Below are 65,499 nucleotides of genomic sequence, written 5' to 3' on the forward strand. Positions count from 1 at the left end.
AACTCCTGGTAGCAGTTAACAAGCTAAAGAGTGTGAAGTGACTGTCGCCCTCTCTGTGCACGCACCCCTCAAACACACTTCCACCCCTGGACACCGTGGTCGCCCCGGGGCGGTACACATCATTGAAACCGGGAAGTAAGTGCCGCACTAACTGGATAGACTCACTTTAAAACATGTGCTGTGGAGTGCTGCGGCAGGTCTCATAGCGAATGCTGCTAGCACCGTCGGCTGGTCTCATAGCGAATGCTCCTAGCACCGTCGGCTGGTCTCATAGCGAATGCTCCTAGCACCGTCGGCTGGTCTCATAGCGAATGTTCCTAGCACCGTCGGCTGGTCTCATAGCGAATGCTCCTAGCACCGTCGGCTGGTCTCATAGCGAATGCTCCTAGCACCGTCGGCTGGCGGAAACAGATGATATCAAATATTTCATTTTGGTGTAAAAAAAGAAGAAAAAAGGTCAACACATAGCCTACAGTACAGTTACAGTTTTGTCATCATTTCGTTATTAATGATTGCATATAACAGTGAACTTGAGCCACTCTTCAAATACCATCAGGAATAAACTTAAGGAGTGAGGACAGGACAGTATATGGACAGTTTTGACAAATATTTAATGTAATGCATTAGGGTGTCTTTCATTTCTCTGAAGCCAATGACTCTGAGTCCTGATTCACAGAAAGACAGGATGTGAAGTAGTAAAACACGTGTTCACCATTACCACCCTGGTCTCACGAATCAAAGGTGAACATCAGACACCGCCTCATAGAAACATTAACACAGGTGACCAGAAAGACTTCACTGGAACAGCTCTACCAACACTCCCCTCTGCCGTTGTTTCCGACATATTGATGCAAAACAGGGGCGAAAACTAAAGCCCCTTTTAATCTGTCCCATGTGTCTACAAACAGTCCAGTCTCAGGTGTCACAAAAGTCCACCTCCCATGTCACTTTACTGGAGTTAATTTCTTACTGATGATGTGACCTGGGAGAACTCCTCACCATCTTCAAGAGCTGGGACAACAAAGGTGTTTGACTTGACACTTTCCAGTTGACACTTTCCATGAAGTAATAAAACCTACAGTTAACCGGCTTAATGACACTCATGGCTTTCTAGGAACCATGAATAGGAGAACAATTCTGCGTTTAGAAATTAGAAAAGGGAGATGGTGCAAAGCCTCTCTCGTTTATTTTAAATAGTTATCAATGATTGTGGCCCCACCCCTCTCCTTTCAACCCCCCAGATGCAAGCCCTGCCCAGGATAAAATGCAGGACAAGCCCAAGCCTCCCATTCCACACAGGAGAAGGGACTGGCTGCACAGGAGAGAATGAGGACATTCATTTACTGCTTCATTGCGTTATACAGGCAGACAGACCTGATGCACACTCACTGACTGCCTCTCTCACTCACTCACTAGCTGCTGCCTCTGTCGCTCTCTCCTTCATACACACACTGTCTCTCAACCCTCTTCCTCCCTCTCAGTCTGCCTCTCTAACTCTCATTCTCCCTCGTTCTTTTACTCTCTTCTCTTTCTCTCTCTCTTTCTCTCTCTCGCTCTCCCTCTCTCTCCTTCACACACACACACTCACTCTTTCTGTAACTCTCTCTCCCTATCACACTCTTACACACACTTACACATGCACACATTCACTCTCTCTCCTCATTCAACTCATTCTCAGCCACGGGTCAGCAGCACAGACAAGCACCTTATTCCAGTCCAGCTGGAGAGAGAAGCATCGCAAGGTGCACGCATCGCAAGACAGGACACTGACTGACTCTGCAGCCGTAAAAGAAGGAGGCAAGCCAAGGAACAGAACAAGCTTTCGGAGAACAAGGAAACAACATAAAAGAACAGATTGCTTTTGGCAATGGATTTACAAAGTGAATCGTTTTCCAGTGAATAAAAGCTGAAAGACAAAGAGGAGATCATCAGACACACAAGTTAAGAAACAAACTCATCTGGGAAAGAGGACTGGTTGGAAGCCCAGGTTCCTCTCTGCTCTGCTGATTGGAAGCCCATGTTCCTCTCTGCTCTGCTGTTTGGAAGCCCAGGCTACTCTTTGCTCTGATCCTCAGTGACAGGGTCTGCTGCCCCCTCGATCATCACCCCTTCCCACCCTCAGAGAGCGACCACTCACCTGGACCACACAGCCCGGGTCTCCAGCCAGCCAGCATGCATACTGCCTGTGCAATGTGCACCTTGGGAGTCTGACCCACCATGTGCAGATGGATGCCACCCGTCGCTAGTCTCCGTCCTGACCTCGCTGCCATTGGCATTGCCCACGCTGGGCTTCCGCCCCTTCCCAGTGCTGCATCTCTTCGGTTGGCGTTCCTCACCCTGCTCCTGGTGGCTGGCACAGCTCTGGGGGGCTGCCCGCTCGGGGTAGGGCATGAACCCCTCCAAGTACTGGCAAGAGGCATCAACTGCTCATGGACACTGGAGCGGCACACACGCAGTTACAATCACCTAGAGGGCGACGTCCGACTACGGCGGCTCTACTCCGCCAACAAGTTCTTTCTCTGTATTGACAAAACAGGCAAGGTAGACGGCACCAGGCGGAAAAACTACGCTGAAAGTGAGTAAGCTGACACTATCTCCCCTTTCTATCTTTCCTATGTGACGGAGAAGAGATGGGGTGCCTATTGTCTTTCTATCTTTCCTATGTGACGGAGAAGAGATGGGGTGCCTATTGTCTTTTATGGTGGTGTAAACTCTCTGATCTTGCTACTTTTATAGCGGTTCATAGGAGTTTCACTGGCTTGTATCAGCCTTTTGCGCCGTGTTTGGAGCGGGAGACGTTGCGAGGTAAACTGGGAATTCCACAGTGTGGTTTAAGCCACCTCATGGGAAACCCAGCACTATGTTTACAGCAAGGCAGACTTGAGGAAAGACATTGTGCATCAGTTGGTCGTGCAAACTGGGCTTGGGAAAAAAACTTCAATTTCACAGGGGATTAACATGTCAAAGCTGTGTTGAAAGTATTCCAGTTGCAAGGGGCAGATGTACCCACAAACCATTTCTGTCACAGTTTACATGGGCACAGCAATTTTCCATTTTTCTCACCAAGTTTGTCTAGCACTCGTTAAGGGGATAGTCGGCATAATTTGGAGCCTTTGTGATTTAAACTGTTAAGTACAGACCCAGAATCAACCGCTAACTCAGATCCTGTGTGTGTGAAAACTTCTGATCAGACCAGAGAGCTGGCTTCACATCCGTGTACAGCAGGTGCACTGGGCTCGTCAGCGCTGTATAATTTATTGTAGGCAGTCAGAGAATTTCCACATACCCATGCAACGTGACAAATCTCCTAACACATACCTACAGTATCATCAAGTATCTTCCAAAAATGCCTTAAACAGATCAGACCTCTCATCACCTGCTACCATCTCATCTCAGTATGTTCAGTTGTCCTAGTTTTTCCAGATTGGACAGCACTGTATCTGATGTTAGTAATAAGGACACTTGAGAGGAGGGAAGTGGTGTCACTCACTCCACGATCTCAATCATTGGTGTCTTTCAGACCTTTGACCAGGTCTGACAAGTTGTCGCTGGTCATGAACTGACTTCCCAGTGGCCACTGGACAGCCTTGAGACATTTACACCTTTGACGGTTATATTTATCCATTTAGTCGTTAATGACTTTTTACGCCAGTGGTTGAGTCAGGTTTTTTCCATGCTACGAGGTAACAGCAGGGACTGCCCAGTCAGTCTGCCACTGTGTACAGCCTTATAACAGTCGGGTGACATTTGTTAACTAGACTACTCATCTGGCAGACAGATTTATACCTCACACACGCCAACATAAATTTACATTGACTTGAATTATCACAATTCAAAATTGTGTCGGTGTTAGTTTCCCTCAAATGGGGATTCAAATTTTCATATTGGTGGTTAAGATGTCAGATATAATCATAAAATGTAACTCTCTATGTTTGACACTTTAAAGGGAGGCTGAACTTCCTGATTTGGCCTCGTTTGGGTCATTAAGAAACGTTAACGGCCCTGACTCAATTCAAATGTGAGTTGGTTTCGGGATGTGGTTTGATGTGGGTGTCTCGTGTGTGTTCACAGGTGGAAAGAGTTAGCCAAATCTTCTGCCAATTAGCTTCAGCTGGCTGGTGTGCGACAGTGGCAAAGTTGGTTTGACTTATCTTCGGGCTAGTTAGGGACCGTCAATAAATTACACAATGTAAATAAGACAATATTTTAATTTTGCACACCTTTTAGTTCTCATTAAATTCTTTCAATATTTGTATGCAAATTTCTACAATTTAAATGTGGTTTGAGCTTCTTAAGTTATTGAAATTTGGAGCAAATGGAATTTTAACATATTGTCCAATGTATATTTTGTAATTTACCGATGCTCCCTAACTAGCCCCATAGGGATATCCAAAGTTAACCCAAATTTACCATAGGCATTACGATTGGGTCGCGTGCAGCTGCACGCCAAATTGATGATTACTTGTGTGCTGCCAGTTGTGGGCAGGGTTGAAACAAACCGAACCGAACCTTAATTTACATTGTGATGCAGTCATGACTACAAAACTCAGTTTTGCTCTTTAAAGGCCCAGTGAAGTCAAGCACATGATTTTCCTGTGTTTTATATTTCCACACTATGAGGTTGGAATAATACTGAAATTGTGAAAATGATAATGCCCTTTTAGTGTAAGAGCTGTTTGAAAAGACTGCCAGAAATATCAGCCTGTTTTGGTGGGATGGAGTTTTGGCCTTTCATGGTGACATCAACATGTAGTAAATTAGTTAATAGACCAATAAGAGTTCCAAACCTCTGCCAATCAATCAAATCGTATTCATCACATGCTTCGTCAACAATAGGTGTGGACTAACAGTGAAAGCTTACAATAAGAGCTCATTTTCAGTTTTCCCCTCCCCACTCAGACCACTCCCAGAAAGTCCTAGCAAAATTCTTGCTTGAGCAATTGGCCTTTGCAAAGAAGCCATTTGTATTTATTTTTGACCAATTTAATTGAAAACAATCACAGTAAGGTACTTAATTGTAAAGTGGCCGTTCCACTGGATGTCATTAGGTGAATGCACCAATTTGTAAGTCGCTCTGGATAAGAGCGTCTGCTAAATGACTTAAATGTAAATGTAAATGTAAATGTTACCCAGAAATGTTAGATACTGAGATAAAAATGTCTGCATTGGACCTTTAAATTCATTGGCGCAGCAGTGGAAATGTTGAATTGGCATGGCAAGGGAACTTAATAAGAGGACTGTAGCTAGCTGAAACTTTTTCATGCTCCCTTAGAAAGCAGGAAAAGTGATGCATCTGGATTGGGAGATTTGTGGCTTTCCATGATCTTGTCAGAAGTGGTTAGTCGGTTGTACAGAGTGGTTCCCCATGAAAATGTGCTGCCCCCAAATGCAATGCTGTCTTTACCCACGATCCTCTCATTTCCTGCCCTGGAAAGAAAGATTCTCTATGAACACTACAGCACAGTGAGGGTGTGTACCTGCCTGTACACATACAGCAGCACCCTGCCAAACCAGTGGCCATTCAGGCTTTGCCTTGAAATTAGTTAAAGGGACCATGTGGTCGTGATGTGGTCATACCTCACAATGAGACAATCTGGTTCGGTCTATTCTGAGGTCTAGTTTGGGTTCTGTGTTACCACAGGCCATTGTGTAAAGGCTTTTTCAATTAGACTTAACACCTCTTTACCTAGAGAATTCCTTGATACTGATATGGTCACTGTGCTATAGATTGGAGAGGGATGACTGGGAGGAAGCTCTGCATTTGTAATGAGCTTCCATTGACACAGATACAAGAGTGCAGCACAACTGTCCCGGTGAGAAGAGAGCACATTATCTTTAAGTGGCTTGGCTGGCAGAGTAGATTTTTGTGTTGAGTTGACTAGATTTTCTCAAGTGTCTAATACAAGATGAAGAAAACAGCAATTACTTTATTATCCAAACATAAATCTCACATTCTGTGAGCACATCACACATGAGCACACGCACACACGTGCAAATGCATATGCATGCACGCACGCACGCACACACAAACTTACACATTCACACCACTCACCCACAGCAGACTCCTTGCTCCTTCCCACACGATTTAATGTTGCTGGTGTGAGTGGGGAAGCACAGCTCAGCAGAGCCCTGAATACTGTCCAGTGCGAGGCCCCTCCTTGTCCTCTGTGTTGCCCTTACGGTCTGTCAACACGGCTACATTGCCCCGACAGCCCTGCTACGCCCCACTCAGTTTTTCCAGCTCTTGCTTCCAACCTCTCAGGTGCAGAAACAGTCGGAATTAGTCAACAGGCACTCTGTTAATTGAGGTCGGAAAATATTGTATCAATCCCAGTGGACCAGAGTATGGAACAGCTGAGGGAAGAAGCTGGGACTAAGAGAGATGGAAGGGACTGAGAGAGAGAGATGGAAGGGACTGAGAGAGAGAGATGGAAGGGACTGAGAGAGAGAGATGGAAGGGACTGAGAGAGAGACAGGGAAGGGACAGAGACAGAGAAGGGACAGAGACAGGGAAGGGACAGAGACAGAGAAGGGACAGAGACAGGGAAGGGACAGAGACAGAGACAGGGAAGGGACAGAGACAGAGACAGGGAAGGGACTGAGACAGAGAGAGGGAAGGGACTGAGACAGAGAGAGGGAAGGGACTGAGACAGAGAGAGGGAAGGGACTGAGACAGAGAGAGGGAAGGGACTGAGACAGAGAGAGGGAAGGGACTGAGACAGAGAGAGGGAAGGGACTGAGACAGAGAGAGGGAAGGGACTGAGACAGAGAGTGGGAAGGGACTGAGACAGAGAGAGGGAAGGTGGGGTTGAAGAGAGCAGGTTGCACAGTCTGAGACCAAAAGGTGAGCAAAGGAGTGATAGTCCAAAATCTAAATGGTTGGGATATCTGAATTAATTCCACTGTGTATGAGACCCAGATAGATGCTGATTCGTGTTCTCATATTTGTGTTTAGATACAATATGATACCACCACTCTACAGTGATGTTCTTAGAGTTCAGTGGAATATTATACTGAATGACTAAATGATCTGTGGTATATTGAAATGTAACACTTCTTGTACTGGTCTGTATACAATTTGTGGCCAGATATCAATTGCATAATTTGGAAATCCACTCCAAGGTGCAGTTCTGTCTGAAAAAGCATCCTGTTCTGTCCTGCTGATTTTGAACACACAGGTCAGATATCAATTCCTGAAACGTGTTATTGTTGCAGCCAGACCTAATCCCCACAGCTCTTTAAAGTATTTGTTAATCAAATCACCTAAATACCCATCAGCCATGATAAAGTGCCTGGCAAACCAATGGCAGATAGCTTGCAAAAACCACACTGGCTAAGTAGGCCTTCATTTGTGTGTCACCAAGGGGCTAAAAATAGCTTGTTGAAATAATAATGAGAGGAGAGAGTTTTCTTTTTGACTGATTGGGGTTCAACATGTTTTTCTTTTTAGCCAATGGTGGAGGTACAATGATTGAAGAGAAAAACAAATCAATGTATTTACAAAAGCTCTGAAAGTCGGCACGAATCATATCCTGTCCAAGGTCATGGTTCATAACTTACGAATTAAGCAGAGCACAACAGCTGTCGAGGTCAGACCGACCTCCACACGATAAACCCCAACAGCCAATCACTGAGTAGGGAGACCAATAAAATCACAACACAATGTTTGATGTTCCTCAGCCAGCCTTAGTCCAGTTCAAAATACATATTGGACCATTATGCTTGGCCAACCTCGTTTACATACTTTTTCCTTTTTTCTCATGTCAGGTCAGCATGAAATATAGTTGGCAGGCGTGCCAATGTATGAGCCATGTTCACATCTCACTTGAAAAGGACACACTGTTGAAATGAAGGGTGTGTGTGGCTAAGGGCATCAAACAGTTGAGCAGCCTCCAGACTATGACACCGAGTTTAACCTGAGGAAATAAGGTAATGTGACAAGTATAATCAGAGAAGTCACATTAAAATATGTCTGCTTCGCTATGTGTCAGTTTGCTGTTTTACCGTTCTTCATCTGTGCAGTTTACACTGGGAGGAGGTGGGTCCTGTTTACCACATTTCCCTTAAGCTTAGCTTTGCAACATCTTGCTGTTTGATGTGCGACTTTCCTTTGCAATGAGTTCATGAGTATTTGACTTGGACTGGGCCCATAGGAAGAAAATCTTCCACCCTCTAGAATATGTTGTGGAAAGGATTTAAACCCATTTGAGAGAGGGGAAACTGTCACTCACTGGCCAGAGAAGGACAAGGTTGAACTTGAATTGGGTAGGATAAATTATTTTACAGGCAACTAGCTGCTTGTAAAGACCTTACAAATTGGCCTCAGCAATGTCCACGTTATGATATTTATTGTTTAGTTCCTAAAATACGAGTTTATTTCTGTTTATTGTAGCTAAAACTTGCTAACAGTTAGTTTTAAGGGTTCCTATTACAGTGTAATTACATGTGTGATTACACTGTAACAAGTATTGTAGTTAATTGTAATGACTCTGTAATAACATGTAACTGGCGGTAACTGCAGTCTAATTACAGGTGTAACAACAAATGCTCATTACCATGCTTGATACAAATGGGCACGTTTCCACCATTTGTTTCGTTTATTCTCAGTTGCATCTGATTCAGTACCAACTGTCACAAAATTTGAATCTCTCGTGGACAGAAGCACTAGGTGTCCAAGGTTAGAAAGGTTGGAGGCTCAATAGGCTCTAATTACCTACCCATGAATACGCACTGTTCAACAAATTCTATGTTGTCACTAGCAGCTGCACCCAGAAAGTGTATAATCTGGGTGAACTTGGTTGAGTTGACAAAAACAGATCAGATATAGGTCAACCTCACTGACTGGGGTCTACCATAAAAATGTCATCCCAGATTGTAATTTAAAAAATTACTTATAATTAATGTCTTGTTGCCCATTATGACAACCTGAACCTCCTTGCCGTCCAAGTGGGAGGATAAACCCACTAGTACACCACAGAGTACATGTACTATCCGAATAAGTACAATGTAATTAAACAAGATTTAGCTAGTTAAAATGAAGTGTATCATAAGGGCTACGTATTGTAATTGTAATTATTGTGTACCTACATAGTACGTCACGTATGTACATAGTTACCCATGAGCAATTACCTTATACTTATTTACTACTCATTACCCAGTGAAAACAAACTAAATATGAGCTACACAATAACATAAAATAACAATTTTAATGGTGGTGACTCAAATCTACAGCCTATAGATGTGTAGCCTAGCTAGCTAGCTAATTCAGAAAAAACTGTAAAAATTGTATTTTCCCCCTCACTTTTCTATTTTTGGAGTTATTAAATAAAACCGATCAGAATTCCAAATAATGCCGAAGTCATGCTGAAAAATGTTATGTGGGGTGTGATGTTGTATGGAGGACCCGGCAAGCCAGCCTGTTCCCTATAATGTAAACTCCAACAACAATAGCTTCAAATGTATAACTTCAAATGAAACCAAATCATTTGCATTCTTGACTACTGGTTTCAATTTCATTTTCAGCCAACTTACAAGCAAATACTTTTTGAATTTATTGTTACAAATCAGCTTGCAAGGTTGCTAGCTAACTAGCCAGTCAATGTTTGCCCTAATAGCCTGCTAATGTTATGTTAGCAGTATATGAGTCAGCCAGGCGCTATCAGCACCTAGCTTACAGCTAAATTTAAGTAAACCAAAATTTTGGAAATACATAACGCCATCTAATCAGTTAACAAAAAATGTTAACTACCGGTATATACAGTCATCTTAGCCAGCAAGCCAGCCAGCTAAAGTTAGTTATTTTAGCCTGCTAGCTAGCTTAGCCAGCTAACTAGCCTAGCTAGCCAACCACCACGGTTGACATAGCTAACGTAAACTCGTACATCGCCTTGGTCCGTACAATTGCCCTTATTTTAGCACCCCAAAACGTAATACTTCCAGATCAACTGTAACGTCAATACCATTGTAAAGCACAATGTATCCCCTTTCCAACAGAATAAATTACATGACCTAAACGCTGCCCGTTTCTGCATAATTCAAGCAGGCAATGAGCCCCGTCGGGTATTTTTTTAAATGGCGGGTGGGGAAGCGAAACTAATGCGTGAGAGTGAGAAGTTGCTTTTTTTCACTCGATCTGTCCAACTTATCACCTTATCACCTCTAAAATGTAAATAAAACACTATAAAGAGTTTATATAATATGCCATTACATACCTATTTGAAAGTTTGTGTCGAATTTGATACGGGTTTTTACGGCGGTGCTAAATTGATTTTGGAAGTAAACAGCGGCTTTGAGAATGATGATCGCATGCAATGAAGACGCAAAAATGACTAGGTATCCCCCCTTACCCCTGTCCTTATCCCTGTCACTGTCCATTTCTTGTTTTTAAAGGACGAGAGAAGTGCTAAACCTGGTGATGAGAGATTGTAAGACAGAAATAGTTGCTTTATGCTTGCTGTACGTTACGACATGACACGTCTAGATGTAACGGAGAGTCCGTTTTTTCAACTTTTCTCCAATACTATAGAGCCATTACCATGTCGATCAACGCTTGAATAGAAACCAAGTTCACACCCCCAATTTTGAAGTCAACACAGTCGCTGCAGTCCCATTAGTTTTCTTTGTAGCCTCGTTTGGATGTTGCGGTTGCGCACATTTGTACGGAATGGGGTGAGTTTACTTTAAGTAGTAAGCCAGAGAACAACACCAACTAGTCTAGCACAGGTAAGAACCCACAGAACTTACTGATAGACAGATGAGTTAGCTACCAAAGAAGAGCCAAGGAGAGAGGCACTTCAGAGGGAGAGGCCTTTTTACCAGCCGAGGGAGAGTCAGTTAATTGAATAGCGATATAGTAAGGTAAATCCGAATTGAATTTAAGCGGTTTATCTCTATCACTGCTGACACTCACAATGTACCGGTAGGTCGGTAGGAAACAGAGGTTGCAGGCTTCACATTCCGCACAGCACCTGGTTTCATTCGGCGCCTCATTCCAAATCATGCCTTCCACTGGTTATAGCCATCAAAGTCCTCCGGGATGAAAAGAGCACCGCATACATTTTACATTTACATTTTAGTCATTTAGCAGACGCTCTTATCCAGAGCGACTTACAGTAGAGTGCATACATTTTATTACATTTTACATACTGAGACAAGGATATCCCTACCGGCCAAACCCTCCCTAACCCGGACAACGCTATGCCAATTGTGCGTCGCCCCACGGACCTCTCGGTTAAGGCCGGCTGCGACAGAGCCTGGGCGCGAACCCAGCCCAGCCTGGGCGCGAACCCAGAGACCCTAGACCACTGCGCCACCCGGGAGGCACTCTGCATACAGTAGACGTGCCCACTGTTCCCTTACTCCAATCCGCTCGCTTCAACCGGACAAACGGGTCCCATTTTGATGCTAGCTTCTCATTTTTGGGCCACAAATTAGTCTAAACCCCGTCCTTGTGGGTATTACTGCACCCAGCAATAACACACCTCCTTGGTATATTTCACTTTTTAAAAAGCTGTTGGGTCTGAATTGAAAACTAGCATTAGCTGTGGATGACGGAAAACTACTACAACTCACTCGCTAGCTTGACTACAACTACCAAATGCACAGGAGAAGAGATGCCGTTTTTCGCATGAATTTATTTGCTTTCTTCTTCGTTGAATTGAATGTAATTACATGCTAGCATGGCTAGTAGCTAGCGTTAGCCAGCTGACGTTGACAACAGTGAATTGTGGGTAGTTCTGAAAAAAAGTGAAATAATATTTCAAAACCCCCCAAAATAACTATTTTTATAGTTGAATATAGTTGAATTGAATGTAATTACATGCTAGCATGGCTAGTAGTTAGCGTTAGCCAGCTGACGTTGACAACAGTGAATTGTGGGTAGTTCTGAAAATAAGTGAAATAATATTTCAAAACCCCCCAAAATAACTCTTTTTATAGTTGAATATAGTTGAATTGAATGTAATTACATGCTAGCATGGCTAGTAGTTAGCGTTAGCCAGCTGACGTTGACAACAGTGAATTGTGGGTAGTTCTGAAAATAAGTGAAATAATATTTCAAAACCCCCCAAAATAACTATTTTTATAGTTATAGTTCCAGCCTGTATTAGATAGAAAGTCACGGCCCTGCCTGCCTGTGGGGAAAACAGCCTGTTGTTACCTAGGTTACCCCATTGACTCACACCTGAAACTTGACATTTAAAAAAAAACATTTTTATTGTTGTCTGCTTGTTTTAGTCAATTACAAAACTACATTTAAGAAAAATCCATGTCTAAAGATTCGTTTTAAACATTGCCTGCTCCTGAGCGTTCTCACTACTTAGAAAAACCTAATATTGAAGAGCTTCCCTCATGTCCCTTTCCATGACGGTGCTACCGGCCATGTGAGTGAGTGCTAGCTAGCTACCAAATGGAACATTAAGCTAGCCAAGACCTACAACACAAACAAACAGAATATACAGCTACAAATAGTGAGTGGAGTTGGAAACGGACTACACTAAACAAGTTAAATGTGATACATCTCACAGACACACGTTAGCTAGCTAGCTACAACACATACGTAGAGTTATTCCAAGACTAATATGAGTCATCAAGCCAGTCATTATTTTCTCTCCTTTATCGTCATTAAAATACGTCTCCAGTTTTGATCCTAATGAGAGGCACTGTGGCTAGCTAGGCTAGTTATCTACTGTAGCTATAACGTTAGACTACAGTACATTTTAGGTATAGCAAACACAGCTAGCTAACTAGCTAAACATGGCTAGCTTGGCTTGTAGTGGTACTAATGGTTCCTGTCAGGCTGTAGTCTTTACAAAGCCAGGGAAAATGAGACAACCTAGATATCCGACAATGTCCTGGCATATAGGAACATCGTTGAGACAAGTCCAATGGCTCTTTTGAACAAGGACAACCATATCTACTTGCTGTTAGCATGATCATGCAATCAGCAAAACACAAAGGCCAGAATAATTGCTACAAATGATTTTTCTTTGATCAGACAGCAGACAGCAGGCTCAATCAACCAATGACGTCACTGATTGAACTTTCCCAGGACGAAAACAAAAAAATACAGCTATAATGCATAAGCCTGTATCAAATAAACGCCTGTTGTGTTCAGTGATTTAAGAAAATAAACAACCACACCGTGACTACAACTAAGTTACTAAGTCTTTGACCACACTAGTTGTGAGTAAAAACTCATGCTACCTATCCTTTAACATTACAAGTAACAATGGAAATTGACAACGCCTGTGTCTTCATCTGTTTCTTGTTCGTAAGCATTTTCCCATCCTGGAGTCTTTAGAGACCTTGTGGCAATCTGTGGTAAAGAAGAAGACTGTATGACAATTTAGCAAAGACACTACAATTAGCCTACTAGCCCTACCGTTCTCCAATCTAGGATCACTATCATTTCTATAGACGGGTTGATTATTTAGCAACAAAAATGACGAGCGCACAACCATGGGACAAAACAGATAGGTTGACTTAGACTGTTGACAACATGTAAGCTATATGTCGTCTCCAATGTTTATTGAAAACACAAATACATTTGTACAATAACTACTTGTTCTCTCTCAAATACATTGTTACAGTTGTTGGTTAGCTTGCTAAATGTCCTTGCTAATTGTCCTTGCTTTTGAAAGAAAAGCACATTTTTTGTACATTAAAGTAACATAAAATTGATCAGAAATACAGTGTAGACATTGATCATGTTGTAAATGACTATTGTAGCTGGAAACGGCTGATTTTTAATGGAATATCTACATAGGCGTATAGATGCCCATTATCAGCAACCATCACTCCTGTGTTCCAATGGCACATTGTGTTAGCTAATCCAAGTTTATAATTTTAAAAGGCTAATTGATCATTAGAAAACACTTTTGCAATTATGTTAGCACAGCTGAAAACTGTTGTGTTGATTTAAAGAAGCAATAAAACTGGCCTTCTTTAGACTCTTTAGACTCTTTAGACTAGTTGACCAGTATCTGGAGCATCAGCATTTGTGGGTTCGATTACAGGCTCAAAATTGCCAGAAACAAAATCCTTCTGAAAATCGGCAATCTATTTTTGTTCTGAGAAATGAAGGCTATTCCATGCGAGAAATTGCCAAGAAACTGAAGATCTCGTACAACGCTGTGTACTACTTCCTTCATGGAACAGCGCAAACTGGTTCCAACCAGAATAGAAAGAGGAGTGGGATGCCCCGGTGCACAACTGAGCAAGAGGACAAGTACATTAGAGTGTCTAGTTTGAGAAACAAAAACCTCACAAGTCCTCAACTGGCAGCTTTATTAAATAGTGCCCGCAAAAAAACAGTCTCAACGTCAACAGTGAAAAGGTGACTCCGGGATGATGGCCTTCTAGGCAGAGTTGCAAAGAAAAAGCCATATCTCAGACTGGCCAATAAAAATGAAAAAATAAAATGGGCAAAAGAACACAGACACTGGACAGAGAAACTCTGCCTAGAAGGCCAGCATCCCGGAGTCGCATCCCGGAGTTCTATAATTTAGCCCAACATGATGAAAATGTATGAGTGGGACATATTGACTAAAATCATGAAACATGGAGAAAAAAAAATCTCAATGCAGAGAACACCGGAAGAAGAATTATAATTGAATTACCATAGTGAATTATTGTAATTTTTGTTTATGTCTCAATTAATCCCATAAGGGATGGGTTGCCAGTTGGCGATTTGACACAAAAATACAATTTCCTTCATTCATATTTTTTTTAAATTAATTAATTAATTAATGTTGTTAGTATAGACTAACTATTAATTATTACAATTAATTACAATACTTGTTACAGTGTAATTACATATATATTTATCCTAATAAGGACCCCTTAAAATGAAGTTGCAGTAAACCTGACCTATCGTTGGTGTACACATGCAGGTAGTATGGACACCTGAGCATTTAAATGTGATTCAGTCAGTCACTTATTTTTCCTTATTGATAATGTTCCTGATACTGGAACAAGGACAGGAAGCTTAACTGAATGACTTGTGTATTTTCCAATTTCCCAATTTCCAGGTCATAACATGTTTGCATACCCTTGCTTTGGCTATAGACCTGGTACTACACTAGACATTTCACGATGATTTGGGTATTTAGTTGGCCCTTATGAAGGAGTGAGAAAGTTATATTATGTCTTAAATATTATGTCTAACTCCTCCTCATGACTCACCATCAATGCTAAGTCAGAGTGACTGCATCAACAGCATGGAGTAAAAGCTAAGAAGGGAAGCACCTGGCTAAAGTAAGGACAGGCTGTTTTGAATAGGGAGAGGGCACACATGTTAATGAGGGTGTGAGAGGGCTGGGTTGTGCTCTGCTTAGTATTGTGGTGGACATTTAATAGGAGAGCTAGAGGCTTTCCCATTGCTCATTAGACCTGATGCGAGGTTTCCTCTAAAGCGTCTGAGGGGCTTCAGAGAGAATCATGGTGCGAACAGGAGGGGAAAATTCCACGAATCCTGCCACTTTAATCCTTCCGAATAAGGACTGTGGCCCTGGCCTGAGTCGGAAACGATGAAAATCGATCTCTTGCCAGCTGTTCCTGGCATTGAGAGGCAAAAAGCTAAATGAAACACACACACACACACACACACACACACACACACACACACACACACACACACACACACACACACACACACACACACACACACACACACACACACACACACACACACTCAGACACCCTGGGAATGTTGTGGAAAATGTGTGGCAGTGTGGCACTCTAATTAGTCTAACCTCAATGGCTTCTAACACCGGAGTTTGATATCATGAATGGCCAATTTAAAAAAAAATACAAATACCAGCTAACAACCACAGTCTGATCCTTTCTGTTCTATACTGGGTTCATCAATGGGTTTATTGAGTCTGACTTTGGCTCCAAGAATCCACTCCTTTTTATGTCTTACCACTTTGTACATTCTGTGGGTTTGAAAGAGTAGAAAAGGAGACAGTACCATTGCCAATAAGGAACCCTCTTTTAAGGACTTGAGCTAATTACGTTAGGAGAGTGTCCATTTGCATGACTTTTTTAATGACATTGGGAATTAGAGCTTCACACATTATCTATAGACTTTGGAGAGAGTTAATTGGGGAGAACTGAAACAATTACAGAGTTTGATAGCCTAGATGGTAATATATATATATATTATGTTCTTAAAATTTATATTATTACTCTTTGTTTTTATTTCACTCAATGATCATGCTGCTGCTCCCGCCAATAGTCATTCCACACCACCCCCTCAACAGTTTTTACTCTGCCTCCAGCCCAATGGACATTTTATTTAGTCATCACTGCCCCTGTTGTTATGATGTAAATAGTGATATTTCTATTTGTATTGTTTGTATTGTATTTTCATTTTTTATTTCACTAGTCCTGCAATATTTTCACTGTACCCTGCAATCCCACCTGCAACCCTGTACATGTGACAATGAAACAATCTGAATGTAGATTAAAGATACAGTGAGACAAGGGACCAAGTGTTCTTGATGCCAGAAACAATCCTTTCCCACTGATGTTATTCAGCTCTGTCTGCTGGCTACCCAGACTAATATACTGTTGCTAATAGAGTCCAAGCCATGCTCCCCAAAATGATTTACCCTCCTCATACACCATTGTAATGACCTACAATACATTACAGCAGGCATTGCAGTGTTATACACAGACTGTGAGCCAAGCAGTAACTTTTTAGAGGGGAATAGAGCTCAGTGTTTTCCTCAATGACCACTGTTATTATTAGAGAGGTTTTGTGAAAGGTGTAAAGTAAGTATTCATTAGATCAGCTGGGAACCGCCAGTCAGCCAGTCTTACTCAGGCAGCAGCACCATATGTTTGGAATCATCATCTGCCAAAGAAAATATTGTCAGCAGCACTCAGTTCTCGGCTTAAATCAGGCCGCTCCATAAGACGGAGAGAGAGACATAGGCTCAACCCCGGGACTGCAAGGCACTGCAAGGTGGAGGACAAGGGCAGTCCCTCCCTCAGGCCAACTGCCGGAGTTTTAATGGTTTTGTTTTGACCTTTTCAAATTAAGAGTCTCGCCTCCCAGTTCGATGGAGCCAGACATCATTGTCTTAAAAAGAGCTGTTGGCCGAGGGGAAAAAAGGAAGCTGAAAGAGGAGCCCTTAAATCACAGGGAACCTCGATGTGAGTAAGAAACGGTAACAGGCAGAAAGGAATAACAGTTGAGAATGCGTAGTCGGCACACCTGCCGGTTGTTGGCTAGCTTGCCCACCCATTGGTGTTAAGACAGATTACCATAGATTGGGTCCTAAAGAAAGCAATAAGCAACCATAAAACAGGGCTAGGTTAAGACGCCACGCGCCTCTACACTCAGGTAAATCTGGGCCTCTGCCTCCCCACCATTTCCTGCGTACTTCAGTCTGGGGCCCGGCCAGAAAGACCCACCTGCCTTGCCTCATCTGTCTGTGGAGGGAGGAGAAGTGTTGTGTGGAAAGCTCTCTGGACCCAAGTCCCTCACATCAGCAACATGCCTGCATGGCTGCAGTAAATAATGACCTGCTGTCAGGCAACTGAGAGACTTCATTGACTGCTACTATGTGTGTAATAGATTGTATATCTGGCTAATTACGTCTCCACAGGGAAGTCACATTGTGTCACAGTGAAATAAACTGGAAATAACAGCTATACAGGTTATTTGAATCATGTGAATGACAATTATTGGGAAAATTGGTTTAGTTTTACTACTAGGCCTTATCGTTACTCCATATCTCTATGACTCATTATTATACAGTGGTGCTGGGTTTGTTGGTATGAATCGTTGGCACTAATCCAAGGTCCTCCTGTGTGAGACGTTCTCTGGCACGTTTCTAGGACAGGGTGTGATTTCACAGATTACAGGAGTGAGTGGTTAGTGGGTCATCCTGAGAAGTGAACCCTGACCCCTTTATAGTACTAGACCACACCCAGCCAGATAGACAGACAGACAGACACATACACACCTACAAAAGAAGTGCAGTACAATATTACAGATAGGAGGAATAGCCTGACCTACTGTAGTTTCGTATGCCCGCCCAAAGTCAAGGAAAGAGCAGGTCTACAGACTCTATCTGATGTACTGTAACCTTAGCTATTTCTGGAAGTGGATAATGAATGCAAATGTGAAAGTCAACTCCCCGGGTCCCTGCATACCATCAGGTTTAGACCATGCACCCCACCTTCCTCTAAAAGTACATTACATACACGTTCTCTGTACCTGCTTTGTATCAGGGGGAGCATTTAGCTAATTGAACATGAGCAGGATCTGAGTAGCGTGTCAAAGTTCTTTGTGAACTTGTACGTGTGTGTTTTAGAATGCATGTTCAGTGTTTATACTTGTGCCATTGTAGGAGCATGAAGTGGACTCTAAACTGTAAAAGATGTGCCTTCCCTTCCCCTAATGCGTAATCAGATCCAGACCTCACCTTGTAGTAGATTAAGATCTCTGTGTGTGTGTGTGTGTGTGTGTGTAGGAGGTCATGCTCTTCATTAAAGCACAGAGGGTGGTCACAAAGCATTGTAGTGTCAGTGGTCTTTCTCCACGGACAGCTGCAGTAAGGAAGTGGATCAGTAGGGTTTCATCTAAAACAAGCCAGCCCCTTTCATTGAGCAGTTACAGTAATGACCAACTTCATCCTGGTTCCAGCTGAGGGCTTATTTTCCAGAAACATTATGAATGAGAGAGAGAGAGAGAGAATGAGAGAGAGAGAGAGAATGAGAGAGAGAGAGAGAGAGAATGAGAGAGAGAGAGAGAGAGAATGAGAGAGAGAGAGAGAGAGAGAATGAGAGAGAGAGAGAGAGAGAGAGAGAATGAGAGAGAGAGAGAAAGAGAGAGAGAGAGAGAATATACTGAAAAATCACTTTCATATGGGACGGGGCTTTCAGATATCAGATAATTTATCATCTATTTTGGAATGACTATGACTCATGAAGAATGCGAGTCAGCTAACAGTGTGGAGCAGGCGATGAAAGTCTCCCCCATGAAGCCTGCAGCCATCTGTAGCCAGGCGTCCCCAGACTGTCACGATCGCGTTGACATGAACGAGAGGACCAAGGCGCAACATGATTTGAATACATCTTCTTTTTTAATAACAACGATGAAGAGGAACACTACACACTTATACAACACTAACGAAAACAACAAACGATCGTGAAAACTTCAAACGTAAGTGCACACACAAACTACTTACGCCGAACTATACATATACACAAACAATGACCCACAAACAGCTAAAGCCTATGGCAGCCTTAAATATGGCTCCCAATCAGAGACAACCGAAATCAGCTGTCTCTAATTGAGAACCCATTCCGGCCACCATAGACTTTCCTAGAACTACACCCAACATAGACACAGCTAGACACATACACTCAACACAAAACCATAAACTACAACAAACACCCCCTCTACCATATAATACCCCAAAATACACACATACCCCATGTCACACCCTGACCTAACTAAAATAATAAATAAAACAAATAATACTAAGGCCAGGGCGTGACATAACCCCCCCCTTAAGGCGCGAACTCCGGACGCACCAACACATAGTCTAGGGGAGGGTCTGGGTGGGCTTCCTTCCACGGCGGCGGCTCCGGCACTGGTCGTGGTCCCCACCCCACCATAGTCATAAGGGGCAGCACCGGGATAAGGGGCAGCACCGGGATAAGGGCCAGCACCGGGATAAGGGGCAGCACCAGGATAAGGGGCAGCACCAGGATAAGGGGCAGCACCAGGATAAGGGGCAGCACCAGGATAAGGGGCAACACCAGGATAATGGGCAGATCCTGGCTGGATGACGGCTCCGGCGGATCCTGGTTGGACGGCTCATGGCTGGCTGACAGATCTGGCTGCTCATGGCTAGCTGACGGATCCGGACGCTCATGGCTGGCAGACGGATCTGGACGCTCATGGCTGGCTGACAGCTCTGGCAGATCCTGTCTGGTTGGCGGCTCTGGCAGATCCTGTCTGGTTGGCGGCTCTGGCAGATCCTGTCTGGTTGGCGGCTCTGGCAGATCCTGTCTGGTTGGCGGCTCTGGCAGATCCTGTCTGGTTGGCGGCTCTGGCAGATCCTGTCTGGTTGGCGGCTCTGGCAGATCCTGACTGACGAATGGCTCTAGCGGCTCCTGACTGACTAATGGCTCTGACGGCTCGGGACAGACGGGCGGCTCTAATGGCTCTGGACAGACGGATGGCTCAGACGGCACTGGGCAGACGGATGGCTCAGATGGCGCTGGGGAGACGGATGGCTCAGACGGCGCTGGGGAGACGGATGGCTCAGACGGCGCTGGGGAGACGGATGGCTCAGACGGCGCTGGGGAGACGGATGGCTCAGACGGCGCTGGGGAGACGGATGGCTCTGGCCGGATGAGGCGCACTGTAGGCCTGGTGCGTGGTGCCGGAACTGGAGGCACCGGGCTAAAGGCACGCACTTTCAGGCTAGTGCGGGGAGAAGGAACAGGGCATACTGGACCCTGGGGACGCACATTAGGCCTAGTGCGTGGGGCCGGAACTGGTGGTACCGGACTGGGGACACGCATCTCAGGGCTAATGCGGGGAGCAGCAACAGGATGCACAGGACTCTGGAGACGCACAAGAGGCTTAGTGCGTGGTGCCGGAATTGGTGGTACCGGGCTGGAGACACGCACCATAGGACGAGTGCGTGGAGGAGGAACAGGGCTCTGGAGACACACTGGAAGCCTGTTACGTGGTGTAGGCACTGGTGGAACTGAACTGGGGCGGGAAGGTGGCGCCGGAAATACCGGACCGTGCAGGCGTACTGGTTCCCTTGAACACCGAGCCTGCCCAACCTTACCTGGTTGAATGCTCCCCGTCGCCCGACCAGTGCGGGAAGGTGGAATAACCCGCACCGGGCTATGTAGGCGAACCGGGGACACCATGCGTAAGGCTGGTGCCATGTATACCGGCCCGAAGAGACGCACTGGAGACCAGACGCGTTGAGCCGGTATCATGGCACCTGGCTCAATGCCCAATCTAGCCCTACCAGTGCGGGAAGGTGGAATAACCCGCACTGGGCTATGAACACGTACAGGAGACACCGTGCGCTCTACTGCGTAACACTGTGTCTGCCCGTACTCCCGCTCTCCACGGTTAGCCTGGGAAGTGGGCGCAGGTCTCCTACCTGCCCTCGGCCCACTACCTCTTAGCCCCCGCCCCCCAGGAAATTTTTTGGGCTGACTCACAGGCTTCCTACCGCGTCGTCGTGCTGCCTCCATTCGCCGGTATCCCTCCTCACACTGCGCCAGAGAATCCCAGGCTGGCTCCGGCACTCGCCCTGGGTCGATCGCCCACCTGTCGATCTCCTCCCATGTAGTGTAGTCCAGATTACGCTCCCATTTCCATTCCTCTTTGTGCTGCTCCTGTTGCCGCTGGTCATGTTGCTTGATCCGGTATTGGTGGGTCATTCTGTCACGATCGCGTTGACATGAACGAGAGGACCAAGGCGCAACATGATTTGAATACATCTTCTTTTTTAATAACAACGATGAAGATGAACACTACACACTTATACAACACTAACGAAAACAACAAACGATCGTGAAAACTTCAAACGTAAGTGCACACACAAACTACTTACGCCGAACTATACATATACACAAACAATGACCCACAAACAGCTAAAGCCTATGGCAGCCTTAAATATGGCTCCCAATCAGAGACAACCGAAATCAGCTGTCTCTAATTGAGAACCCATTCCGGCCACCATAGACTTTCCTAGAACTACACCCAACATAGACACAGCTAGACACATACACTCAACACAAAACCATAAACTACAACAAACACCCCCTCTACCATATAATACCCCAAAATACACACATACCCCATGTCACACCCTGACCTAACTAAAATAATAAATAAAACAAATAATACTAAGGCCAGGGCGTGACACAGACAGAATATTTAGATGTGTTTAAAATTGCAGGCTTCCAACACATCTTTGCCAGTGACAGTTGGAGCGGCTGCAACATGATCTGGTTGACGTGTGTGAGTGTGTGTGTGTTTTTGGTTTTACTAGAATTAGGGTTAGAGGTTTAGGGTTAGGAGTTAGGGGTTAAGGTTAGGGTTAAGTGTTAGGTTTAGGGTTAGGGAAAAAAGGATTTTGAATGGGAATCAATTGTTTGGTCCCCACAAGGATAGTAAAACAATTGTGTGTGTGTGTGTTGTGTGTGTGTGTGTGTGTGTGTGTGCTGACTGAGATGAGCAGACAGGGTCTAGATGCCACCCCCCTCCCCCCTCCTCTCTCTCTTTCCTCCCCTGCAGTGGATAGGATTGGGGTCAGGGCCCTTTGGCCAGTGGAGCAAGTGACAGTTCTGACAGGGCCCTGATTTCCCTCTTGTGCCGCCTGTCACCTCCCTGTCTGCCCGTCTCATTTTAATAATGTAAATACGGGGCAAACTGAGGCCAGGGAGACTGCTCTGTGTGTCATATTCATCCAGTGGAACTTCTCTGAGCTGAACCTGACGAGCCACTCAACCTCATCCCCCACCACACGCACACACACCTCGTCTCACCCAGGTTGTCACGGCAACACAGGTCCTGTTTTCTATGTTTTCAAAGTCCCTGGATAATTTGGAAAAAGGGAGGTTCAAAAGAAACCCAGAGAAGCCAGATGTCATCACTGGGCTGGGTAGGGTTAATTAAGGCTAAAGGGAGCTAAGTGAATTTCAAATGAGTTAATGAAATAGCATGTAGTCTGATAGCATGATAATCGGGTGTGTAAACATGAGCGCCACGTTCTCACTGTACCTCAGTGTTGGAGCTCCAGTGTTTAATCTGACATTCTCTGGTTAAATTCAGATGTGGCTTGTCCTGAATTAGTGTTACACTTTTTTTCCAAGGGGCCGCCACAGATGAAGGTAGAAAATGATAAACAAGACCTTGTTTTCCTCTGGTTCTGTTTCCAGTCAGAGAGGACTGCCGGTGCCTGCGTCTGGACAGCAAACCAGCTGCAGATGCAACTCCAACTGCAATTTAGTGGCACTGGGGGAATGACCTCAGATTCGAATCCCGGCCGGACCCCTTTTGATAGCAAAGTGCAGGAAACTGCAGAAGCCGTGAGTCACAAAGCGCGAGGCAAATCTGCCCTTAACTATCTGTGAAGCCTTTGATAGCCTCTCGCTCGTTACAGATGCGATGCATGATTTGGAGGAATTGCCCTCGTTCTCTCTCCCTGATTAAAGAAAAGCCAATGTTTCGGGTCAGATTGCGGCACCCTCCGTACCACACAGGCACAGACAGACGACCAGACCGTTGCTTCGTTAACCCCTTTCACCTCTCCAATCCGTCAGTTGCCCCACACCCTCTCGTGCACCGCCAAGATGCCTCTAGGTCTCATCAGTATTGAGGAATTGTTGTCTGATTGTTCATGCTGGAGGGAGTTGATGGGGTGATTGCTGTTCCATGACACACTCACATCTTAGACTTTACAGGCCTGAGGAACTCAGTGTTAATAATACAGCTAGCATGGAGAGTCAATCAATGCATGTTTGCATTCCAATTATGAGCAGGTTGTGGTTGTGTTTACAGATGAAATTATTAGCTATCTGTGTGGCAGGGTGGGAGGTCTCCCATACTAACCTATTTTACTGCACACCCTATCTTGAATGACTCATGTTTGTAATAATTTTTTAACAAGCTATTATACAGATGCAGGATCTTCATTTGACCAGTTTCTCACAGCAGGAAAATAATCCTGCAGCAACAGGACATTTTAATTATTGTGTGTATTATAATCAATGGACATTTTTGTTGAGGGTGATACATTTTTTGTTAGGGCAAATCAAGTCTGACATTTAAAAGTGTAAAATTACAAACTTTAGAAGCCTTTCTAAACTTTGAATACACTACAACAGGAACCCTCCTGCAACAACAGGGTGATCAAATGAAGATACTGAACATGTTTATTTTCAATTTACAATCTGAACAATGAGAATAGAAAGGTTCAGAACTTTTGTGAAACATCACATCAGTTGAGAAATATATGGCAAATAGAATGTGGATTATGGATCAAATATGGATTATGTTAAGAGATAGATGGTAGGGGTTGAATGGAGCTGAAGGTTGGGACAACTAATAACAACTAATAACAACAAGACAACTCATGTAAAACATACTGTGCTCGTAAAACGTATATAGGTTAAGAACTTTTTTGAAAAGAGCACAGTTTGAAAGATATGGCAAATAGAAATCAAACCGGATGAACATCATAAATATATGGGAGAGGTTGAAGGTAGAGGAAGGACAAGAGTAAAAACAAACCAAATAAAACTATTGTAAAATAGACTGTGTCCATAAAATGTATGTAGTATGTATTAGCTGGAAATACAGGCCTAAGGGTTGTTGTTCACTTGTTTACTCCAATTGGGGGAGGGGTGCTAGGGTTAGAAAGTAATAAAGGAAATATGTATATTTTTTAAAGATATGTATATATATGTATGTATATGTATGTATGTATGTGCATGTATGCATGGATATGTATATATATATTTATATATATTTTTTTTTTTTTGCAAAAACATATATGGGGATTGGAAGTGATGCAGACAGTTACATTGATGGAAGCCACAATCTATCTGCAATATTACAGCTGATCTTCCCCCTAATAAACAAACAAAACACTTCTTTTTTTTTAGATATTGAACATCAAGAATCTGTACCAATTCTTGTTCAGTATCTGCATAGTTAGGCCCGGTACCTGCAAGGCAACCCACTTTAGTGGTTACGTGCACTGTTTGCCTGTTTTCTGCAATGTTGTTTTACTGTTATAGAGTTGTACTATGTGTCTTTGGGTTGGTCCATACTAGTTGTGGGTCATGATTCTGAAGGATTTGCCCTGTTATACTGTGGATAAATCAGGTAATCTCTGCTTGGAGGGGATGGGCTAATTGGTCACATTTGACCCTGGCCTTCTAGACTGTGGGAACGTGTGCTTTATCTGCAAGCGGTAATTGGTAAATGAAACACTTCCGCAGCTCTGCTAGATTGCAGTTCACCGGGTGGGGCGAGGATGGAGAGAGAGAGAGAGAGAGAGAGTGTGTGTGTGTTCGTGTGTGCGGTGGTGGCCAAGGGGCAGAGTGTGTGTGTGTGCTGTCCAGAGAAAATGGCAGGATACGGAACTCCCTATGGCCATCTATGCAGTGTTATCAGCTGTATCTGTCTCATAATGTCTTACACACTGTCCAATAGATTGATGTAGACTGATAAAATGATGGACGGATAAACTTCAATGGTGTGTGGCTGTCCCAAGTATTCAAATGTAGGCCTTTGATGGAATTGCAAAATCTAAATGCAATTTTATGAAAATGTTTAGCAGAGGGAAAGGACTGTCTGGCAAGGATTCTGTCCAAGTTGATATAGTACAGCTGCCAGGTACGAACTAGTACGATAGAATCTGACATCCCCACATTAGAGGGAAACATTAACATGACATAACCTGAATCCATTCGTTACCTAAAACATTTTTCCTCCAAAATCCTAGGTAGTTTTAACAAAACCTTTCATTTCATACTGCTTGGTCTTTTATGTTGAAATGCAAATGGAAATGTGAATGATCATTGTTACTAAGTTGCAACATTGTTTAATTGACTAGTCTGATGAGAGAAGTGTTCATTTTTATTTGAATAAATTCTCCATCAGGGGAAGCCATGCCCAAAAGAAAACAAAGACACCACAATCTGAAAACAATACGCTGGACTAAAGTTACCAGTGCGAGACAATGTCTCGGCGGTCCCATCAAGCGGACCATTCATAAACACAGGGCCCCCAGTTTGGGGAGCCAGGGAGTGAGCCAGATAGAGTGAGGCCCACGCTGGCCCTGTCTTTTTGTCCCAAGCTGACCCCTGCTCTCCTGCTTGGCCTCTGCGCTCCTCATCTGGCCTGTCCCAGCACCGCCGAAACAGGATACCTGTCATTTACTTTAATGGCCTTTGAAGGACCTGGCTAATCCCCTGAGCACTTCTCCCAGCAGAACCAGTATAAAGGGGAAACAGGGCAGAGTGCTGTGCTGGCCCTGAAACTGTACCAGAGAGGGATTGTGTGTGAGAGAATGTCACCCCTCACAGCCGGGGCCGAGGGAGTGTGAGAGTCAGCTTTCACCTGAGCTCAGCCAGTTCACACACACACACACACACACACACACACACACACACACACACACACACACACACACACACACACACACACACACACACACACACACACACACACACACACAGGCACATCTTTTTGTTCTGCACACCTAACTCACTGGCACAGAAGGTTAGAGTAAAATATAGCCAGAATAGGGATGAATTTATGTTTCCATACTAGTAGTATGTCATTGAATTTGATATTGAATGCTCATTCGTCAACTGTTGGCAATATACTGCATGACCTGTGCCATGTGCTTGTTAAACTATACTGGGTATGACAGTGTCAAAAGGGTGTTTCTCTAGAAGATGACACATAAAACAACTCAGCCATAGCGTATAACTGTAAAACACTATATAAAAAGAGCCAGGGTCATAGGTTAGATGCATTCTGAAAAGAGAATCACAATTGGAATTTTCATTATCATCTGGGAATTTTATGTCAACTCTATGTTGCGTATACGTTGCATAGTGTGTTTCTCTCGATACTGTTGTTACTTTTCCACTTAACTGTCACTCTAAGTCTCTAATTAAAGGAAAGGTATCGACAATGAATATTAAGTTAACTTCTTTACTTCGTCATCTTGATCCAAGTGCCTGTATTGGAACTTGATTTTAATTTTTTTATTTTTTTATTTCACCTTTATTTAACCAGGTAGGCTAGTTGAGAACAAGTTCTCATTTGCAACTGCAACCTGGCCAAGATAAAGCAAAGAAATTCGACACATACAACAACACAGAGTTACACATGGAATGAACAAAACATAGTCAATAATACAGTAGAACAAAAGAAAACAAAAAGTATATGTACAGTGATTGCAAATGAGGTAAGATAAGGGAGTTAAGGCAATAAATAGGCCATGGTGGCGAAGTAATTACAATATAGCAATTTAAACACTGGAATAGTAGATGTGCAGAAGATGAATGTGCAAGTAGAGATACTGGCGTGCAAAGGAGCAAGATAAATAAATAAATACAGTATGGGGATGAGGTAGGTAGATAGATGGGCTGTTTACAGATGGGCTATGTACATGTGCAGTGATCTGTGAGCTGCTCTGACAGCTAGTGCATAAAGCTAGTGAGGGAGATATGAGTCTCCAGCTTCAGAGATTTTTGCAGTTCGTTCCAGTCATTGGCAGCAGAGAACTGGAAGGAAAGACGACCAAAGGAGGAATTGGCTTTGGGGGTGACCAGTGAGATATACCTGCTGGAGCGCGTGCTACGAGTGGGTGCTGCTATGGTGACCAATGAGCTGAGATAAGGTGGGGCTTTACCTAGCAGAGACTTGTAGATAACCTGTAGCCAGTGGGTTTGGCGACGAGTATGAAGCGAGGGCCAACCATCGAGAGCGTACAGATCGCAATGGTGGGTAGTGTATGGGGCTTTGGTGACAAAACGGATGGCACTGTGATAGACTGCATCCAGTTTGTTGAGTAGAGTGTTGACAATTTCATAAATGACATCACCGAAGTCGAGGATCGGTAGGATGGTCAGTTTTACGAGGGTATGTTTGGAAGCATGAGTGAAGGATGCTTTGTTGCGATATAGGAAGCCAATTCTAGATTTAATTTTGGATTGGAGATGCTTAATGTGAGTCTGGAAGGAGAGTGTACAGTCTAACCAGACACCTAGGTATTTGTAGTTGTCCACATATTCTAAGTCAGAGCCGTCCAGAGTAGTGATATTGGACGGGCGAGCAGGTGCGGGCAGTGATCAGTTGAACAGCATGCATTTCGTTTTACTTGCGTTTAAGAGCAGTTGGAGGCCACGGAAGGAGAGTTGTATGGCATTGAAGCTCGTCTGGAGGTTAGTTAACACAGTGTCCAAAGAGGGGCCAGAAGTATACAGAATGGTGTCGTCTGCGTAGAAGTGTATCAGAGAATCACCAGCATCAAGAGCAACATCATTGATGTATACAGAGAAGAGAGTCGGCCCGAGGTTGAACCCTGTGGCACCCCCATAGAGACTGCCAGACGTCCGGACAACAGGCCCTCCGATTTGACACAATGAACTCTATCAGAGAAGTAGTTGGTAAACCAGGCGAGGCAATCATTTGAGAAACCAAGGCTGTCGAGTCTGCCAATAAGAATGCGGTGATTGACAGAGTCGAAAGCCTTGGCCAGGTCGATGAATACGGCTGCACAGTAATGTTTCTTATCGATGGCGGTTATGATGTCGTTTAGGACCTTGAGCGTGGCTGAGGTGCACCCATGACCAGCTCTGAAACCAGATTGCATAGCGGAGAAGGTACGGTGGGATTCGAAATGGTCGGTAATCTGTTTGTTAACTTGGCTTTCGAAGACCTTAGAAAGACAGGGTAGGATAGATATAGGTCTGTAGTAGTTTGAGTCTAGAGTATCTCCCCCTTTGAAGAGGGGGATGACCGCGGCAGCTTTCCAATCTTTGGGAATCTCAGATGATATGAAAGAGAGGTTTAACAGGCTAGTAATAGGGGTTGCAACAAATTTGGCAGATAATTTTAGAAAGAGAGGGTCCAGATTGTCTAGCCCGGCTGATTTGTAGGGGTCCAGATTTTGCAGCTCTTTCAGAACATCAGCTATCTGGATTTGGGTAAAGGAGAAATGCTGGGGTCTTTGGCGGGTTGCTGTGGAGGGTGCCGGGCAGTTGACCGGGGTAGGGGTAGCCAGGTGGAAAGCATGGCCAGCCGTAGAGAAATGCTTATTGAAATTCTCAATTATAGTGGATTTATCAGTGGTGACAGTGTTTCCTAGCCTCAGAGCAGTGGGCAGCTGGGAGGAGGTGCTCTTATTCTCCATGGACTTTACAGTGTCCCAGAACTTTTTTGAGTTAGTACTACAGGATGCAAATTTCTGTCTGAAACAGGCTTTCCTAACTGCCTGTGTATATTTGTTCCTAACTTCCCTGAAAAGTTGCACATCACTGGGGCTGTTCGATGCTAATGCAGAACGCCACAGGATGTTTTTATGCTGGTCAAGGGCAGACAGATCGGAGTGAACCAAGGACTATATCTATTCCTAGTTCTAAATTTTTTGAATGGAGCATGCTTATTTAAGATGGTGAGGAAGGCACTTTTAAAGAATAGCCAGGCATCATCTACTGACGGGATGAGGTCAATGTCATTCCAGGATACCCCGGCCAAGTCGATTAGAAAGGCCTGCTCGCAGAAGTGTTTTAGGGAGCGTTTGACAGTGATGAGGGGTGGTCGTTTGGTCGCAGACACAATACGGATGCAGGCAATGAGGCAGTGATCGCTGAGATCTTGATTGAAAACAGCAGAGGTGTATTTGGAAAGCGAGTTAGTTAGGATGACATCTATGAGGGTGCCCGTGTTTACAGATTTGGAGTTGTACCTGGTAGGTTCATTGATAATTTGTGTGAGATTGAGGGCATCAAGCTTGGATTGTAGGATGGCCGGGGTGTTAAGCATGTCCCAGTTTAGGTCACCTAGTAACACAAGCTCAGAAGATAGATGGGGGGCAATCAATTCACATATGGTATCGAGGGCACAGCTGGGGGCAGAGGGAGGTCTATAGCAAGCGGCAACAGTGAGAGACTTGTTTCTGGAAAGGTGAATTTTTAGAAGTAGAAGCTCGAATTGTTTGGGTACAGACTTAGATAGTAATACAGAACTCTGCAGGCTATCTTTGCAGTAGATTGCAACACCGCCCCCTTTAGCAGTTCTATCTTGGCGGAAAATGTTATAGTTAGCGATGGAGATTTCAGAGTTTTTGGTGGTTTTCCTAAGCCAGGATTCAGACACGGCCAAGACATCCGGGTTTGCAGAGTGTGCTAAAGCAGTGAGTAAGACAAACTTAGGGAGTAGGCTTCTAATGTTAACATTCATGAAACCAAGGCTTTTACGATTACAGAAGTCAACAAATGAGAGCACCTGGGGAGTGGGAGTGGAGCTAGGCACTGCAGGACCTGGATTAGAGGATCGGTGGGCTTCCATGCCCCGTACCGGCAGTAGAAGGGGTCCGGATATTGTAGCCCAGGAGTGAGTCGGGAGATGGGTCTAGCATGGGCTAGCCCCAGGCTAGTTGGTGCTAGCTCCGGGACGGAAACCTTAGCCAGGAGTAGTCAACCCGGGTTGCGGTTAGCTAACTGTGATGATCCAGATGAAAAGGTTCAGAGTTTGTGGTAGGAATTCGGGGATATGGAGAGAAAAATAGGTCCAGTATGCTCTGGTTTGAAGCGCGTTGTACGAACTGGCGAGAGCTTTCCGAGCTAAATGACCGCTAGCAGTGGTTAGCTGATTGATAGCTGATAGCTAGTTAGCTTCAGTTGAGGTATTACAGTTCAGAGGTAGAAATACTTTAGGAGAAAAAAAACAGATCCACACCACATTGGGTGAGGCGGGTTGCAGGAGAGTATTTTAAAGTTGAGGTTTAGGAAAAATATTAAAAAGAACGCGAAAAAAAAAATATATACACATGGGACGAGACAAGACAAAGACAAAGACGTCTGACTGCTACGCCATCTTGGTTATCTCCATTGATGGCCATTGATGTAACCTTACATTACTTTATTATGATGTAGCATGCCATAGGCTCGACTCAATCACAATAAACAGATATCCTATCAGGATACTGTCATATGGAATTTTCTATGATTTGCACATGCCATTGTGCAATATCTGTGCAATGTAAAGCCATGTTCCGCTGCCCAATTCTTGAAAACGTAGGACAACAATAGAGCAACATGTAAAACAGGTGTCTCCCTCTTCTATAGACGGGACTAATGCTGAAGTCAAAGATCATTTCAACAATGAAATGACATAACTCTACCCACAGCCCCATATTTCGGTTACTGCCCCAACGCTCTAACCTCTAGCCTACCTGGGTGGCAGGTAGCCTAGTGGTTAGAGCGTTGGGACAGTAACCACAAGGTTCCTAGATCGAATACCCGAGCTGACAAGGTAAAAAATAAAAATCTGTCGTTCTGCCCCTGAACAAGGCAGTTAACCCACTGTTCCTAGGCTGTCATTGTAAATAAGAATTTGTTCTTAACTGACTTGCCTAGTTAAATAAAGGTTACATAAAAAAATATCACTGCACATTCCCTAGAACTTCCCTAAACTACAGGTCTATGTGGAACTGTCCAGTGTGTATGGGACATGTCTGTGTGAGTCTATACCAACACACACAGATAGCTCGGCAGTGAGTGAGTGTGGACTGATAGATTAAAAAACAGCAGGCAAATAATGTTATCAGGCCCATCGGCGCTCTCATCCCCCAAGAGGTCCCCAGGAATGTGGGAACAACAGGCGAGATCTGGGCAGGGAAGGAGCAAGCTCTGCCAACTCTTTTCTTCTTGTTCTCCTTTCTGTCAATCGCCCGTTGTTGTTCGGCGGACTGGTCCGCATGCGAAGGGAACACAGACACAGGTACATCCAGACTTCCTTTCACCATATTTCTATTTCCTTCATTACACAGGATGTTTTACATCCTATACAGTGAGCTCCAAAAGTATTGGGACAGTGACATTTTTTGTTGTTTTGGCTCTATATAAAATGGGGGGACTATGTACAAAAAGTGCTGTAATTTCGAAATGGTTCTCCTGATATGGATGAAAGTACCCTCAAATTAGAGATGACAGTATGCAATTTTGTATAATTTCAAATCCAAAGTGTTGGAGTATAGAGCCAAAACAACAACAAAAATTGTCACTGTCCCAATACTTTTGGAGCTCACTGTAAATAGACCGGCTATTTGCATTGATTTGATTTGACTAGAGCATGTATAGACATGCTCTAGTCAAATCAAATCAATGCAAATAGTCTGGGTAGCCATTTGATTAGAAGTCAGCAGTCTTATGGCTTGGGGGTAGAAGCTGTTAAGAAGCCTCTTGGACCTAGACTCCGGTACCGCTTGCCATGCTGTAGCAGAGAGAACAGTCTATGACTAGGGTGGCTGGAGTCTTTGACAATTTTTAGGGCCTACCTCTGACACCGCCTGGTATAGAGGTCCTGGATGGCAGGAAGCTTGGCCCCAGTGATGTACTGGGCTGTACGCACTACCCTCTGTAGCACCTTGCGGTCGGAGGCCAAGCAATTGCCGTACCAGGCAGTGATGCAACCAGTCAGGATGCTCTCGATTGTGCAGCTGTAGAACCTTTTGAGGATCTGAGGACCCATGCCAAATCTTTTCAGACTCCTGAGGGGGAATAGGTTTTGTCGTGCCCTCTTCACGACTGTCTTGGTGTGCTTGTTAGTTTGTTGGTGATGTGGACACCAAGGAACTTGTTGCTCTCAACCTGCTCAACTGCAGCCCCATCGATGAGAATGCGGGCATGCACGGTTCTCCTTTTCCTGTAGTCCACAATCATCTCCTTTGTCTTGATCACGTTGAGGGAGAGGTTGTTGTCCTGGCACAACACAGCCAGGTCTCTGACCTCCTCCTTATAGGCTGTCTCGTCGTAGTTGGTGACTAGGCCTACCACTGTTGTGTCATCGGCAAACTTAATGATGGTGTTGGAGTTGTGCCTGGCCATGCAGTCATGAGTGAACAAGGAGTACAGGAGGGGACTGAGCACGCACCCCTGAGGGGCCCCCGTGTTGAAGATAGGAGTGGCGGATGTGTTGTTACCTACCCTGACCACATTATCGATCACGTTACTGTAGTTTACACATGAAGTCATCATCAGGCAGGGTGTTGTATAGATAGGCTATACACATTATTGTACACTGTACACACATTGTATAAAAACACCATGCAGGACACATGTAAGTCCTCAGACAGACAGGGGGTTTTAGCATGTGTGTGGTAGTGGAGCTGTGTGTCGTAGCATATGTACCAGACTGTATTGTTTTATCCTGCTGAATTAGCTGTGGTTATGGTTATAAAAAAATATCCAACCGTTTTATAAAAACAACATCCATTACTTTGAGGAATGATCACAACTGGCCAGAAATGACAGAGTTAAATTAGCCATGAGTATCTTTATTACTTGTTAGAATCACTGGAAGCCAAGAGTCCCAGACAGTCTTACCTCATTTGAAGACAGAGTAGAACCAAAAAGCACAGGCCAAAAGGCTGGAAACTTTTCACTTTTGCTGCATTGAATGTCTCCAACATGTTGTAAACCTGAGAGATGTTCAGGTAATGTTATTGCGGAGACTGAGATTTCATCAAGTCGGCGTGGGCTTTTTTCTGATATTCAGCTTTCATCTCATCTAAGTCTGGGTCCGAAGTTTGTCTGGGTCTGGAAATGAACGGTTATAAAGGAACACATTTTTTTGTATCTATTTACTAAGAAGAGCAGTCAGCGATTAGAGGCAAAACTTTATTGTATGTGTGTACTGCTTAATATACACTCTGTGTGTGTGTGTGTGTGTGTGTGTGTGTGTGTGTGTGTGTGTGTGTGTGTGTGTGTGTGTGTGTGTGTGTGTGTGTGTGTGTGTGTGTGTGTGTGTGTGTGTGTGTGCGTGCGTGCGTGTGCGTGTGCGTGTGCGTGTGTGTGCTTGAGGGAGCCACTCAGCTCTGCTCCGAGGAGATGTGTCTCATAGCTGTTTGGGTGGGATGAATAAATCATATTTGTCTTGTGAGATTTAATAGGTATGAGGCATGTCCGGAGACACAGGCCACTGCCCTGACGCTGAGCCGTGAGCTCCACAGCTGCAATACGGAGCCGCAGCTCTGGAGCACTGCTCTGGGGTGGCACTCACAGGGCCGTTAAAGAGACTGTAAATGTCCAGCACCAGTCAGTCCTGTAAACAGGTGAGGGCATCACACCATATGTATTTGAGCATAAAACTGGCATTACCTTTTGACAGCCATATTAGTTATGGAGCGTGCAGTTATAAAAACAAAACACTGGTGTAAAAACCAAAGGTCACAAATTCCCCATCATACAATGTGGCTCGCTTTCTACCTGAAGCCGGTGTGAATATAGTTTTAAGTTAAACGAATATCTCTGCAGATAATTCCATGATTATTCACCAGTCAAATGAAAAGTGAATGTGATGTGACGATACTCAAAGGCATGATTCACCTCTAAAGGTTGAAATATTAAGTCTTTTTTTGGAATGTTTCTTAGTTTCTCCTAGTATTGTAATTGGTTATGGTGCATTGATTTGGCATGAACATCTTCAGGGCTAGATATCCAGTTCTATCCTCTCGCTCTGCTCTCTGATGAACAAACCGTTTGAGCTCTCCAGGATTGGAAATAGTGCTTAGAGAATTCTCCTCCAATTGGCTAATCAAGGTCTTTCATGCCTCTAAATTTGTTTCAGAGGGCGATATTTCAGCAGGGGTGCTCTCTCTTCCAGCTGTAATTCTCAATCACCCACCCAGTCGGTCATGGTATGGGGCTCTATGGGGATTTCTCTCCCTGCCCTTCCCTGTACCTCTCCCCTGCCTGGCCTTTGTCCTCTGGTTTCAGCGAGCAGACGCTGAGATTGAGCCTGATCAATGCTGCTTCCTGTCTGTCCCTGACCTCCCCCTTAGACACAGGTTAATGGGAAAGACATGTGGCCACAAGCACCATGCAGCACCCTGACCCAAACAAGCCCTGCTGCCTGCTCCCTCCCTGCTCTGACATAAAATGCCTATCTTTGCTTTCATGTCATGATGTAACAGGGCCAATCAGGCACAGGCACAACATAAAGTCTACCTAAATCTACCCCTCTCTGTTTTCCCAGAGATCAAAGCAGTTTGAAAGCTGAAAGCTGAGCGGGCTAATGTTTAAATTAGGATGTCAGAGTCACAGCATACCATTATACTGTGGACATACTGTATATCACTGAGACAAGTGCGACTGGGCTTCACAAAAGGTACCAAGTGTTGTGTATTAATATACAGTGTAAGATTTAAAGCTGTTTCATATTATATCTCTGCTGTCTTTTCCCTTAGTGGACTGTGAGTTCATGTACCCTGACTCAATTACAAGCTCCTATGTGAAGGTTAGCCAGTCCCTTCTAGCCTCCCAGCAGACTGTGTCTCCTCTAGGGATCCCTTTTTGTCCCAACACTGTCACTGGTAGTTAACGGAAGATCAGGTTTCATTCAGCCACTCATTAAAAAACATTTATCAATGAAGCATTTGCACATGATAGAATTATCAAGCTTCCAGTAAATTCTGCTAATATAGTCGAAAGCACTGGGTCCCTGACAAGTCGTTCACCATCTATTAGCCAGCTATCGCTAGAAGCTAATGGGCCGCTCAATCTAGTGGTAACACTGTCAAGACTAATGCCACAGCCATCCAATAGCCATTCTCCATACTATACTGTACATGTAATTTATAAAATTCCCATTATGTTATCTACTTCTGTTATGTACCAATGCAATGCTATAGGGAACGTTTATCAATCATATTTTAAAAGCAAAGCTACTCGTTCAGTTGGAATGAGCCAAAAGCCTTGCCATTATGGGGGTCTATTATGAGTTACTTCAACCAGGCAATAAATTCAACAATATACGATATTTTAAAAAACGGTTATGATCCACTCTTTTTTGTGTGAATATTTTGCGGATCTCACATTACAGATCCCTGTCTACATACCTTGGAGACCCACTGTTGGGTGAACTCTTGTTGCCTCCGTTAACTCTATGCCTTCAGAGCTGTGTTGAGAGAGAGCGATGAAGCTGCCAGTGACATGCTTCTGGCCTTGATCTGTCACCACAACGTCAGGCTGCTCGTAACCGCATGGCGATGTGTGTCGGCATTATGCTACCAGGCTGTCAGCTTGGACAGGGACCAGTTAGATGAGGATGTTTGTTATTGAATGGCCTACTAACTGATGGCCAGGTCAGCTGCTTGTGTTAGGGTTGTGAGGGAGTTATTTTCTTCACTCATTCTTTGACTTTATCTTATTTAGACCCACAAGTATAAAAGTCTATGCATTTTTGGTAAGAGACGTTCCTTTCAAATGTTGGTCATGAAACTAGTACTGTGTTTGCTCTGCCTTACAGTATCTTATCTACAGGTCAAGGAGAAAGTTGTGTGTAAACAGAGTGTCTGCAATTATTGTAGTTCTAGAAGAGAGTGTCCATAAAACGTGCAGGTGAAAGTAGTTATGAGAGGCAGGCAGGGCAGACTGATAGGAGTCTCTCCCCTCACCAGCCTTTCAAGCACAGACAAGCGACAAGGTAGAAGCCATTGGTGTGAATCTAAGCTCTCCTTTTTCTTCCTTTGTTCCCCCCCATTGCATTTCGAGCAACACACAAAAGATGGGGGTATCAAGATGTCTAAAAATCACTAGATACTCATAAAAAGTGACGTGAAAAGGTCAAGAGGGGTCCATTGTCCTATTCTCCTTCCTACCTGGCAGAGTTTGGCTATGATAAGATTGATATGGCTCACATAAGACACAGATAAGTCACAGACAATAATAGTTGAAGCAAATATTAATGATTTTCCTTATCCTCCATTTGTTTCCTACTGTAAAACTCTAATATCTGTAGCAGAGATCTACAGATGATCATATTCAACGAATTCATTTAAAACGGGTGACCTAAGTTGAGATAAAAGTAAAAACTGTATGCTTAATACCAGAGTAATTCTACATAAAGAGTTTACTGCCGGGGATCACTTGGAATGATTTCGATCTACCAACTAAATTCTTGTTCCCATGATAATCTTTCAAGGTGTTGAAAGTAAGTGATGCTGACTATGTCCCCTCCTTCCTTAACCATTCAGAGAGGCAGAGGCAGACACACACACACACACACACACACACACACACACACACACACACACACACACACACAGGCCTTTGCTTGGACCCGGTCCCCAGCCCTCTGAGGGGGTCAGCTCAGATCAAAGGTGCTGGTCACAGCCATTAGGCCCAGCAGTGAAGACCCAACATGAAAAGCTTGTATTTTGAAAAGGAGGGCAGAGAAAAAAAACAGGGCCCTCTCCATTTAAAAGGCAAGCTAACTGTGAAATAATTGAAAAGGTATGTCAATCAAGAGCAGGCGCCCAGCGGGAGCGCCCAGATTCCCAGGCTCTCTCCTGGTCGAGCACCGGGCCATGGAGGGCTGCTGAAGGGGGCAACCCAAGAAATTAAAGACCCAAAAAGAAGGTCTTTCACTCGACTCTGCTCCTTCCTTATCCCCTGCTTTTTAATTGTGGTGGGAGGGAAAGTCCCGACCCCCACCCCCCTCCTCCCTCCAAATCCAACACAAAGCTGAGTCATTAATAAGATCTCCCCTCCACCTCTCAGGTAAGTAACAAAGACTTATTGGGGGACGGAGAGGCAAATTGGAGTCGACATAGTTTTATGACCTCCCCCCTTCTTATTACCAGCACCTACACCCTGTACCCACTCCCTCCTCCTCCCATAGCATGAGTCTGACAAAAGGAAACCCGTGAGAGTGTCTCTCGCTTCCCTTACTGCATTTTTTTTTTTTACGGCAGAAAAGGCTGAATGATCTGACGATTGGCTCACTTCCACAAAAGGGGGAAAGAATGGAAAGAGAAAAAGTAAAAAAAAGACTGGGAAAATGCTTCTTCTATGCTTTAAAAAAAATGGTCAGTCCACACTTGACTAGTCCTGTATAGGGTAGGACTTGCCAGTAATAACAGCTTCGGATTATTGACAGCTCTGGCCAAAACATGTCAAAGGTTAGCAGATTCTGCCAAGGGCAAGAAGTAAGCAAAAAGTACCTTCCTAATCAATATTAACAGCATAATTACAAATAGCTTCCTTTTCTTTAATAATTTCTTATTTTATTGCATGTCCACATGCAACAATTGGTTAATATTGCATTGAAAAAAGCAGAAACACTCATTGCATAATATGACACACATATTCTCATACATTACATGTGGGTCTACTGTAATGTGAGTACTCATGGTCATTAGCTTCATAAGTACAAATTAGGTCAATAAAGCCACACATTTGAGTAAGTCAGAAGTCTTAGGTGGAGTTGTTGCAGCTAGCCCAATATTAGTGACCTTGGGAATGTAACGTGTGTTTAGAAAAGGTGGTTAAAACTAGCTCTGCCGCCAGCTTTGAACACAATGACCTGACTTTTCAAAGGTGACTAAGAGTTACAGTATGGATCTAAGTGACCTTTATGGATGTCTGGTCAAGTGTCCAGAGACCAAGCACTTTCTCTACGCAATGTCAAATCCCCATCTCATGTCCTTAGATGTTGGTTCTGCTGGCAGCTACACTGCCATGTACGGATGAAATAACAGGCAATGAGACGAAAGGGAATGGTGAAACCGATTTGAGCATGGGTGTCGATGGAAGTCTTTTTCTCTCTGATATCGAAACAACCGCAAAACTATTCTCACGTGAGATATCCACGTGCCTGCATTTGATACTTCAGGGAAAAAGTCATTTTAACCACTCCGTGCCTTCAGTACATACTGTAGTCTACATATCAGAGTGAGGAATATGTTAGCACCTACTGTGCCTGGAGCTCAGAGCAGCAAATGATGGCAATTAGAGGCAGCAGTACTTTCAGGCACCAGCGGTTTTCATTGGACTGGACAAGTCCCCATAAACCCACGATGAGCTCCAATCACAAGCCGGCCTGGGCCTATTAGTTTATGAGTCGCTTGCACGCTCCCTGCCACCAAAACGCCCAGTGTTTGTAAACACAGCTCGTAAAGGGGACGTTGCCATCAAAGTGCTAACGTGCCCTTAAAGGCTCTAGGCTGGCCTCACCACTGCAGCTGTGTGAAAAATGGGTCTCCATGTCCACACACATGTCAGAGAAGAAAGACTCAACAGGCCCTGTATTTATTTACCCTCTCTGTCTCTCTCTGTGTGTGTCTGATGTGAATGACTTAACCTGGTAAGCATGGATAATGGTGTTAGCAGCTGGGAGTCTGTGTATTGCTCCATGCTGACAGGAAAGACAGGAAGAAAGGAGATGCTAACACTGTCTTTGGCTATCTTATTTAGTGAGGGGTTGGTTTCACAACGTCACTTAAAGGGATAGTTCACCCAAATTACATATCGTTTTCCCTACCCTTTAAGCAGTCTATTGACAAGGTATGACAGCAATCCATGCTTTGGTTTAGTTTCCCTAGCACTGTTTCCATATGTTAACATTTTAGCATTTGTGGTACAAATCCCATTCAAGCCATGGGACCGATATTAACATTTTTAGCGCATCATGTTCAAATCATCTATACACTGCCTTCAGAAAGTATTCACACCTCTTGACTTTTTCCACAATTTGTTCCGTTAAAGACTGAATGTAAAATGTATAACATTTATATTTTTTTGTCACTGGCCTACACACAATACCCCATAATGTCAAAGTGGAATTCGTCTTGCAAAGAATGGCAACTATTGGAAGTTGGGGGGGGGGGGGGAAGCAGACATTGAATATCCCTTTGAACATGGTGAAGTTATTAATTACACTTTGGATGGTGTATCAATAAACCTAGTCACTACAAAGAGACAGGCGTCCTTCCTAATCCAGTTGTCGGAAAGGAAGGAAACCGCTCAGGGATTTCACCATGAAACCAATTCTGACTATAAAACAGTTACAGAGTTTAATGGCTGTGATAGGAGAAAACTGAGGATGGATCAACAACATTGTAGTTACTCCACAATACTAACATAAATGACAGAGTGAGAAGAAGGAAGCCTGGGGAGAATAAAAATGTTCCAAAACATGCATCCTGTTTGCAGCAAGGCACTAAAGAAATACTGCAAAAAATGTGTCAAAGCAATTCACTTTTTGTCCTAAATACAAAGTGTTATGTTTGGCGAAAATCCGATACAACACATTACTGAGTACCACTGTCCATATTTTCAAGCATATTGCTGGCTGCATCATGTTATGGGTATGTTTGTAACCAGTAAGGACTGGGGAGTCTTACAGGATAAATAAGAAACGGAATGGAGCTAAGCACAGGTAAAATCCGAGAGGAAAATCTTGTTCAACCTGATTTCCACCAGACACTGGAAAGCAGGTTGGGTTCACCTTTCAGCAGAACATCAACCTAAAACACAAGGCCAAATCTACAGTGGAGTTGCTTACCAAGAAGACAGTGAATGTTCCTGAGTGGCTGAGTTACAGTTTTGACATAAATTTACTTCGAAATCTATGGCAAGACTTGAAAATGCTTGTTTAGCAATGATCAACAACCAACTTGGCAGAGATTTAATATTTCTTTTAAGAATAACAGGCAACTATTATACAATCCAGGTGTGCAAAGCTCTTAGAGACTTAACCAGAAAGACACAGCTTTAATCGCTGCCAAAGGTAATTCTAATATGTGAGTACTTATGTAAATGAGATATTTCTGTATTTCATTTTCAATATTTGTAAAAATGTATAAAACCATTTTTTCACTTTGTCATTATGGGGTATTGTGTGTAGATGGGTGAATTCAGGCTGTAATACAACAAAATGTGGAATAAGTCAAGGGCTATGAATACTTTTTGAAGGCACCGTAAGTAACTTTGTTGAGCTTCGCAATCAATAGCGGGGGCTCTATTTTAACAAACCTCACAATGGTAAATTCAGCGCAGGTGGTGGCACTAAAGGTTCAGGGGTGTGTCGGAAATATTTTTGCTATTTTCATTATCACACTTATCCGGCACTTGCTGGCTTTGGCGCAAAAGGGCTGTATTTTGATGAATAAACAAGTTGTGGGTGTGTTGAGGCTTGGCCCGTCACTAGCCAATCAGAACGTGCTCCACGGCGAAATATGTGGCTGTTTCAAGTTGTGTATTTATGGTCTTTTATGTATTGCCTTGGAATCAACTCCAATTGCAATGTTAGTCCGCTATAGTTAATTAAATAGCTTACAGAAATTAAATAACAAAATATAGACTTATCTTTGCTAAATATGTTAAATTAAATCCATTTACAGTCCACATTGTTCTAATTAATTGCATGGCTTCAATAGCATTCACAGGGGCTAGGCCAACGATAAATTGCATTATGGCTGAGCAGGGACATGCCAAACATTGTCAATAAGCAAGATTAAAATCACTATTGATAAGGCCTAAAAAGAGAATGAATAATTCTAATCAAATTCTAAACAGTGCACGTCAGAGCAAAAACCAAGCCATGAGGTTGAAGGAATTGTCCGTAGAGCTCAGAGACAGGATTGTGTCGAGGCACAGATCTGGGGAAGGGTAACAAAATATGTTTGCAGCATTGAATGTCCCCAAGAACACAGTGGCCTCCATCATTCTTAAAAGGAAGAAGGATCAAACCACCAAGACTCTTCCTAGAGCTGTCTGCCTGGCCAATCTGAGCAATCGGGGGAGAAGGGCTTTGGTCATGGTGATAACCAAGAACCCGATGGACACTCTGACAAAGCTCTAGAGTTCCTCTGTGGAGATGGGAGAACCTTCCAGAAGGACAACCATCTCTGCAGCACTCCACCAATCATCCTCAGTAAAAGGCACATGACAGCCCGCTTGGAGTTTGCCAAAAGGCACATAAAGACTCTCAGACCATGAGAAACAAGACCCTCTGGTCTGATGAAACCAAGATTGAACTCTTTGGCCTGAATGCCAAGCGTCACGTCCAGAGTAAACCTGGCACCATCCCTACGGTGAAGCATGGTGGTGGCAGCATAATGCTGTGGGGATGTTTTTTAGCGGCAGGGACTGGGAGACTAGTCAGGATCGAGGCAAAGATAAACGGAGCAAAGTACAGACAGATCCTTCGTGACAAGTCTCTGAATGTCTTTGAGTGGCCTAGCCAGATCCCGGACTTGAACCCGATCGAACATCTCTGGAGAGACCTAAAAATAGCTGTGCAGTAATGCTCCCCATCGAACCTGACAAAGCTTGAGAGGATCTGCAGAGAAGAATGGGAGAAACTCCCCAAATACAGGTGTGCCAAGTTTGTAGCATCATACGCAAGAAGACTCAAGGCTGTATTCACTGCAACAGGTGCTTCAACAAAGTACTGAGTAAAGGGTATGTAATTTACTATGTAAATGTAATATTTCAGTTTTTTATTTTGAATAAATTAGCAAACATTTCTAAAAACCTGTTTTTGCTTTGTCATTATGAGGTATTGTGTGTAGATTGCTGATGGAAAAACACAATTTAAGATTTTTTTTAATAAAGCTGTAACTTAACAAAATGTGGAAAAAATCAAGGGGTCTGAATAATTTACGAAGGCACTGTATAATATTAAACCAACGCAGACTATGGAGGGTTTTACGCACATCCAAAATTGTCACGTTAACTGGATAAAGATCCAATATAAAAAGAAACGGAGAATGTCCATTATACCGTTGTACTGCTCCCAAATAGGCCTATGTTTTCTGAACATAATCGGAACCATTTTACAGATCCGATCGCATTCACACATCTTCAGAAGTTGCATTGCAAGCGCAGATGTTGTCACCAAAAAATCAGGAAGGTGAATCATTCTAATAAGTTTGGATGTAATAAAATTAAATGGAAAACAAGCCATTTTTATAGGTTACAGATGTCTCTAAATACGAGTTTCAACGGTATTCACAGAGGTTCTCATCTCTCGTTTCATGATGGGCATGGGCACGTAGCCTACATCATGGAGGGGGTTTTACGCACGTTCAAAAAAGGGACCTGCATGGCTAAAATAATGTGGGCCTGCCTACAATGCATAGATAAAAAATAAATGTCAGTGTTATGTATGGTACGACGTGCTGTTCGTCGTACTCTAAGTTGTTATGGTTAACGACAGTGTGCTGCTTGACGGATGAATGAGTTGTTAGGATGAGTGGCACATGTCATTAAACGAGAGAGTGATGTGCAATGTGAAACTGTGCGGATGTGTGTTCTTTGACAGCTTTCTTTTTACTCCTCTCAAACTTGATATTTTAATAAAGCTTTGGTGATAAAGATCTATTTCCAAGCGGTCTCAGGAGCCAAATCCTTTATCGACAGTCTTGACTACTTCACGATTGCATTGGGCATATTAAAAAAAAGAGCCTTCATTGAAGCTATGCTTGGTTTTTAATCAAATAAAACGAAATGGGAAAAAACATTAGTGTCTAAATACGAAGTGTACAGGCACCAAAAGCACATTAGGCTACTCTTGTTCCATGCGCATACGGGCAGTGTGCGTCACGGCTGAATAGGTTGCGTTTCCATTGTCAAAATCCATGCCATAACTTACTGCGTTACCGCAAAAACAGCTTTTGGTTGCAAACTGAAAACTAACATGTGTTTGACGCCTGAGCGGTCTTAACGCCAGCCAAAAAATAGATGCCTGGAGGTGCGTAAAGATGGCGGCCCCAATGCGCTTACCGCTGTATTGTAAATTGTTCTTTGTTACTATTTTTTTGTATGGTCATTAGCAGGGTATACAGGACCCCAACATTAGCTTCAAGACGCTGGCATTTTGAAAAACTGAAAAAGTACTGTAGATTGTACTGATTTATTGGCACATGTCGCGCACCGTAGTAAAAACAGTGAGTGGATAGTGCTAAAACAATGACATCTGAATTCTGTCATCTTCATGCACGTTCGCCATTATAGATACTGTACTTTTGATTTGGACATGATGCACGAAAAATGCTAATATTGGTACAAATCCTTAAATGCTTAACATAAGCATGTGAAAACAGTGACAGGGAAACTAAACCAAAGCATAAATTTCTGTCATACCTTGTCCATAGACTGCTTACAGGGTAAGGAACCCAATGTGTAATTTTGTAATGTGGTTCGACTATCCCAATAAGTGGGATGATAAGGATTTCCCCTGAATAAGAATTTCCGCTGTCCCTAAGACCTTTCTGCTATGATCTATCCAGATACAGGCAGGTGGAACCTGAAAATCCAGTACAGCAGTGTGAATTCTGATCTGAGACTGATTATTTAATCCCCAAACATATTAAATCAACCGTTGCTGCCAAGTACACATTTTTCCTAATTTCTATCCAAACAAAGTCTGGATTTACATAAATAAATGGGGGAAAGATGGCAGTGGCGGGAGAGTAGCACCTGCTCAGGACCCTGGGGAGGGCGTTTATTTTTCATCGCTGGATGGGTTTAACCAGGAACCCTGCTCGGAAACTCACTCGCTGCCCCCTTCAGCACATGTTTTTCTGCATGAGCAATGCTGCACCTCTGGTCTGGGCGCTTTGCGAGTTTACGGCTCCTGCTTCATTTCATACTGGCATGGGGTCCACATCTCCTTCAGCACCTTGATGTGTTACAGTGTTTACAGGCCCTGTCCAAAGGCAACAGGCCATTTATTGGCCTTGTTTCCTTTTTCAGCAACATCCAGAGGTGCCCATAGGAGGAGAAAAAACCCATCATGTTTCTCAACATGTTTTTTTCCTCTAAACTGGGTTTCCGTGGCTGGTGGTGTCTGTTGGGAGGGATGTGTGTTCAGATCAGATAGCAGGCCACATCAGGGTACCTTTGAAGGTGAGACTGTCCAAATAAAGCCAGCAGGAGTTATCCAAGGGAAATGCATATCCAGCAATTAGGTTCTATTCAGGCCCCCACGGTAAGGCCCTTAGGTCATTTCCAAAATATTTTTGTCTATCGTCATGACAATGGCTAAGGGCCTTTTGTGTAGACTAAAACCAGATTAAGACCAAGCTACATGGGACTTGTTTGCAATCAGTGCCCAGAGGAAACAATTAGCCTGCAGCACTGCCAGGTCTTTCATGGTAAAAGTGGGTAAGAGGTTGGTGTAAGTGGCCATCAGACGCTGCTTTGTGTCTCCCTGGTAAACAACACCGGGTATCATCTGGGTGGAGTGTCAGTGTCAGGTCTGGGATGATGGCACTCCTTCCCTGTGCAGGCTGGGACCCAGCCCATAATGCCCTTTGTGCTGTATGCTGCAGTCAGTCTACTGAGATGGTGTATACTGAGTGTACAAAACATTAGGAACACCTGCTCTTTCCATGACATAGACTGACCAGGGGAATCCAGGTGAAAGCTGTGATCCCTTATTGATGTCGCTTCTTAAATCCACTTCAATCAGTGTAGATGAAAGGGAGGAGACAGGTCAAAGAAGAATTGTTAAGCCTTGAGACAATTGAGACATGGATTGTGTATGTGTGCCATTCAGAGGGTGAATGGGCAAGACAAAAGATTGAAGTGCCTTTGAACGAGGTATGGTAGTAGGCATACCGGTTTGAGTGTGTTAAGAACTGCGATGCTGCTGGGTTTTTCATGCTCAACAGTTTCTGTATCAGCCAACTTGACACAACTATGGGAAGCATCGAAGTCAACATGGGCAAGCATCCCTGTGGAACTCTTTCGACACCTTGCAGAGTCCATGTCCCGACAAATCTTCTGAAGGCAGAAGGGGGTGCAACTCAATATTAGGAAGTTGTTCTTAATGTTTTGTATACTCAGTGTAGATACATCAGGCCATGGTCGGATGCACACCAGTGAGCTCGGGAAATGGTTTCTGAATGGCAAATAATTTTTTTTAAACTTAAAAACAATGTCTTAAGAGTAAATAGATTTTTTCCTCTTGAATATTGTTTTTGATATGCGTTTGAAATGGCGGATTTTAATCATATCGCTGTATTTCTGTATGCAGCTTATTTTCAAATGTATTTATTTCTCTGCAGTCTAGTCATTCTCAGGGAGCCAATCGTTGAGGAACTGCATCGTAGATGATGTCTCTTCACAAAGGGAATCGTTTAAATGGACCATTGTGCATATTTTTCTCTCGTCTTGGGAAAGAAATCCTCCCCAGAGCATATGGCCGTCTGGTTTCCTAATCGGTAATGAAACTCCCCTGTTCAAACAGTCTCCTGTTCCTTCTTTTTCAGGTCTAATGGAAATCCGATCTGTCAGTGTGGGAGTCGTCGCCATCAAATCGGTCAGCACCGGGCTGTACTTAGCAATGTCCAAAAAAGGCACACTCTTTGGATCGGTAGGTACACCTTGCAACATTGTTTCACAAGACAATCTGGGGGGCCAGGTCCTAGCTAGGGGACCCTGATGGTTCCTACAAACATGGATCATTCCAGTCAAGTGAGTCTTCGAGGTATCCACTGGGAAAATCCACAGCAGGCCAGAGTTGCAGTATCAATCATGGCTATACACCTGGGCCAAGCCTGATGATAGCTACAGGTGATGCTCACATGCATGACTTGAAGAGAGGCTTGTTCCACTGTCAAAATAGATGGCCAAGAAAAGGAAGCTGAACTGAGATGACAAAATAGGCAGATGTGAAGGTCTAGAGTGCCGTCTGCCCGCAGTTGTGCTCACACACAGCCAGCTCTCTCTTTCTTCCTTTCCCTCCCTCTCTTTCTCTCTCTGTTATGTAATGAGGCTGCCTATGCCGTGGTGTCTAAGGGCGCTATTCAATCTGTATCGCAGAAGTTCAGCATTACAGTGTGATTGAAATTTAAAGACAATGTTTCCGCGTCAGCGGAGACTGCATTCCCGGTAAATGATGCATATATCGTCTCAATCAGAAATTACCTTTACATTTTTATTGCGCAATCTGTAACATTTCAGTGATACAGACTGAATAGAGCACTAAGTGTTTTACAGCACCGAGAGAGAGAGAGAGAGAGAGAAATCTGGAGCTGGCAATCCGTCAGTACTGTGAAGCTGTGATGAGACAAGTTTGCAGACAGTTATTTCACCCTGCCACCAGTGTAAATAGGACATAGATCAACTCAATCAGCCTACCAAAGCCTCTCCATTCACTTCCCACTGGATCCTCCCTAAATGATCATTAAGCAGAAGAATCATGCTAGGCTGATGCTATCTCTATAAGGGCCCTGTGATCTCGGACTGATAGAGGCCTGTAGAGGGGATTTCTCTAGAATCCGTTGTCACGGTCACATCTTTAAGGTCATACTCACTTACAGATAAGAAGCTCAACCACCCAAGGCAAAGTGGAGAGGGCTTTGTCGGCTAGGCTGTGCATGTATAATGACACAAATCACTGCTTCTGTTTTTAGCCTCAGAAGTAGATAAAGGAAGAAAAAACCAACATGAAAAAGCATGAATCTGATTGTTTGTTATGCTTTTTCATGTTGGTTTTTCAGTAACATCCAACTATTTTCTTGACCATGGTCCAACCATAAGAATCACCTAATTATATATATTTTTGCCATTCACTGTGATTGGCCATTCACTTTGAACACACAACAAAAGGCTCCATAACAACACAGCAACATATGGAACATTTGAGTGCAATAACAGACGTAGAGCTTTGTCCCTAGCTCAGAGGTATGTCCATGCTGCTGCTGTTAGTTAGTCCTTCTAGTCATAATAAACACCCCTCTCTCTCTCTCTCAGGTGAAGTACAACCCTAACTGTAAGTTCAAGGAGCGCATCGAGGAGAACGGCTACAACACGTACGCCTCCCTGCGCTGGAAACACGGCGGCAGGCAGATGTTTGTGTCTCTGAACGGTAGGGGGAAGCCCCGGCGAGGTCACAAAGCCCGGAGGAGACACCCCTCCACCCACTTCCTCCCCATGCTGCCCTCATAGCTGGACAACAGGGCTCTGCTCTGCTTTGCAACCAGCCCACCACAGTCCCAGTCCCTCCTACTAGTGTTGTTGTTATCAAGTTAACTAATGATGATATTATTATTATTATATACATCCTCTCTCCCATATATGTACATTTGTTGGGGTTTTATACACAATTTTGTTTGTCGAGATCGCAGTGGGGGCATAATACAGTACGTTTAAGTTATTTCTTTTTTAGTGTAAGGTCCAGAAGTAAAGCTGCTACTATTGTGTAAATACAGCATGTCTATTATTATTATGATTGGTTATCAAGCTGAGGGATGATATTGATGACGCTCTTCTGTGTTAAGGGGTAATTTTGACACCACCGTCTTCTGCAAAAGTGTGTAATTGAAACATATCCCCCCTTTAAAGGGTACGAGAATTGTCTATATATTGCCTCCCACCCATCCCATCATTTCTGTGACACTACAGGAGACAATGCTTTTCCTTGAGTGACCTTACAATATGCTATTAAAGCAAATAACTGGTGAGAGAAACCTGACAAACAGTGAACAGATTTGAACATTGATTTAGGTTGTCAAATATGTTCATCTGAGCAAGTAACTAAAGCATTTGAGAGAGGACTCTCGTAAGATACTGAAAGGCCTTTACAATAAAAGGACTCTTGCACTTGACTGGACTTCAGAGGGGACAGAATTCCTTGTTGACGAAAACATTTGGACTGAACGTTGATACCCATGGATGTATGCTATAAGACAAAAACATAAACTGACGACATCTGGCTATGGGTTATTTTGGGTTTCTGAAATGAGTGTGAGCTCTGCAGAAGTCCCACTGGGCAAAAACTGGTTGAATCAACGTTGTTTCCACATCATTTCAACAGAATAATTCAGTGTGATGACGTTGAATCAACGTGAAAACTGATTGGATTTTCCACCTAAATGTTTACCTAAATTCAATGACATGGTGACTCAACCAAATGTAAATCCAAACTAGATGTAGAAATTACATCTGTGCCCGGTGGGGTGTGCTTTAGCCTCCTTCTCTCATTCAATAATCCTACACCACTAGCTCAGGGGTCAATCTTTGAAAGTGGGACTCATGACATTGTCTCTGATATGTTAGTTCCAGAGTTCAGTAGTTAAATGCATACGGTACTCCGTTTGAAACACGTTGAGCATTTGAGGCTGTATGTACACTTCTTCACAGTGCTAAGACTACCCATTCATTTCTAACGTATGGTAACTGGTTATTGCATTATCTTGTCAGGTCTTGTTAACATTTTCAAAAACCTGTTGCAAATAGAACTTTTAATATATTTAAGCCTTTTTGTACCGTATAACATTTGAAGTTGATGTTATTGCCTCCATTTTGTGTCTAGTCTGAAAATCCTAACTGTAATCCATTCCATATTTTAGTCTATACTGTATGTTACTGTAATATGGCACCTCGCAATCATCATCTACTGAGCGGTCAGCAATGACAGTATCTACCAGAACACCCGTTTCAACTATCAGTCAGCTATTAAGCAGACAATATTGGTCTGTCAATTGAATACTGTCATCATAACAACATAAGCGAGTGCCTTGATTCATGTTCAGCCTGGTGAACTTCAATAAAATGCACATAAATGACACAATTTTCAAGGAGTCACTTATAGTAACACATCTCCATCAGAGTTACATCATCTGCATTATCATCATAACAACATGAACATTCAATGCTGTAGTGGACCTCCCCTGACTTGTAAAATACTTGTGCTGATGAGCTCTTCAACGGGCTATCATGGGTCTTTAATCACAATGAAGGCCTGGTAGCATGGGAGGCCATTGAATCTTTTCACCCTGCAGATTGGAAAGATGGGGATGAATGGCCTCTATTGGGGGGAGAAAGGCTAACCTTTCAGACTGTCAATGTGACATTTCTTTGAAGGGAAACATGTCTAGTCAAAATAGCTTTATGTCGCTCCGCCATTCGATCTAAAGGCCTGCTAAACAATTGAATGTTGGTGTGAGGGTCTAAGGAGACTTTGAGTGTGTGAGCTCTTTTGTTTCCAATACCCTTACAGTTTTACATCTTTTGAGTTGAAGACTTGGCTAAAGGTTTCCTGTGTCTTAGTGGGGGACGTTTTCGGCAGCGACACATATTGAATCTTTAAAGTGCCACATGCCAAATCTGTAGGTTCTTCCCAGCAAACCAAAATTGGTTTTGTTAAAGTTCCCAGAACATTTGTTAGGTATATTCTCAACAAATATTCTCATAACACATAAACTGTCCAGTCGAGGTGAAGATTATGAAATGTTTGTATAAAACATTTGCCTGATGTTGCAAAAACAAATTCTGTCTGTTCTGTAAACGTTTCCAGAATGTTTCATCAGGTTGTGGGAACAGTCTAGTGAGAAAATTGTGTGAACGTCACAAAAGATATGTTCCCGAAACACAAAATCTGTCTAGTTGTGCGGAAGATTCTACAATGTTTATTTTAGGGTGCAAAAAACATTCCACTGATGTTACAACAATGTCCTCAGAACACATTTCGTCTGTTCTTGAACTGACTCCAGAATGTTTAATTAGGTTGTGGTAATACTGTAGATATGTTCCCAAAACACAACAACTGTCTAGTTGTGCTGACATTCAGATAATATCTGTATTAGGCTGCACAACACGTTCCTTTGATGTTGCAGGAATGTTGACAGAACAACCTTTCTGAGTTCTTTATAAATCTTGAAGAAATAAAGATAACCTCTCTTTTAGTAGAGTATACCTGAGCCTCAATTCCACCGTTGTTTTTCAAAAGATGGTATGGGGAGGGTTTTCTCTGGTCGCCGGGAGGCGGGGCAGGAGGGTCTGGGGGGTGACTGACAAGCAACCTTAGTTGCTAGTGGGGTGGAAGGGATGGGAAACATGGTTTCTGGAAGTGGGCGGTGGGGGAATGGGATGGGAGGTTGGGGGTGGAGGCCCACTTTCTTTTTTGTTTTCTTTTCCTGTTTATACTGAATTTATTATTACTTAAACTCTGTATGTATTTCTTACTTTTCTTTTTCTTTTGAGTAGCAGCCCACAGGTACATTTGATATAAACTGAATATATAATTGAAATGGATATTCTACCTGTAACCCCTCCCCAACAAAAACATGCAATCATCAGCTCTGCAGACAGCTCATTAAACCTGTGCACCACCAGGGGACAGCTGCAGTGTGTCGTCCCCCCCCACAATCAAATATGGTCAATTAGGACAAAGAACAATTTCTGAGCTATTAAAATGTTCCCATCCTTTTCATAGAGGCAGGTGGCCTAGTCGTTAAAGCATTGGGCCAGTAACTGAAATGTTGCTAATTTTAATCCCTGAGCCGACAAGATTAAAAATCTGTCCTTCTCTTGCACAAGGCAGTTAACCCACATAAAACAACGGTGCCCAATGTGTCAGCCCCCAACACCTTTCTGATTCAGAGAGATTGGGTTAAAAGCGGAAGTCAAGTTTTGGTTGGACCTTATGAGCAATTGACGATAAAAATAAATTGTATACTTTTAATTTAATCCTTTAATATGCTGCATACTTGCAACATTGTATTGGATTATTTTCTTTCTTTATCACGTGTTGAACGTCTTATGAAATGTGATTTTAGTTGGATAGAGCTTCCTTGAAATAACTTGTACTCTTGTGTATTCATATGCTTCTAAAGTACATTTTACATTTACATTAGTCATTTAGCAGACACTCTTATCCAGAACGACTTACAGTAAGTAGTGAGTGCATACATTTTCATACTTTTTCGTACTGAGTCAGAACAGACTCAGAACCTTAAAACTAAATAAGAAAACAATTGTACCTTTTCTCAATTTCAAAATCACATTTCATAAGACGTTCATGATAAAGAAAGAAAATTCTAAAATACAGTGTATGAAGAGGATGGGATTTTTAAAATAATTTGTTCTGTGTCCTTATTGACCATATATAAAAACCTTTTAAAAAATAACCACAAGGTCACAGCTATCCCCTGGTTGCGCAGAGGCTTAGTGATCTGAATGCAGATCTGAAAATTGCAGGTTCAACCCCACATATTCTTTAACCATATTTATTTAGGGAGGGAAAAACTATGAAATTGAGGCTCAGATATACTCTACTAAATCCAGTCGAATGCAGAATTTAGACTGTGTAAAATAAAACATTGTGTGAAAATTGACCGTTAAAAAAAAAATGCGCCCGATAGAATTCCTAACTTGAGACGCTTGATATGGTCCCCCATGGCTTATTTTTCATGATCTGAAAAGCAAATGTGATCCTAGATCAGCACTCATACCCTTGGATACCTTGTAAATATGCGACTCATTTCAGGAAGCTAGGCGTATGTTGCATGTCACTACTTCACAGAAGAGGCATTTTAATGTATTTTTTTTATTATTAAAATGATTTTTTTAGCAGAAATTCCTTCTGGAACATGTGAACTTTGATGTACCTTAATAACAAACTTGTATGTCATCTGTAAACATGAATAATATTGTTAAATTACTAGCCTAGTTGGTTTAGCCATGGAAAAATACAGGAACCTTCCCGCTAGCCACGATTGGCTGAGATAACGAATACAACAGGTGTAGACCTTACCGTGAAATGCTTACTTTCAAGCCGTTAACCAACAATGCAGTTTTAAGAAAAATTAGAGTTTAGAAAATATTTACTAAATAAACATTTACTAAATGTTACTTTTTTAAAAGTAACACAATAACAATAACGAGGCTATAGACAGGGGGTACCGGTACCAAGTCAATGTGTGGGGATACTGGTTAGTTGAAGTAATTGCGGTAATAAGTACATGTCATGTAGGTAGGGGTAAAATTACAATGCATAGATAATAAACAGCAAGTAGCAGCAGCATAAAAAAAGGTGGGGGTCAAAGCAAATAGTCTGGGTAGCCATTTGATTAACTATTCAGCGTCTTATGGCTTGGGGGTAGAAGCTGTTAAGGAGTCTTTTGGACCTAGACTTGGCGCTCCGGGACCGTATGCCGTGCGGTAGCAAAGAGAACAGTCTATGACTAGGATGGCTGGAGTCTTTGACCATTTCTAGGGCCTTCCTCTGACACTGCCTGGTATAGGGGTCCTGGATGGCAGGAAGCTTGTCCGTACTCACTACCCTCTGTAGTGCCTTGTGGTCAGATGCCGAGCAGTTGCCATACCAGGCAGTGATGCAATCAGTCAGGATGCTCTCGATGGTGCAGCTGTATAACTTTTTTAGGACCTAAGGACCCATGCCAAATATTTTCAGTCTCCCGAGGGGGAATATGCGTTGTCTTGCCCTCTTCACGACTGTCTTGGTGTGTTTTGACCATGATAGTTTGTTAGTGATGTGGACACCAAGGAACTTGAAGCTCTCGACCTGCTCCACTACAGCCCTGTCGATGTGAATGGGGCGTGCTCGTGTTGAGGATCAGCGTGGCAGATGTGTTGTTGCCTACCCTTTCCCACATTTGACTCCCTTCAACAAGTCAAGGATCCAGTTGCAGAGGGAGGTGTTTAGTCCCAGCATCCTTAGCTTAGCGATGAGCTTTGAGGGCTCTAGGGTGTTGAATGCTGAGCTGTAGTCAATGAACAGCATTCTCACGTAAGTGTTCCTTTTGTCCAGGTGGCAAAGGGCAGTGTGGAGTGCAATAGAGATTGCATCATCTGTGGATCTGTTGGTGCGGTATGTGAATTGGAGTGGGTCTAGGGTTTCTGAGATGATGGTGTTGATGTGAGCCATGAACAGCCTTTCAAAGCTTCATGGCTACAGATGTGAGTGTACGGGTCGGTAGTCATTTAGGTAGGTTACCTTGGCATTCTTGGGCACAGGACCTATGGTGGTCTGCTTGAAACATGTAGGTATTACAGACTCGGTCAGGGACAGCTTGAAAATGTCAGTGAAAACACTTGCCAGTTGGTCAGCACATGCTTGCTGTACACATCCTGGTAATCTGTCTGTCCCTGCGGCCTTGTGAATGTTGACCTGTTTAAAGGTCTTACTCACATCAGCTATGGAGAGTGTGATCACACACTCGTCCGGAACAGCTGGGGCTCTCATGCATGCTTCAGTTTTGCTTGCCTCGAAACGCACATAGAAGTCATTTAGCTCGTCTGGTAGGCTCGTGTCACTGGGCAGCTAGGGGCTGTGCTTCCCTTTGTAGTCCGTAATAAGTTTGCAAGCCCTGCAACATCCGACGAGCGTCAGAGCCGGTGTAGTAGGATTCAATCCTAGTCCTATATTGACGCTTTGCCTGTTTGATGGTTCGTCAGAAGGCATAGTGAGATTTTTTATAAGTGTCCGGGTTAGTGTCCTGCTCCTTGAAAGCGGCTGCTCTACCCTTTGTAGATGTTGCCTGTAATCCATGGATTCTGGTTGGGGTATGTACGTACAGTCACTGTGGGGACAACATCATCAACGCACTTATTGATGAAGCCGGTGATTGATGTGGTATACTCCTCAATGCCATCGGATGAATTCCGGAACATATTCCAGTATGTGCTAGAAAAACAGTCCTGTAGCTTATCATCTGTGTCATATGACAACTTCCTTATTGAGCAAATCACTGGTACTTCCTGCTTTAGTTTGTGCTTGTAAGCAGGAATCAGGAGGATAATGATGGTCAGATCTGCCAAATAAAGAGCGAGAGAGAGCTTTGTATGCGTCTCTGTGTGTGGAGTAAAGATGATGTAGAGTTTTTTTCCCTCTGGTTGCACATCTGACATGCTAGTAAAAATGAGGTAAAACGGATGTAAGTTTTCCTGCATTAAAGACATGTCTATGTCCTGGGAAATGTTCTTGTTACTTACAACGTCACGCTAATCCCATCAGCGCACGTTAGCTCAACCATCCCGCAGGGGGAAACACCGATCCTGTAGAGGTTAAAGTCCCCAGCCACTAGGAGCACCACCTCTGGATGAGCATTTTCTTGTTTGCTTATGACCTTATACAGCTCATTCGTTGTGGTCTCATTGCCATCATCGATTTGTGGTGGTAAATAGACAGCTACGAAAAATATAGATGAAAACTCCCTTGGTAAATAGTGTGGTCTACAGCTAATCATGCGGTACACTACCTAGACACAAACCAACACCCCTCGTCTTATCAGAGGTAGCTGTTCTGTCTTGCCGATGCACGGAAAACCCAATCAACTGTATATTATCCATGATGTCGTTCAGCCACGACTCTGTGAAACATGTGATATTACAGTTTTTAATGTCCCATTGGTAGGATAGTCTCGAACGGAGCTCATCCAGTTTATTCTCCAATGATTGCACGTTGGCCAATAGGACAGATGGTATAAGTGGGTTACCAATTCGCCAACTAAATCTCACAAGGCACCTGGATCTGCGTCCCCTGTATCGGCGTCTCCTCTTAATGCGTATGACAGGGATTTGGGCCTTGTCCGGGAGAAGCAGTATATCCTTCGCCTCCGGCTTGTTAAAGAAAAAATCTTTGTCCAGTTCGAGGTGAGTAATCACTGTTCTGATATCCAGAAGCTCTTTCGGTCATAAGACACGGTGGCAGAAACATTATGTACAAAATAAGTTATAAACAACGTGAAAAAACACATAAAATAGCACAATTGGTTAGGAGCCCGTAAAAACGGCAGCCATCCCCTTCGGCGCCATTCTCTCTATGCAGCATATAAAGAGGATGGGTGAAGTGATGGTGAATAACCCAGTTACCAGTATGTCCCTGGGTTAGTTATGTCGAAGAAGGCTAAAAAAGAAGCGTGGAATTCCTGATTGACCATACTTCCATGGCTATATATTGAAGAGAATATAATGTACGAGAGCTTCCCTGGTGGCAGAGACGATGAAATACCTGTCTCAAGGTACCAAACATTGCAGGTTCAAACTCCACATGTGCACAATATCAATATATGAAGTGTAAAAAATATGGTTGTGTTTGTATGATTTAATGTTGTTCAAATGTCCTATGAAATAAAGAATGTTCAGATACTCAACATGTGTTTGTAAGATTAAATGCTGTTCAAATGATCTATGACTGAAATTAAAATCCTATGTGTCTCTACATCACCTACATTACAGTCCTCAAATGAGATGTGCCATTAAATCTGGAGAGAAACATAAAGGGGAGGTATTTAAATGTTGTGGTAATATTAGGAAAAACTTAAATATAAGATGTCCTTGAAATGTTCTGAGGATGTCCAAGACAAGGTATTTTGTGTGAACATCAATGCAATATTATGTTAAACCTAAAACAAATATGCTATGAACTTCATAAAAACTGACTTATTTAATTCTTACATTAAGGGAATGCCCTGTGCAACCTAACTTAAACATTGTATGAACGTCATCACAGCTGAGCATATTTTGTGTTTTGGGAACCTATATTTTGTAATGTACCCAGACTGTTCCCACACCCATGTTCTGAGAACCTTTAAAGAACTTAGATAGGCTGTTCTGTTAACATTCCTGCTACATCTAAGGCATGTTTTGTGCCACCTGATAGAACATTATCTGAATATCAGCAAAACTAGACAGCTTTTGTGTTTTGGGAACATATCTCTTGTCCCCACAATGTTCCCACCAGACTGTTCCGACAACCTAATTAAACATTCTGGGAACCTTTCTTGAACAGAATAAATGTGTTCTGGAAATGTTCATCAGGTGAATGTTTTTTGCACCCTAAAATAAACATTGTATAATCACCCACACAACTGGAAAGGTTTTGTATTTTGGGAAAATATATTTTGTGATGTCGCCACAATGTTCTCAACAGACTGTTCCCACAATCTAATGAAACATTCTGGGAACCTCTAAAGAACAGATCCAATGTGTTATAGGAACGTGTAACATCAGGTGAATGTTTTATACATGTTATGAGAAAATGTCCGCTACCTAAAGAATGTTCTGGGAACTTTCACAGAACCAATTTTGGTTTGCTGGGAAAATATTACTGGTGCATTGTGTTATCACATTACCTGGAAACTAAGAACTTTTGGGGAATGTACTTTGGTGGTTGTTACAGATGTTGGGGACAACATTTTAGTGAATGTTAGGAGAACATTCCAAGGAAATATATATTTATTTATTATAAAAAATTTAATATTTTGTTATATGAATGTTTTTGGGACGTTATCATCCTAATGTCAGATCAAACCCTAACTAGAACTTAATGGGAATTTGAGCTAATGTTCTGGGAATGTTCCTGGAAATAGCAGAAAACACTATTTTATTGACAGTTAAGTTGAGAAATATAGTTTAGTAGACAATAGACAGATATTATTAACTGTAAGCATAGAAGTATGTGTAGTTTTGCAGGTGTTTCTCAACTAATGAATCCTGGTCTATTCTTCAGCAGGCACAGGAACTCTTTAAAACATGCAAGACTACAAAGTAAAGTAATCCCATTTTCTGCCTGTTCTGTTGAATGGCTCGCCTCATCGTCAAAGTGTCTCCACCTCTCCACTCATCTACCAGTTCAAGAATTTCTCCTTTCTTTCTTGGCTTTAAGGTGAGGCTGCCTGTTTATGCCAGACGCAGCTCAGAGCACAGGGACACTAAATGGGAGTCTGTAATTATCATTGTTCCTCTACTGTCCTGTCAGTGCGCTCGCCAGCAAAACAAGAGGGATCCCTTGGCAGCGCTCATCAAAGCAATGGCCTTTGATCAGCAGAAAAGCCCAAAACGCTGTACAAAATCAAGGTGGAATGCGCCAAACATAGTAAAAGGGAATGGGAATAGATATCCTTCCAAAGACATCTCCCACTCCCCCTCTCCTCTGCCCTGTTCATGCCACATGCACAGGTGCTTGGTCCTAAATATGGGTTGTGTCTGATCAGCTATGTCTGAACAAAAGACTGAAAGAACTTTAATGAGAGGACAGGAGTCATGCAATGTTGTTGTGAAAAAGTCAGGACCACCACATTTCTCTGAGATTGATCAGTGGCGTGCTATGTGTTGATGCACTCATATAGGGTGGTTTAATGGTTTGGCAAAGTGCAAAGAAAATATAAGCAAAATCAGTTAGTGGGCCACATCCTACATTTAACTTCATAACCTCAATGTTCTAATGACTAGTCCTGAGTCTTTACAGCAGAGCTCTGTACTGACCTCAAAATGTTAGGGCAGTACTGTGGGAATTATTCTAACCTCCAACAGAGAATTGTATGATACATCTGTCTGCCTATTTTACAGACACATACTGTATGTAGATAACTCAACTCAAAAGTTATTTTTTATTATATAATTCGTTTTTTGTATCTATACATGCTTTGTCATCTGTAAAAGTTTCATAAAAATGGTTTCTTCCATATTAATTGCAATTGGGGGACAAAACAAGCAACAATACATGCTCCAGAAAGCCCATTTTGAAGGCCCTTGGCCAAAATCCATGGGAGCACAAGTCATGCTGCTTTAGCGACAATGACCTAAAGCTTCAGGGACCTTTGAAACCTGTGTGGTCATTTTCTCTCAGAGGAGTAAAAAGAACTGTGGTGGGCGGGAGAAAAAAACCTTGCCACTCATAATACCGATCTATGCATTGTAGGCGAAAAGGGAGGAGGGAAGGCGCACAATTTTAAAGCGCTTATTGAATTGCTATTACAGCCCCTGAGACTAATTGTGGCTGTTGTGTCTTTCGGTGGCCGAGGGGGTTCTGGAGTAGCCCTGCATGCTCTTACCCAGTGAGGTTTTCAGACAGAAAAGCCCAAAGAGAGCCCAGGACCACCGAAGATCTATAGCAAACCCTTCAGTCTTTCACAGGCCTACTCTAATCCTTGTCATTTGTCTGCCATTTTGTTCCGGGCCATTCACAGCTCCCTGAGTTTGGGATTAGGGTCTTGTTTTGTTACAAAAACAGCCCAAGTTATTACGCTGAATGGACCGAGGGACAGATGATAAGTGTGAGTGCACGTGCGCATGTGTGTACCTGTGTGTGTTAGAAGAATATGAGAATATGCCCAATGTCTCAGAAAAAGCTGAACGTTTCTTTTCTTCCTTATAGAACTCAGTAAGAATGAGTTACAATGTCAGTTAGATTGGGTTAAGTTCCATAACTTTCAGAAATTCCTTTACTTTTGTGTTCCTTCTGTGGCTGTCTGGCCAAACTCCCTCTGTCGGAGTCTTGGCAGCAGGCATCAGATCCATCAGACGGGCCATATCGGGCCTTCTCATCACTGAGTGAGTGGATTAGTCTGTGTGTCTGCAGCCACATGAGACAGGGCTGCTGAGTGGCACACGCGCCAGCCACATTACCCCCAAAGCCCTGCCATGCCACTCCACAGGTACGCGGTGCCACAGAGGCCTCCTTCCAGCCTCAACCCTGTGTGGCATTCCCCAGATGCCTGCGAGCATGTCAGACACCGCAGGATGGGAAGGGAAGGCTAAGAGGATGGGGAGAGGGTGTAGGGGTTGGAGGGGCTGAGGCTAGTCTCCGTCTAGATAGTTTGGCCAACCGAAGCAGGACAGATTTTGGATGAAGTCCCAGTCAACATCATAAGGTTGTCTTTGGCTTTTGGTGACTGGAAAAGGCCTAAGTTGGGACAGGTTCATGCGAAGCCTGAGGCGTGCCAAACCTTATCCACCCTGCCCCTCGAGCTCCAGTGTGTGTGGAGTAATACTCCAAGGGAGAGGGGTTCGAGTGTCTCTGTCTTTTGGCTCCATCTGCGCTGGGATATTTTCTCAGAGCTAAGCCTACAGTAGCACACGCTGGCCTTTTCTGTTCAAAGACTAGCAGGTGGCTGCTCTTCCTTAAAGAGGCATTTTTCCACAGCTAATGTTTAAAATGAGGTTTTCATCACAGCTTATTTTTCCTTCTTAGGAGTTTAAAAAATAAGCTGGTCTCGCTGCGGTGAGAACGTTTTTATTGGATTACCCTGGCGGCTGTATCAGACGCATAAAATAACCATGGCCAGAAAGTGTCAGTTTCCTCTGTCAAGCCTTGTCATCATCTGATTCTCAAGAACAGAACACAGATAATTTAACACTGTTGGCAAAGGGAGAGGAATACAACGGGAAGTTACAGTTCAGTTTGAGGGGGCTCATTTCTCTTATGGAGAGCTACAGATGAGGAATTGAAATTAAACAGCCTTTGAAATTCAATCGTTTTCTCAGTACCCAAGAGAAATATAGAGACAGGCTGTGGAATCAAAGAGTGGCTATGACATGTAGCCTACACTAAGAGGGTGTAGAGTTTTGACCAGACTGCCGTGAGTCTAGACAGGCTATGAGTTTATACTATAGTCCCCTCTGGAGCCTAATGAACCAATTTCCCCTTCTAGTCCCACATTTGTGTGTGTCCTCCATCTCTGCCTCCACTTCATTCTCCTCCATAAGAACTGTGACATTAGGTGGGGATCCTCTTCCAAAGCTCGCTGAAGTAAAATGAGTAATGTTTCAATTGTTGTCCACACAAAGTTTGAGTAATATCTGGTACTGTGTAACTGCTGTAGGTATGAAGCCTCTTGGTACAATGTACTGTAGGTATGACTCTGGGTAATCATAAAAAGGGTATAGCACATGAGAAGAAGGAACATTTGTAAGATTCAAGAGAAGTGTAACCTCATCATAGAAGCCCTGCTGCTGTACCGAGGTTGAATTTTGGGGGCTCGTCTGAACCCGGGGCCTCTTGCAACACTACAGAAAGATAAGAAGTTAAGATATTACGTTTTAATACATAATTGTGTTTGTAGCTTTTTTCCGTGTGTTTTATTCACGGGTGCAAACACTTACATTATATGTATTGCCTCATCCAACCCCATTATATGTATTGCTTCATCCAAGTGTGAATTACTCCATGCATTAGAGGCATGTTCCTCTGATACCTGATGGTCCCACCCACACTGAGCTGAGCTCCACGTTCCCAGTTCACACAGCTGAGCTGCATTCATCAGCCCTCTCAGACCCTCATGTCAAACATGATCCAGGGCTCCCCTAACATGACACAGAAAGAGAGCCCCTCCACATCAATGGGCCAAACCGTTAGAGCATTAGAGGGCTTTGAGCTGGGGGAGGCTTTCTCTCTGGCATTGGGTAAGCACATTGAGTAGCAGTGGCTGATCTCCCCCATGCACTGCTGACTACATGGGCCCCTGTCTACTGACTGCATGGCGCACTGTCTGCTGACTACATGGGCCGCTGTCTGCTGACTGCACGGACCACTGTCTGCTGACTACATGGACCCCTGTCTGCTGACTACATGGGCCCCTGTCTGCCAGTAACTCCAATGTAAGAGCTGAAGGCAGGCTATTCTGGAGGGGCTGACCTGTTGTCTTGATAATGATGGAAAAGACAGAGGTTGGAGTCACTTCCTCAGTTAGAGTGGCTTCCTCATTCCAAGTGAGCATTGCAATTAACCTCAATTGATGACAAAAACTAGGGGAGCAAGATAAAGGGATGAGAGCAACTGAACAAACATAAAAACCTCTTATTCCTGAACAGGTTCATTACTCTCTACAGAGGACCTAAAAAGCACACCAAAGAAGGTCAAATCAAATGTTATTTGTCACATGCGACAATACAACAGGTGTAGGTAGACCTTACAGTGAAATGCCTACAAGCCCTTAAAACCTTTTCTCAATAGGGGGGCGCCATTTCGGCTTTGTAAAAAATCTTTCCCAAATTAAACTGCCTCGTACTCAATTCTTGCTCGTACAATATGCATATTATTATTACTATTGGATAGAAAACACTCTCTAGTTTCTAAAACCGTTTGAATTATATCTGTGAGTAAAACATAACTCATTTTGCAGCAAACTTCCTGTCAGGAAGTGAGAAATCTGAAATCGAAGGCTCTGTTCCAGGGTCAGTTTATTAATTTGCATGTAATCTATGGGTCGACATGCACTGCATACGCCTTCCCCTAGATGTCAGTAGGCAGTGAGAATTGGAATGGGGTGTCTAGCTAGATCTGAGGCCGAACAAGAGCTCTTGGAATCGTGGGTGTAGTCTTTTCACCGTTCGTCATGACGCGAGACAGACCTCAGGATTGCGTTCTGAAAAGCTGTCGTTATAGGTGTTAGATATATCCGGCTCTGATTTTATTCGATATATGTGTTAAAAACATCATAATGTAGTTATTTTAAACCGAGTTATTTCAGTTTATATCAGTATATTGCGATTTTCGGTATTTTCTTTGTGCTGCGTTCTGGGGATTTGGACACGTCTGCGCCACATGGCTAACGTTTGCTGCTAATTCCACAGTTGAAGACGACATTCTACAACCGAGCAACGATTATTCTGGACAAAGGACAACTTGTACAAGATTCTGATGGAAGCTCATCAAATAGTAATATTTATGATGTTAATTCGTATTTCTGTCGAAAATGTTAAACTATTATTCCGCCATTAATTTCGGCACGGTCTCGCTTTAACGTACGCTGTATGTCGTAGTAACGTTAATTTAAAAAATCTAACACAGCGGTTGCATTAAGAACTAATGTATCTTTAATTTGCTGTCCAACCTGTATTTTTTTGTCAAGTTTATGATTAGTTATTGATTAGAATAGGTGCCTCTCCCAAGATTTCTCCCGACATTTTGTTTGCAGTTTGGCTACTATTCACATTGTAAAACCACGATTTGTGCCGCTAAATATGCACATTTTCGAACAAACCATATATGTATTGTGTAATATGATGTTATAGGACTGTCATCTTTTGCTGGTTTATTCGCTATCGCTAACGTTATGTTGTGTAACGGCAGTCCTCCTCCTCTTCATCTGAAGAGGAGGAGTATTGAGGGAACCAAGGCGCAGCGTAGTGAAATGACATAATTTATTAACGAAAAAACACGAACTTGACTAAACTAACAAAAACAACAAACGGTATAGACAGACCTAGACGACGAACTTACATAAAACAAGAAGAACGCACGAATAGGAAACATAGGCTACACAAACCGAACAAACCGTAAACAGTCCCATATGGAGCAAACAATTACACAGACACGGAAGACAATCACCCACAACAAACACTGTGAAAACGCCTACCTAAATATGACTCTTAATTAGAGGAATGCCAAACACCTGCCTCTAATTAAGAGCCATACCAGGCAACCCATAAACCAACATAGAAACAGAAAACATAGAATGCCCACCCAACCTCACGTCCTGACCAACTAACACACAACAAACTAACAGAAATAGGTCAGGAACGTGACATAACCCCCCCCATAAGGTGCGAACTCTGGGCGCACCAGCACAAAGTCTAGGGGAGGGTCTGGGTGGGCATCTGACCACGGTGGTGGCTCAGGCTCCGGGCGAGGTCCCCACCCCACCATAATCAATCCTAGCCTCCATCTCCCCCTAAGAATGTCCACCCTCATTTTACCCCCACAAAATCCTCTTAGTAACATCAATGACAGGGACAGCACCGGGACAGAGAGATAGATCAAGACAGAGGGATAGCACAAGACAGAGGGATAGATCAGAATATAGAGGTAGCTCAGGATAGAGAGGGAGATCAGGATAGAGGGGCAGCTCCGGACTGAAAGGCAGCTCCGGACAGAGAGACAGCTCTGGACTGAGGGGCAGTTCTGGGTATATAGCCGTTTCTGGCTGAAGGGCAGCTCATGGCTGACTGACGGATCTGGACGCTCATGGCAGGCTGACGGCTCTCGACGCTCATGGCAGGCTGACGGCTCTCGACGCTCATGGCTGGCTGACGGCTCTCGACGCTCATGGCTGGCTGACGGCTCTCGACGCTCATGGCTGGCTGACGGCTCTCGACGCTCATGGCTGGCTGACGGCTCTCGACGCTCATGGCTGGCTGACGGCTCTGGACGCTCATGGCTGGCTGAAGGCTCTCGACGCTCATGGCAGGCTGACGGCTTTCGACGCTCATGGCAGGCTGACGGCTCTGGCAGATCCTGTCTGGTTGGCGGCTCTGGCAGATCCTGTCTGGTTGGCGGCTCTAGCGGCTCCTGTCTGACGGACGGCTCTAGCGGCTCCTGTCTGGCGGGCGGCTCTAGCGGCTCCTGTCTGGCGGGCGGCTCTAGCGGCTCCTGTCTAGCGGACGGCTCTGTAGGCTCATGGCAGACGGGCGGCTTTGCAGGCTCATGGCAGACGGGCGGCTTTGCAGGCTCATGGCAGACGGGCGGCTTTGCAGGCTCATTGCAGACGGATGGCTCATATGGCGCTGGGGAGACGGATGGCTCAGATGGCGCTGGGGAGACGGATGGCTCAGATGGCGCTGGGGAGACGGATGGCTCAGATGGCGCTGGGGAGACGGATGGCTCAGATGGCGCTGGGGAGACGGATGGCTCAGATGGCGCTGGGGAGACGGATGGCTCTGGCCGGATAAGGCGCACTGTAGACCTGGTGCGTGGTGCCGGAACTGGAGGCACCGGGCTAAGGACACGCACCTTCATGCTAGTGCGGGGAGCAGGGACAGGGCACACTGGACTCTCAAAGCCTACTCTATACCTGGTGCGTGGTACCGGCACTGGTGGCACCGTGCTGAGGGCAAGCACATCAGGATTAGTAGTGGGAGAAGAAACAGTGTGTACAGGGCTCTGGAGACTCACAGGTGGCTTAGTGCGTGGTGCCGGAACTGGAGGCACCGAACTGGATACACGCACTACCGGGAGAGTGCGTGGAGGAGGAACAGGGCTCTGGAAACGCACTGGTAGCCTAGTGCGTAGTATAGGCACTGTAGGTACTAGGCTGGGGCGGGGAGGTGGCGCCGGAAATACCGGACCGTGCAGGCGTACTGGCTCTCTTGAGCATTGAGCCTGCCCAACCTTACCTGGTTGAATGCTCCCGGTCGCCCGACCAGTGCGGGGAGGTGGAATAACCCGCACCGGGCTATGTAGGCGAACCGGGGAAACCATGCGTAAGGCAGGTGCCATGTATGCCGGCCCGAGGAGACGCACTGGAGACCAGACGCGTTGAGCCGGCCTCATGACACCTGGCTCAATGCCCAATCTAGCCCTACCAGTGCGGGGAGGTGGAATAACCCGCACTGGGCTATGCACTCGTACAGGAGACACCGTGCGCTCTACTGCGTAACACGGCGCCTGCCCGTACTCCCGCTCTCCACGGTAAGCCTGGGAAGTGGGCGCAGGTCTCCTACCTGCCCTTGGCCCACTACCTCTTAGCCCCCGCCCCCAAGAAGTTTTGGGGTGTTACTCACGGGCTTTTTGGGCTTCCGTGCAAGACGCGTCCCCTCATAACTCCGGTTCCTCTCTCTCTTTTCCTCCGCTCTCCGAACTGCCTCCAGCTGTTCCCATGGACGGTGATTCACTTTAGCCCATGGTCCTTCTCCGTTAAATACTTGCTCCCAACTCCACAAGTCCTGTATACTCTCCCGTTGCTCGAAATTCCGCTGCTTGGTTCTGGATTGGTGGGTGATTCTGTAACGGCAGTCCTCCTCCTCTTCATCTGAAGAGGAGGAGTATTGAGGGAACCAAGGCGCAGCGTAGTGAAATGACATAATTTATTAACGAAAAAACACGAACTTGACTAAACTATCAAAAACAACAAACGGTGTAGACAGACCTAGACGACGAACTTACATAAAACAAGAAGAACGCACGAATAGGAAACATAGGCTACACAAACCGAACAAACCGTAAACAGTCCCGTATGGTGCAAACAATTACACAGACACGGAAGACAATCACCCACAACGAACACTGTGAAAACGCCTACCTAAATATGACTCTTAATTAGAGGAACGCCAAACACCTGCCTCTAATTAAGAGCCATACCAGGCAACCCATAAACCAACATAGAAACAGAAAACATAGAATGCCCACCCAACCTCACGTCCTGACCAACTAACACACAACAAACTAACAGAAATAGGTCAGGAACGTGACATGTTGAATGAATGGGGCTGGTAGGCTATTGTAGTAAGCTAATATAATGCTATATTGTGTTTTCGCTGTGTTTTCGCTGTAAAACACTTAAAAAATATGAAATATTGTCTGGATTCACAAAAATGATTCACAAGATGTTTGTCTTTAATTTGCTGTACACCGTGTATTTTTCATAAATGTTTTATGATGAGTATTTAGGTATTTCATGTTGGTTTCTGTAGTTATTCTAGCTGCTTTGGTGA

At 43.8% G+C, this 65,499-nt stretch overlaps 1 protein-coding gene across 1 annotated transcript; it reads left to right on the top strand.

The window, feature by feature from the left end:
• The first annotated feature begins 1,308 nt into the window (after nucleotides 1-1,308).
• Nucleotides 1,309-49,114, top strand: LOC129810890 (fibroblast growth factor 10-like). The gene is made up of 3 exons (XM_055861859.1): nucleotides 1,309-2,575; nucleotides 45,810-45,913; nucleotides 47,296-49,114. The coding sequence occupies exons 1-3, from the start codon at nucleotides 2,218-2,220 to the stop codon at nucleotides 47,488-47,490; spliced, it is 657 nt and encodes a 218-aa protein (XP_055717834.1). The 5' UTR covers nucleotides 1,309-2,217; the 3' UTR covers nucleotides 47,491-49,114.
• Nucleotides 49,115-65,499: the final 16,385 nt, after the last annotated feature.

This window comes from Salvelinus fontinalis, chromosome 14 (assembly GCF_029448725.1).
Source record: "Salvelinus fontinalis isolate EN_2023a chromosome 14, ASM2944872v1, whole genome shotgun sequence".
Lineage (NCBI taxonomy): Eukaryota > Metazoa > Chordata > Actinopteri > Salmoniformes > Salmonidae > Salvelinus > Salvelinus fontinalis.

Coding starts and splice junctions, on each gene's coding strand:
- LOC129810890 (XM_055861859.1), top strand. CDS start 2,218: ATGTGCAGATGGATGCCACCCGTCGCTAGTCTCCGTCCTGACCTCGCT. Junction 2,576..45,809: donor GCGGAAAAACTACGCTGAAA/GTGAGTAAGCTG, acceptor CTTCTTTTTCAG/GTCTAATGGAAATCCGATCT. Junction 45,914..47,295: donor AAGGCACACTCTTTGGATCG/GTAGGTACACCT, acceptor TCTCTCTCTCAG/GTGAAGTACAACCCTAACTG.